General features: G+C 46.6%; 1 long non-coding RNA gene and 1 pseudogene across 1 annotated transcript; both read right to left on the bottom strand.

Moving 5' to 3' along the window:
- Positions 1-14,225: 14,225 nt before the first annotated feature.
- Positions 14,226-15,701, bottom strand: LOC100335382 (histone-lysine N-methyltransferase SETMAR-like; annotated as a pseudogene).
- A 23,769-nt stretch (positions 15,702-39,470) lies between these two features.
- LOC112445895 (uncharacterized) lies at positions 39,471-45,790 on the bottom strand. The gene is made up of 3 exons (XR_003033902.2): positions 45,691-45,790; positions 43,565-43,701; positions 39,471-39,907 (listed from the first exon to the last, which is right to left on the bottom strand). It is a non-coding gene; the product is annotated as an uncharacterized lncRNA (long non-coding RNA).
- Between the last annotated feature and the right edge of the window lie 26,299 nt (positions 45,791-72,089).

The raw sequence follows: 72,089 nt of genomic DNA on the forward strand, positions 1-72,089 counted from the left end.
CTCTGCATTCCCAACAAACTCCCATAAGTTGTAGATTCTGTTGGTGGAGGATTGGACTTTAAGTGGCAAGGTGCATGGGTTCAAATCTATTACCTGCTAACTTACCCCACCCTGTGTGGGTCATCTGATCCCTTTTGACCTTAGTTTCATCATCTCTGAAATGGGAATAACCATGGTAGAACCACTTTCAAAGACTGGTACAAGAATGAAGAAAGCCTGTGAACATACCTGCACAGAGGAAGAGCCAACTGACGGTCATACATCAATGCCACAGCGGCCTTGATGAGTCCTCTTCCTTCTCATTCTTTCAGATACTTCTCACAGCCCTGGAGTGTGGGACCCACTGCTGGGTCCTGGAAAGCCGGTGACGGGCACTAGCTTCCCACCCCCGCCAGGTGCACATTCGTGGAACCATCGAGTCACATCATCCGGCCTGGAGGTGCGTGGAACACAGGGCACAAGTCTCAGAGGCCAGGCGAGCCTGACCACGCAGTGGGGACCTTGGTGGACGTCGGTGGCTGGGGGCAAATGCCCTTGTCATGCTCGCTTGAGGGCCAGGCTGGAGATCCCTGAGGTTGCAGAACAGCTGGATTCCCGCTGCTCCTTTCTGGGCCGTGGAGTCTCCACTGTATGAGAGGCAGTTCTCTCTGTTGGAGGCTCCTGGGAAAGAGGGGTGGTCACGGGGAGGTCACCGACTGTCACTGGGCCCAGTTGGACCCCTTCTCTGACGGAGCCCAAGAGGCTTACTCCGAAGACCAGAGTAACCAGAGTACCAGGTTGCGACCTGCGCATCTGCTTCTGCCTGGCTTTTCTGAAGGTGCTCTGAGCCTGGGGGAAGGCGTGGACCGGGCGGTCCTGTCTCGGCTGCTAAGTCGTGTCTGGTGTGATCACCTTGGCACACACTTCTCTCCACAGCCCTCACTGTGCCTCTAAGAGGGAGTAGTTACATCACTCACTTAGCAAAGGGGGCTGTTCTGGCTCCGAGAAGGCAAGAAAAGTGTCTGGAGTCCCACCTCGTCAGGTGGTACAGTTAAAATACACCCAGTTTCACCAGGACTCCAAAGCCTGCTCTTTCTGGCCTGCCTGTGGCCATAGGAAGCAAGTGTCCACACCCGTACCTGCCCTCCAGGTGCCGGGAGATGCCTGGGGCTACGGTGTGGGTTTGGCACCGCTAGTGCATGACACCCAGGGGTGTTGTGTGTCCAGCGCTGGTAGAAAATCCATCCTCGGGGCACCCACAGGCACCAGTGGGCTCCGTGCTTTGGGACTCATGAGCCACCTCATCCAGGCTGCGTGTCACGTGCTGCCTGAACATCTATGGTACTTAATCACCAACACTTGTGCTCAGCAGACACTGGACCAAGGCACTGTCTTGGCTGGAGGGGACTTGTGTCAGCGTGGGAACAGCCCTTCCATCTGATCTGGTGTGAAATGATTCGAAGCAGAACTTCCCCCACTCTTGGCATGGGTCTTCACTGCCAGTGTTTCACTCTGCTCATTGACCGAGGGGAGAAAACCACCGAGTGCCCCAAATGCTGGTCCCAAGACCCACGTGGGAGGAGGCACATGGCCCGAATCAGAGCCACCTCAACTACGGGGGCCCAAAGACCAGCAGGAGGGGCGCCTGGCAGTTGCCCCTCAAACCCCCAAACACACAGCAGGTAGTGGGGGAGAGACCAACATGGCCCGCATTTATGTATTGAATAAGTATGCAGGATTCACAGGCTGAACTATAAACAAGATAAACAAAGCCCCTGGCCTCCTGCAGTGTGTTTTAGGATAGATGAGACAATTATTAAACAGAGATACAGCTGTGACGATAGAGTGATCTGATAGAGAAGTTGGGAGTGTTAGACTGGGGCTTGGGCAGGCAGCTTGGGATATGACATTTAAGCTTGGCCAGTGATGAGAGGAGCAGCCACGCAGTTGCCAGAGGGCAGAAGTTTCCCAGCAACGGGGTCAGAGTTCAGGCGTGTGCACAGTCTGGTGGGCTGAGACCCTGGCGGGTGCCTTCTCTCCAATGGTGTGTTTATCTGGATCTATCGTCACTCTGCCTGTCCATCTGATGTATTAACCATGTGCTCTATACAGGATAAAATGCACTTGTTAGGTACATGGAGCGGGTGTCCACTTACTACTTCCATCACTAGTTTTTTGATCGCCTTCGACAAGTTACTTCTCAGAGCCTCAACATTCTTATCTCTAAAATGGGAATAGCGTCATCTTTCTGGCAGAATAGTGAGGAATACAGTAAATATAACTGAGCACAAATCATGGCACACAAAAGCTGCTGAATAAATGAAATATATAGGTGGACAGACCATTCTATCCACGTATGCTCATTACGTGGGCTTCCCTGGTGGCTCAGATTATAAAGAATCTGCCTGCAATGCGGGAGACTGGGTTTGATCCCTGGGTTGGGAAGATCCTTTGGGGGAGGGCATGGCAATCCACTCCAGTATTCTTCCCTGGAGAATCCCGTGGACAGAGGAGCCTGGAGAGTACCGTCCATGGGGTCTCAGAGAGTCAGACACGACTGAGCGACTAAGCACAGCGCACAGCACATGCTCCTTGCACATGCACTTGTGTGTATTAAATATTCAGGTGTGTCTAATGCCTTACACACATGTATGCACACACACCCCTGTAGCTGATAACACTCTTGAACCACAGCTTCAACTAGGATTTACGAAGGAAACAAGGCAAAAGAAACAAAATTCATTAAAATCTGATCACTCCTTGTTTTCTGCTTAATGCTGCTTCCCCAAGCCATCTGGGAACAATTTATTGAAAACCATAATTGTGCATTAAATATTGCAATTTGTTCCAGACTCCGTCTATGGAGCGACCGAGGCGGAGGCTGACTGTACAGTCAGCGCTTCGGGCGACCCCGCCGCTTCCCCACCAGACGTGTTTCGTCTCCTCGGCTCCCTCCGTCTTTCAGGATCCCATCAGGAAAATAAACGCTGGTTTCAGTAAACATGTTGTTCAGGAGGAAACCGACAGCTTGTGAGCAAGGCATCTCTGGGTTCGGTACCAGTCTGCTGGGAAAGGAGCTTTTTTTCTACTTGGGTGGAGGGTTCCAAGGACCCCTAAGGATGCTGCAGCTCCGTCCTGGGGAAGGAGAGCTATGTCTAATGGCTCAGGCCTTTAGCCCCTGAATTCCAGCCTGCCATGAGGAGAAGGCTTCCCCCAGGATGGCTTGGCTTCGGGAGATCTGTTAACTGTCCCCGCTGCTTTGTGGGTCCCTAGAATGGGGTGTCTGTGGAGGCGAAGGCAGGACAGGAGCAAGGTTGCTGGACTCCGGTGTTCTCCCCGGATGGACCTGACTACTGCCGGGCATATGCCCTGGGTTCAGCAGAAGGGATGTGTTTTCTCAGACCTGAAAGAAAGAAAAAAGTGAAGTCGCTCAGTCGTGTCTGACTCTTTGCAACCGCATGGACTGTAGCCTGCCAGGGTTCTCTTTCCATGGGATTTTCCAGGCAAGAATACTGGAATAGTGGAGTGCCATTTCCTTCTCCAGGGGATCTTCCCAACCCAGGGATAGAACCCAGCTCTCCCACATTGAGGGCAGACATGTACCATCTGAGCCACCAGGGGAGCCCATGAACTAGTCCTGAACGAGCGTCTAAATAAAAGCAAAAGGAAACTATCAACGTGGAAACGCTGGGTTAAAAGTAGGCAGAGTAGCTGAAGCTTGGGGAGATAGGACACAGAGAGGGAAACGAACCATGCTTTAGATGACGTGAGTTGAGAACCCGTTTCCGCATGCGGAGGCTGGAGTCTTGAGCGTGTAAGGAACTTGGTCCAGTTTCTCCAGCAGCGAGTCTTAGGGTGGGGTTCAAACCTCAGCCACCTGGCTCCACCTGGGGCATCTCCGGGTGGGAAGTGGTCTCAGGGGTCCCCTCTCTCTGCTGGCACCCACCTTTTTGTGCCCAGGGTTCCCGGAGGAGCAGCAAGTCGGCTGCTCCCTGCTTCAGCTGCACTCAAAGCCCCGCACGCACCTGGCTGAGTGAATGTTGGCTGAGCAGTGGGGGATAGCGAGTGGATGATGGGGGTGAGGGAACCCGGCCCCCAGCGCCATCATGGTCCTCACCGCTGTCCTGCTTCATGGCACTGGGTCTAGTCCAGCACTTGATGGCAGCTTCTCCCCTTCTTCCCTTCCCACCCGCTTCCGTCCTGGGATCCAGCTTCTACTTGGCATCAGCAAGTGATTACTTCCAGAATAAAAGGCCCAGGAGTCGGCACTTTTCTGGTTCCTGTCCGGCACCCCATGTTGTTGTTGTTCTGCTGTGACTTTTGGTCCATGAGCCCCAGGGTGAAGACAAGTTAAAGGGCACTTTCTGTGACCTTGAAGGACAGAGGTCGTGGGGGAAAGATGAGGCAGTCATGAGATGCTTCTTCTGGAGTCCCTTCTGTGAGTTCCACTTGCCCTGGTAGAAGGAAGACTCCAGGGTCAGGGGACTGAGTGGGCAGGGGGCTCCGATCCCCCACGTGCGTGTTCTGGGGGAGGCTTAGGGAGGCAGCTAAAGACAAAGACTGCACCTGCTTCTCACGGTCAGGGTGGGAAAAGGTCTCAGAGCAGAGGGAAACAGAACCCTGGGGATGGGAAGGAAACGATGGGAGAAGAGCCGCCAGCTGGGGGGAGAGTTGGCGGGATTTGGGATGCAGGATGCGGGACGCAGGAGCCAGGACAGCATTATTCCCTTGGCACACAAAGGGCCTGGTGAGGAACGGGAGAGCAGTTTGCACCTGGACGACCTTGGCATCCTGGGCTCCCACTTCCTGCTCTTTCTGCACCTGCTGGCCTGTTGATCCCGGAGCCGCTGGGATTCCAGATGGCTGGGGTGGGATGCCTCTCCCCTGAACTCACGCTGAAATGTGCATAGATCCGGCCCCCATGCAGTTAGCATTTCCAGACCTTTCCTGAGCTCGAGGCCTTAGACTCCTGCAGCTTTCCAGGTAGAAGATCAGAAAGAAAGAGAGGGGATGTCTCAATTTTGTCAAGGGTATGTACTGAAGGTTTACACACACACACACACACACACACACACACACACACACATACACACCCCTGTTCATAGAAAACAATCTAGAAAGTAGTAAAAGTAATAAAGTAAGAAACCACAAAGTTAAAAGTTCCTATATTTTGTTGGCACTTTTAATGTTTACATTAAAATTTTTTCTATAATAATTAAAAGGACACAAATGCCATGGTTAAAACAAACCATTAGGACTCAGATATTGAAAAATAGAAATGTTTAGGTAATTTTTGGAGGGTGTAGCGTGGCTTCACTGGGCTCAGAGGTCAGGTTCCTTGGGTCCTGAGCCTGCCTTCCCCACCCCCCTACCCCAACCCCACCCCCGCCTCCTGCTGACTGTGTCCACCTGCTCAGGGTCTTTAGTTCCCCGTGCCTCAGTTTCCCTAACTGAAAGGTAGTGAAAATAACAACATCTTCCTGAGAGTCAAGAAGTTAAGTTTTTACGCTTGGGAAATGTATTATCGCTTATTCAACCTGTGTATCGACATACTTATAATGCGCTACATTTTCATCTACCAATGCAGCGCATTTCAATAACTAAATTGAACACTAGGAGAGAAGAAAGGGATAAAGGGTGAGCATGTTCATAGCATTTTATTTCTTACAAAAAGCAAAGAGTGAAGTTGTTATGACAAGGGGAGGGGTGCACCCCTGAGGTTAGAGCCTGGAGCATCAGAAATGGTGTGGGATGGTGGACTCTGTGAGGAAACAGTCTTTGCTCCCGTCTAGGGCAGGGCAGGGAGAAGGCAATGGCACCCCACTCCAGTACTCTTGCCTGGAAAATCCCATGGACGGAGGAGCCTGGTAGGCTGCAGTCCATGGGGTCGGACATGACTGAGCGACTTCACTTTCACTTTTCACTTTCATGCATTGGAGGAGGAAATTGCGACCCACTCCAGTGTTCTTGCCTGGAGAACCCCAGGGACAGGGGAGCCTGGTGGGCTGCCGTCTGTGGGGTCGCACAGAGTCGGACGCGACTGAGGCGACTTAGCAGCAGCAGCAGCAGGGCAGGGCAGACTGAATGGCCCAGCAGGCAAGTTCGAGTTCCCAGGGTCCCCCGAGACTCTGAGCCTGGCTGGCTGTCACGTCCCCAGGCCACTGTCCGCAGGGTCGCGGGGGCTGAAGCCCGGCTCTGCGCTCCCACATGATGCTTCTTCCTTTCCATGTCTTCTCTCGTTGCTGCTGCTGCTGTTTAGTCATTAAGTCCTGTCCGACTCTTTGCAACCCCATGGGCTGTAGCCTGCCAGGCTCCTCTGTCCATGGGATGTCCCAGGCCAGAGCCCTGGAATGGGTTGCCATTCCCTTCTTCAGGGGATCTTCCTGATCCAGGGATGGAACCTGAGTTTCCTGCCTTGGCAGGCAGATTCTTTACCACTGAGCCACCCGGGAAGCCCTGCTAAGTCTGTGATGAGGCTCCATGGGACAGACTAGTCCAACTTTGCCAGGAATAAGCTTCCTGCATCCAGGCACGCTGGTTGCATGCCACTTCCCAAGCTAAAATTTCCTTCCCTGGGGTTGGCAGATTAAGCCAACAAACACAGAGTCTGCCTAGCTAAATATGAATTCAGATAAACACAATTTTTTCTTACTGTAAGTATATCTCATGCAATGTGCGGGATATATTTACCCTGAAACAGACTTGCAGTTGCTTCTCTGAAATTCAGTTTTAACTGGGCACCATGTATGGCGTCTGGCAGCCCTCTGTGCCCCACAGATCAGTACCGACATCCGGAGAAGTATTTAGATATACTGCAGGACACGTGCTTAGAAGGGGAAGGGAAAAAAATACCAGGTTCAGGGAGAGGTGGAGAACTAAGTTAAGGTCAGCAAATTACAGCCCATGGGACAAATTTGGCCCATCCTTTGTTTTTATAAATAAAGTTTTATTGGAATGCAGCCATGCCCGTTTGTTTATGAATTGTCTGCAATCATGCTTCAGTAGCAGAGTGCAATAATTGTGACAGAGACCATAGGGTCCATAAAGCCCAAAATATCTACTGTCTGCCCTTAATAGAAACTAGCGTGCTGACGCCTGATTGGGGGTGTGGCTGGGAGGAATGAGAGGGCCAGCTCCATCACTGACTCAATGGACACAAGTTTGAGCAAACTCCCAGAGATAGTGGAGGACAGAGGAGCCTGGGGCGCTGCAGTCCATGCGGTCGCAGAGTCAGACACAACTTGGCGGCTGAACAACAACAACAAAAATAGGAAAACACGTGAATGGACGTTCGCTGCCTGAAACTCACTGAGGGCCACCCACAGATGCCTTATTTGGGAGGAAGTGACTAAAACTGGCCGGCCAATTCCTATTAGTAACTCTCCTGTGCTCCCTTCCTGTGTGTCCAGGTGTCTGAGCAGGAGGTCACTGGAGGGGACATTTTAGCCCCGGGTGACCACAGACAGGCCCTATATGAGCCCAGAGATTTAACCTATGCTTTTTCTCATTAGCCCAAATCTTCAGCCCCGTCTACCCCATTTACAGCCAGTGGAGGGAGGAATTCTCACTCACCCTCTGCTTGTTCCTGCCATAATTCATTTTTTTCCCATCACATATTTAGCACACTGCTGTGTTTCACAGGGCTTGATTCAGTCCATTTCTCTAGGACTAAATTGCTTTTTTAAAAACTTAAGCAGCAAACGAAACTGTTATCCAAGATCCTAATGTGTAACACAGGTAAGATTGCCTGCGATAACCTCTAGGCCGATACCACTGATCATGTATGCATGTGCGTATGTATGTGGGGCTCACCAGGCGGCTCCAGTGGTAAAAATCCACCTGCCAATGCAGGAGATGCAGGAGTCACTGTTTCAATCTCTGGGTTGGGAAGATCCCCTGGAGTAGGAATGACAACCCACTCCAGTATTCTCGCCTGGAAAATTCCATGGGCAGAAGAGCCTGGTGGGCTACAGTCCATGGGGTCGCAAAGAATCAGACATGACTGAATGACTCAGTATATGTGTGTCCGTATGCATGTACATATGTATTTGAAAAATCTTCACCGTTTACAGAACTGTGGGCACCTGGCCATCTATGAAGGCACAGCTAGAAATCCCCACTGCACCCTGCATACCTACCTGAACCTCCATCCTCACCTCTCCCAAACCCTCTCAGGTTACCGGGAAGGTGGCCAGATTTTTTCAGCCCATTGGCAGCACTGAGCCCTAGGCTTCCAGCTTTGAGGGGTGCTGTCAAATTGATTTTAACAAGATTGATTTTAACAAGATTCAGCTGAATTTCCTGGCAGCCACAGGTACTAAAAGTGGATTGTTGGAATACAGTCTCTGACCCCATTTTCACTGGTAAGGGTCTGCAGGATAGATTGGAGACTTGCTACCTCAGGCGAATTATGCTGGTTCTCCCTGGGTCCTGGGACCATCACCCTGGCATCTGATGGGTTCCTCTGGGGGAGCTCATCGGTGTGCAGACAAAACTGGGAGCCTCACTGGGCAAAGCGGGAAGGCGTCCCAGCTCCACTCGATGTTTTCTTCTTTCCTGAAACCGAGAAAGACGGGATCTGTGGGTGGAGATTCTCTTTACATGGATCCCATGAGAGGGCTCACCCACCTTCCACCTGAAAGTTCCTCCATGTCAGCAGCCCCCAAACTGGGTTGTATATTAAATTCACACCCACCTCCCCATTACCACTAACAATAAAGGTTTTGGTGCTCAGATATTCAGTCATGTCTGACTCTTTGAGACCCCAAGGACTGTAGCCTGCCAGGCTCCTCTGTCCACGGGATTTTCCAGGCAAGAATACTGGAGTGGGTTGCCATTCCCTTCTCCAGGAGATATTCCCGACCCAGGGATCGAACCCGAGTCTCTGGTGCTTCCTGCACCGGCAGGTACGTTCTTTACCACTGCGCCGCCTGGGAAGTCCCCGTGCAATACTTGATCTTAGCCCAGAGGATGAAAAGCAATGAGTTCAAAGTCGTTCTGCATGTCTGCCCGTCAAGTATTTGAAGATGGTTCTCTTGTTCCCCTTAGGTCTTTTCTCCCCCATCGTTACTCGTTTTCCCTTTCATTTCATATATATCCTGGGGTTTGGACTTCACCAGAGATGCCCTCTGAACACCCTCCAGACTGCCTTCTTTTTTTTAAATTAGTTTGTATTGGAGTGTATTTACTTTACAATGTTGTGTTGGTTTCTGCTGTACAGCAAAGTGAATCAGCCATACGTGCGCATGCATCCCCTCATTTTGGGATTTCCTTCTCACGTAGGTCAGCCTGCCTTCTTGGGGTCTGGTGTTCGCTGATAACCCTGGTGCTTTGGGTTTGCACTTTCTGGGATGGGGCTGAGATGACCATGGCCTCTGATCTAGACACCACACTCATGCCCTGCTGGCCTCTCACTAGCACATTGCAGACAACCCACAGGAGCTTTGCAGCTGGACAACATACATAACCTTTTCACATGCATGTTTCTTCCAGGTGAATCTTTTTTACTGTATACATGTTTAGGTGTATGTTTGAACCCAAGGACAGACCTTTACATGATCACTTTTAAATTTCTTCATGTATTTTCACTCCTTTTTATCTAGTTACCGAGACTTCCAGAGGCTTTCTCTTGGTCATGGTGTTGAATTATGACCCCACTAAACAGACCTTCAAATCTCCACCCCTGTGCCTGTGAATGTGACCTGACTTGGAAATAGGCTCTTTGCAGGTATAATGAAGTCAAGATGAGGTCATCCCGGACAAGGGTGGGTCGTGATCTAAGGACCGGTATTCTTAGAAGAAGAGGGACAGGCACAGGGGGATGCCACTGCACCCTGGAATGAGGCAGCTTCAGGCCCAAGGCGAGGGTCACCACCAGGAGCCCACTGGAAGCAAGAGGACCCTCCCTGGGCCTTTAGCAGGAGCAAGCCCTGCCAACCCTTGATCTTGGCTCTCTGGCCTCCAGAATGAGAGAGGAGAAACTCCTGCTGTTCTAAGCCCCCACGTGGTCAGTGCTTTGCTATGACAGTCCCAGAAGATCAACACACTCCTGCCAAATGCTATAATATTAAATGCTCTTTCCAGTTTTGTGTCATTTACCAATTTCATCCATTTCACAAAATTCCATGTTTCTTCACATGGAATTCTCTGCGTTGATCAGAACAGAAGCCTTCTTGGCAGCTGGGACCCACTGGAGTTGCTCTGATGCTGTCACGTTGGCAGTTAGCACCGAGATGCACACTCTGGCTGAGATCACTGCCTTGCCCCCTGTTCTTCACGAAGGAATGCCAAGCCTGTCTTGTGTGCTGACAGCTGTCCGTCTGCGTTCCCGGGAATGACACCTCATGGCCATAGTGGCCTCGTGACTGGGCCCTCTCAGTTACAAGGGCATTTTCTGGTGTTCCAGCTCTGAATAGTCTTGCAGAAAACCCAGGGTGGGAAGGAATACTATAAAATTCATTGTGGGAAAAACCTGTTTCTTTATGAAACAAGGCCTTTGAAACAAACAAATTAAAACACACGTTGGTTCAATGATGCCAAATGAGGTTTACAAAAACAGTGAATCTGCATTCTTCAAACAATAGAATAGCAGGATATGTGTTATCTGATCATGTGATTGAGGGTGAATAAGTGAGCTGGGCTGAAATTTGGGCACGAGGATTATGGGTTTTCATCTTCCCTCTTGGAAAGTGTTGTGAACTTTGCTCCATCTCTGGATTTTACATCCTGCCACACAACATCCTGGTGACCTGTGGACACACAGTCCCCTAGTTGGGCTTGAAAATATGGTTTCTGTGGTCACATGAGTTTGGGAAATATTGCATGTTACATTCTCCTCCTGGAGATTCATAATTCACATCGCAGTATTAAAAACCACCCCCCAAAAATGCTGCAGTAAATAAACCTTTTAAAACTGGGCTTAATTGGTGATTTACAAGCTTGTTTGAGCCCAGGGCTCTTTTGGCTCTTTTGTTATTTAATACCTATTACCGTCCTGCGGTTTTACCACTCTAAGCGAGATTTCTTGGGAAAAGCTGTGATAAAGTTTTCTCATGGATTAAGACTGTTTGCTTTGTTTCCAGATTCCTCCCTTTGCTGGTGCAGCTCTGTTGCAGGTGGCCTTGGTCATGGTGGGACCACAGACGAGGGTGCCAGGCGAGGTTCCTTTGCAGTTTTTGTCTGTACCAAGAGACTAGTGGAACCAGGAGTCAGTTATAAAATGATGATTCCAAAAAAAATTTTATCACCAGTAATGGTTTTTACAAGAGGAAATATGATCCACAGTTTGAGCTGATATTCAAATCCTGAACATTGGAATTCCTTGTGCAAAGTAATTCATTCAGCAGTCTCTGCTGATTTCCCTAAGGTGGGCTGGAACAGAGCACGTGGTTCCGAGGTTGCCTGCTGGCCCCCAACCTCCTCTCCAGCATGGTGACTTCAGGAATGGATGGAGGCGCTCATCTGTGCTCAGCAGTACCTGAAAGTTATAGGTAACCCGGTGGCCCTCACTCTTCTTGAAGCCTCTCAGGCCTCATCCTGGTAAGGAGCTTGGTAAGTTTGCTGTCTGTTCAGATGACCGCATTCCCTGACTTTCAGTATCACTCATTCATTCTCCACAAGCAGCTGTGTTTGTGGCATTGGGTTTGGGGGGGAGTTGTGTGGATCAAATGGGGAGACTCACCTTGCTGGATAATCAGGTGGAGCTGGGACTCCAGCTGCGTGTCAGTGCTTTTCCCGTGTCTCTATGGTGCCAGTCACACTCAGGACTAACCTTAGTGTGTTGGTGCCACGGAGGGCTGCCCACACTTGCATGCATAATGTGAGGTTTTGAAAGCAGGAAGCCTTGAATGGTGAACTGAAGTCTGAGGAAAGAGGATGGAGGTTCGGGGGAGGTCAGAAAATGGGGAATGGTAAGATGAGCAAAGTCTGGCACATTCTCAAGATGGGGACCCATAGGTAAAAGAAAGTTGATGAGCTCTCACCCTCACATGGCCAAGCTGGATCTGCACAAAAGGCTAAGAATCACAGGGAATGAACCCCAGCTTAGAGTCTGAACTTGCTTCTTATATCCTGCGGGAGTCTGTCAACCTTCATCATCCCTAGGACTTCACTCAAGACACATCTGTGAATCAGATGATAATCAGAGTTGGCGAGTATGAGGGCAAGTGAGAATCCACTGTATAAAATGGTGCAGCTACTTTGGAATACAAAAGTTACGGTTAAACACAGAGATACTTTAAAAGGTGAAACACTTACCACATGACCCAGCAATTCAAGAGAAATGAAAACCTACATTCACTCAAAAATGTGTGTCTTTTATAGCAGCTTTACTTATAATGGTCAGAAGGTAGAAAAATTCCAATGCCCATCAGTTGATAAGTGGATAAACAAAATGTGGTCTATCCATATGACGGAGTACTATTCAACCATAAAAAGGAATAGGTACCAACCCAACACAGATGGACCTTGAAAACAAGCTCACCAAAAGAAACTGGTGGCAAATAAGCCACACATTCCATGATTTTATTTGTACAAAATGTGCAGAATAGGCAGATCCACAGAGAAAGAAAGATTAGTGATTGTTACCAGCTGGAGGCATAAGAGGAAGGCGTGTTGATAACAAAGAATACAGGATTTTTTTTTTTTTTGAGATGATGAAAATGTCCTAAAATTAACTCTCATGATCTGTAAATCTGCTAAAAGACACTTAATTGTACACTTGCGATGGATGAATTGTATGGCATGTAAATCTCAACAAAGCTGTTGTAAATGCACACATGCATGTACGCACACCAACGACAGGCTGTCTAAGAGCCTGAGCGTGTCAGGCCGGGGGTCCGGGGAAGAGATCAAGACTCCAGCCCTTAAGGAACTCCAAGTCTGAACTGTAGGGAAGATATCTAAGCGCATCCTCTCATAGTACCCATTTATTGTGAAAGAATAAAAAAATGTTTGCACCAAAGAAAGTGAGGATCATATTACAAATCCTAGGGTGCTCGTTCAGCAAGATCTGATGGTAACGGGTTGAAAAACAAGTGAACTAAAATGCCAGAAAATGCAGCTGAGGCCCAGGGCATGGAGTGGACGCTGCACTTGGAGTGAGCCCCAGGACCCCTGGTCCAGGACAGGTCTCAGCTCCCCGAGGCCTGCATTCAGCTCCCCAGGGTGAGGGTGCAGTGGGCACCCCGCCTTCAGCCTTGAAGGTCAACCATGGAGCCTGGTGGGGGTGGGGAGGAGAGGGTCGCTCTCCAGGCTTCTGCTCACACTGCTGTTGGTAAGGGCAAGGCTGGCAAGGATGCCACGAGGCAGAGTGTGACTGTTTAGCCTCTTGCGGAGCTGGGCTTTCTTCTCTGAGTGAGCAGCAAAGCTCTACCTTAAGGCTTCCTGTCTCCCGAGAAGATCCCTCCATTGTTTTGTACACACCCAGGACCCAACCATCTCGACAAATAAACTTCATTGCCCTTGACACCAGTACCACTTCTTCATACCTGTCTCCACTGTTTTCTTGTCAAGATAAAGCTTTTTTCTCTTCCCCAAGAAACGAAGGCTCCCCAAAGACGGGAGCTGTGTGGCTTGACTTTGGGGGCTCCCCAGAGCACGCAGTGCAGGATGGAGAGAGGGGTATATATTCATTGCTATCTGCAAGAAATACTTATAGAGGATGCTAATGGTTTTTATTTGTCCTTTTAAACTGCATTTTGTGTTTCTGCCCGTCAAATCCTCAATTTTTGAAAAATTCAAGCACTGAATACATCTGAAGGCATTGAAGACAGTCCCCAAACTGTCTGTATTAGAAAATACATTCTATTCCCCTCTGCTCCCCAACCCACCACCTAGAAGCTCTTGTGTTTCGTGATGGATTTCACGTTTGCTTGCTTGTTTCTCTGGCCAGTTTTCTGTCATCTCAAATTCCAAGTAATTGGTGTAGCTGATGAAGTCACAAAGTACCGTTCTTTGAGTCCAAAGATGCCACCAGTAGCTGGATTCTAGTAGGACATGCACTGCCAGCGCCTTCTCTGACTGGAAAGGTGTTTCACGAAATTATCTGTAAATACAGTTCCTCAGGTGAGCAGGTAAGAGAGTGGATGGATGAGTGGGCAGGCCGATGGGTGACGGATGGGCGGATGGATGGGCAGAGGAGTGGGTGGGTGGATGAAGGAATAGGTGGATGGATTGGTGGGTGGGTGGGTAGGTGGGGTGGTAAGTGGGTGGGAGGATAGATATAGCTAAAAGAGAGGGTGGATGGATGCCAGATAGGCTGGTGGGTGGGTGGATGAGTTGGTAGTTGGATGGGTGGGCAGAGAGAAACCCTGACAGATGGAGGGATGTTAACTCAAATGCCTCCTTTCCCGGGGAAATCATGTGGTCTAGAATTAGGTTGGTGCAAACGTAACTGCAGTTTCAGACAGCGGATTTTAAATCATTATATAGGCTCAAATACATCTTTATTAATCAAAATATGAGCTATTATAATCAACACATTTTTGCCAATGAGACATAAGTTTGCTTATTCCTCTATGGTAAAAACCCATGCCTTGGGATTCAACAACTCTTGGAAATCATTTTCTGTGTCCTGCTTGTTGTGGAAGTGTTTTCCTTGAAAAAGGTTGTTGAGATGCTTTAAGACGTGGTCGTTGGTTGGTGAGAGGTCAGGTGAATATGGCGGCTGAGGCAAAACTTTGTAGCCCAGTTAATTCGACTTTTGAAGCGTTGGTTGTGCAATGTATGGTTGAGTGTTGTCATGAGGAAGGATTGAGCCCTTTCTATTGAACGATGCTGGCCGAAGGCATTGTAGTTTTTGGTGCATCTCATTGATTTGCTGAGCATACTTCTCAGATGTAATGGCTTTTGCTGGGATTCAGCAAGCTATAGTGGACCCAACTTGCAGCAGACCCCCAAAGAGTGGCCAGGACATTTTTTTGGTGCAAGTTTGGCTTTGGGAAGTGCTTTGGAGCTTCTTCCCAGTCCAACCACTGAGCTGGTCATCACTGGTTGTTATATAAAATCCACTTTCCATTGCATGTCACAATCTGATCGAGAAAGGGTTCGTTTTTGTAGCATAGAATAAGAGAAAATGACACTTCAAAATGACGATTTTTTTTTTTTTTTTTTGCCTCAGCTTATGAGGCACCCACTTACTGAGCTTTTTTCACCTTTTCAGTTTGTTTCGAATGCCAAATGAACATAGAATGGTTGACGTTGAGTTCTTTGGCAGCTTCTCCCATGTAGTTGGTCTTCCCTGGTGGCTCAGATGGTGAAGAATCCACCTGCAGTACAGCAGACCTGAGTTCGATCCCTGGGTTGGAAAGATCCCCTGGAGGAGGGCATGGCAAAGCACTCCAGTATTCTTGCCTGGAGAATCCCCATGGACAGAGGAGCCTGGCGGGCTACAGTCCGAGGGGTCACAGAGTCGAACACGACTGAGTGACTAACACAGTGTGGCACTCACGTAGTTGTGGGAGCATGAGCTTTGTCGTTGCTCTCAGGTGGTCACTGTCAACCTGCGATGGCCAGCCACTGCGCTCCTCATGCTCAAGGCTCTCGTCTGCTTTGCAGAACTCCTTGAACCACCACGGCACTGCACCTTTGTTAGCGGTTCCTGGGCCAAATGTGTTGATGTTACACACGGTCTCCACTGCTTTATGACCAATTTTGAACTCAAAGAAGAAAACTGCTTGAATTTGCTTTTTGTCTGACATCATTTCATAGTCAAAAAGACTTATGAAATAAAGAGCAAGTAATAAGTCATTAGCAAAATAAATAAACCTAGAAATGTGTATTTAAAATTATGTATAACATAACCGCATTTATTTAAGAACGTATTCCAGGATCAAATGGCACAGTTCAACAATGCAGAACTGCGATCACTTCTGCTGGACACTGGAATACGACTCTCTGGGCTTGAACCGAGCTTTGCTGTGGCCTTGGGCAAAGGACTTACTGCCTCTGAGAGCTCATTTCCTTATCTGTAGAGCTCAGCATAATAACAATATTCACCTGAGCTTCCTCTGGAACCTCAGGAGGTTATTAGCACAGAGTCTGATGTATTAGTAAATGCTCAGAAGTGATAACCTTTCTTTTTATAATAGTTATTTACAGTTGAGGGAGGAACAGTTCAGGGAAGTTTGAGGGAATTACCTGAGTGTCACAGGGCCAGGTCAATGAGATCATGAGAAACAAGCTCTCTCTGACTCTCAGGCACCGTGTCTCCAATCTAAAATCATGTCTCTCTGTGCCAAGAATATTCAGCGGCCAAGAACTAAAGTAAACAGAGATCTAAGTGGCTGGTTGTGATAGTAACAAGGATGTACCCATGAATCTGCGGTCTACAGTACGCGTCTTCTTTCATTCAAGATGTAGTTTTTGAGTGTTGCCATTGGGTCACAAAGAGTCGGACATGAATGAAGGGACTTAGCACGCACACACACAGGCAAGCCATGTGCTGAGAACTCCATTCTCCAGGAGACCTTCCCAACCCAGGAACTGAACCCAGGTCTCCTGTATTGCAGGTGGATTCTTTCCCGTCTGAGCCACCAAAGAAGCCTGAGAACTGCTCTGGGCAGCTGGGAATTCAATGGTAGGGAAAAAAGTGAAAGGATGCCAGGCATCATCCCTTCTTCATGGAACTTGTCTTCCAGTAGGGTTGGGGATTAAAAAATAAGCAAAATAAATAACTAAGGAGTGTAAAATGTTGAATGGTGCTGAATGCTACAGAGAAGACTAGAGAATGTGAGAAGGAAAAATATCAGTGTGTTGTATGCCTGTACTGGGGAAGCATGTGATTTCAGACATGGCAGCCATGGGCAAGGAAGCCAGGCCAGGACCCATGGGAAGGTATCCAGGGAGAGCCTTCCAGGCAGAAGGAAGAGCAGAGACCAGTGCCCAGAGGAGACAGCATGGGGAAGAGAAGCAGGAAAGGCTGAGGTAGTGACTGAGGAGCTGGCAGACTCCAGAAGAACTCTGACTTTTACTCTGAAAGAGGTGGGAAGCCATTGGAGGGATTTAGGGTTTAGTAGATTTGACCTCATTATTATTATGGGCTTCCCTCGTGGCTCAGATGGTAAAGCATCTACCTGCAATGCAGGAGACCTGGGTTCAATCCCTGGGTCGGGAAGATCCCCTGGAGAAGGGAATGACAACCCACTCTAGTATTCTTGCCTGGAGAATCCCACGGACAGAGGAGACTTGTGGGCCACAGCCCATGGAGCCACAAAGAGTAAGACATGAGCAACTAACACTTTCCCTCTTCTCCAAACTAGTCTGGGTACACTCTGTGAGCTAGCTTCAGTCAGTTAGGTAGGAAAACAATTTCTTTTCGCTTGTAACCCTGGCTCAGTGTTAAAGAACCCGCCTGCCAATGTAGGAGACAGATGAGACATGGATTCGATCCCTGGGTCAGGAAGATCTCCTGGAGAAGGAAATGGCAACCCACTCCAGTATTCTTGCCTGGAGAATCCCACGGACGGAGGAGACTGGTAGGCTACAGTCCATGGGGTTGCAAAGAGTCGGACACGACTGAGCAACTAACACATTCCAAACATCATTATTATTATTATTCTTTTAATTTTTCATTAAGTGTATTACCATGCTCTCTTTGCTCCTTTTGTTATAAAATCACTTTGAGGTAAGTTGGGTATTTGGAAAGTGAAGACCAAAAGGGGAACTTGGTCTGTATCCACACTGGTCTGTAGGAAGATACGAAATCCATCTAGTTGGACACAAATTCTGAAACTGCCCTCCTGCCATGATGGCACCCTGAGCCCACCCACCCTCACCACCCCCAACCCAAGACTCTTCCATGGGAGGTGTTCTCTGGGCCTGACTTCCCTCCCCCTGAGATTCCCATTCAGTGAACCCCTGCAAGGTAGGTGAATGGGTGAGACCCCCTCCCCAAGGTGAGAAGAGGGAGGCAGGTTAGATCTAGGGATGGCCAGGGCCCAAGAGGGTCCCTTAGAACTTAACTCTTGAGGCACATTGTCTTCACTTACACCAGGAAAATAGAACTTTCCAGAGCACTGACTCTTCCCCTACAGAACTGCAATTCTGTTTTCAAAGTCACCCTACCCCCAGTACAGAAATGTGTACCCACCTCACAGCCCCTGCCTGGCGTGGGGGATGAAGCAGGGACGTCTGACCCCCTCAGGACCCCCTTCAAGCTTCTTGCCCCATGTGGAGGGGGCTTTATCCTCCAAGTGAGCGTATACTGCTTTTTTCTTGCCTTCAGACAAATGAAAACGGTGGGTTAAATTTTCTTATATCAGCTGTGTTTCTATAAGTCAGTGCTAGTCATGAAAAGTGAAGGCTTATGCCTGTGGCATCTCCATCTTGGAATTTATATTTAATTAGCATAAAATGACCAAGTAATGCCTTCTATGTGATTGTATCCCCGCCCCTGTTTTCGTTTTGCTTCATGACCGATAGATGCCTTCGCTTTTTTACTTTCCTAAGTCATCTTGTTTAATGAGTCTCTTGGTGGTGGCATTTGATTGGATTTATTGTACCATCAAAAATATGTACCGTGACCCCCTTCTGTGGACCTCTCTCTCCGACATGAGAGGGCCTGGGCTGCAGGATGCATTTCTGATACTGCAGGGTGGTTTTCTGCTCACGGTAAGGCTTTCTATTTCCTCTGCCTGCCTTCCACCCCCACACCCCTGACTTGCTAGAGGACACTTCATACATAGCTTCATGGAATCTTATTAGAGGTTATTTTAGGAACTGATTCCATTTTTGTCCTGAATTTTCTTTGAAAAAGACTTTCAACAAATATATTTACATCCAAGACATTCCATAATCTGCTAAGAATGCAATTGCTTTGATGGAATTTGTGAACAGTAATATTTTAAGGGTAAAAAAATATCAGTATCTCGCAGAAGAATAACAATGTGACTCCAAAGCCTGGTCTTCTACTGAAGGCAAGTCCTGGTCATGGCGTTTGAGTGAGTGCTGTTGCCAGGAAGCCCCTGCAGAGGCCTGCCCGTCCGTTTGAAGGTCTGCAAACCACTGGGAGAGGAGGCGCAGCTTGCACGGGGTGTATGCAGGAGTCACTGCAGCCAGGAGCAGCCTGGGCCACTGACTCAGGAGGTTCTGGAAGCACACATACACTCATGAGCTCCAGCATGAATTTAGATCAAGCAACAAAAATGATCTTGGATATGCTTCGGGCATACGTGATGGAAAAAGTGAACAGTTACGGCAGCAGAGCTCTGTTCCTTTGGCTGAGCTGACAGCAAATTCCCTGAGGAAAGGCCTGAGTGGGGTCTCCTCCTCCAACCCACATGGCCCTTTCTCACCACTAGGTGCATACATCCAAGTTTCTGTGAGTGGATACTTTAAGGATGCAAAAATTATACAGCCACCATGGAGAGCAGTACGGAGGTTCATAAAGTCTCCATATAATCCAGTAATCCCACTCCTGGGAATGCATCTGGAAAAGATGAAAACTGTAATTAAAAATGATATATGCACCCCTATGTTCATAGCAGCACTATTTACAATAGTCAAGACAGGGAAGCAACCCACTGTCCACTGACAGATAAAGAAGTTGATACATTGATAAAGAAGATATGGTATACATACCCAGTGGAATACTATTCAGTCATAAATAAAGAATGAAATCATGCCATTTAAAGTAACATGGATGGACCTAGAGATTATGCTAAGTGAAGTAAAAGAGAAAGACAAATATCATGGTATCACTTATTTGTGGAATTTAAAAACATGATACAAATGAACTTATTTACAAAACAGAAATAGACTAACAGGCATAGAAACCAAATTTATGGTTACCAAAGACGGAAGAGCTGGGAAGGATGAATTAGCAGTTTCAGATTAAAATATATGTACTACTGTATATAAAATAGGTAACCAATACGGACTTGCTATATAGCATAGGGAACAAAGCTCAGCATCTTATAATAAATTATAATGGACAAGAATATGAAAAAGTACATATATACGTACAACTGAATCACTTTACCAGAGAAGACGATGGCACCCCACTCCAGTACTCTTGCCTGGAAAATCCCATGGATGGAGGAGCCTGGTAGGCTGCAGTCCAGGGGGTCGCTAAGAGTCAGACATGACTGAGCGACTTCCCTTTCACTTTTCACTTTCATGCATTGGAGAAGGAAATGGCAACCCACTCCAGTGTTCTTGCCTGGAGAATCCCAGGAATGGGGGAGCCTGGTGGGCTGCCGTCTATGGGGTCGCACAGAGTCGGACACGACTGAAGTGACTTAGCAGCAGCAGAATCACTTTACTGCACACTTGAAACGAATGCAATATTGTAAATCAATTATATTTCAATAAATTTTTAAAAAAAGATGCATTATCTATTTTCAAAAAAGACAGGGTGTGATATAGGGCCTTTGTCCTGTCCCCCAAATTCACCATACAGCAAAATAGAGAGTAGGAACCAGAAAGAGGAAGAAGAAAACAGGTACAGGAGAACGGGCAATACAGTTGAAGTAAACATTAAATTAGTTTTGAGCATCCCAGAAGACAGAGGGGAAAATGGGGAAAAGTTATGCCACGGTTTCCATGATCAGAAAATAGGAAGCATTTCAATTCCTCAGGGTTGACTAAAGGTTTCCTGTCTGTGAGTAATTAAAATAAAAATTGACCTGGACTTCAACTGTGAGAAAGCATGAGATAACATAATGAGAAGAGGTGTAAGCAGTGTTTTTATAAGAAACCCAAGAGCTGTTTTCTTATGGCTTTTTTCTTAGTGTAAACCTTGATAAAAGGCCAGAGCACAGTAAGAGTTAACTGAGTAAATAGGACTCTGGACGAGGTGAGATTTATGTGGTCCAAGTATGTAACCTATGATCCTCTAACTCAATGCAAAGATTTTTCTAATCTAAGAATAAAGATATTCTAACTGAAAGCAAAGGCAGAATGGGAGAGGAGCAGGAGAAAGGAAGGAAAACATGGGTCCAATCCAAGACATCCTCCTGTTTGGCTGGACGTGCATCAGAGATGTGCAGCTCCACGTGGATGGTGGACAGCAGGCCCAGGCCCTTGGGAATCCAGGGTCTGGGGTGGGATTGAGGGTGGGGGCGGGGGCGGGGGCGTGGGGAACAGAACTGATCCCCTCCTCTCAACCCTGAGAAAGAGGTTGCTGTCCCCAAGCTGGGGAAGGCGGTGCCAGTCAGAATCTAAGATTTTCCTCATCTTTGGAATTGCTCTAGCTTTAGATCTGGTCTTTAATAAGAGCTCAGAGAATGAGATGGTTTGATGGCATCACCGACTCAGTGGATATGAGTTTGAGCAAACTCAAGAGACAGTGAAGGACAGGGAAGGCTGGCATTGCTGTAGTCCATGGGGTTGCAAAGAGTCAGACATGTTAGGTAGTTAGAATAGGAAACAGGAGTCCAAAATGGGCGGTGGCTAAAAGACAAGGAAGGGAAAAGCCCATGAAAATAGAACAAAGAAAGGTCAAAGGAAGGTCCGAGGACCGGAGTGAGGACTTCAGGTAGAACAAACAGCACTCTGGGTTAGCCCAATTTGCATAGGGCAGGTCCAGGGGGAGGGAAAAACATATAAAAAGAGGAGCCAAAGGGTTCCCTCTCTCTCGCTCGCTCTCTCTCTTGCTTTCTCTCTCTCTCTCTTGCTCTCTCACTCTCTCTTGCTCTCTCTCTCTCCTGCGTGCTGGTGCGCTTCTCCACTCTCTTCTCTTCACGTCTTTGGGTCGGCATGCCCTCACGCTTCGAGGACGGATTCTCCTGCTATCTTCTAAATAAAATAGAGCTGTAACACTGATTTGTCTAAGAGCTATAACACGGTTTGTCCAAGACCCGAGAGCTATGGTGCACCGAGGGCTTTAATGTCCGTCACTCCAAATCTTTGTTGTGACGAGACAGAACCGAGGAGCGTACACTCGCCTGACAGGACACGACTGAGCGACTGAACAACAGGGACTGTGAAGGCCTGAAATGTCTTCAGAGACAGTGTAACCCACTCCTGGACTTTGGAGGGCCCAGGAGAGCTTGGAGATCCTTTCTCTTCCGTGTGCTGAAACAGCTGAGGATGTCGGGAACTCACGGGGGTAACTGACTTAGACACATTGAAATGCCTGTGAACTTACTGAGTGACGATCATTGGGTTTTAAAGAGTGTCTGCAAAGACAGTGAGTGACCTTAGGGTCTGGAGTAATTCAACTTGAGAAGTTCTTCCTGGTTGCGATTGGATCTTTTGAGGTCATTCTTAGTTCATGGTCATAAAACTGTGTCATCAGCAGAAAGGAGGACATTTATCCTCATCCCAGCTCTGTTGGGGGACACACACCCAGTTCTTCAAAAGCTCTATTCAACTATAAAGACCCAAGTTCATGGGTAAAGACAGGGGAAAACCGAGCTTCGACCTGGGTCCCCAGTTTGCGACTCTGTCCCTGCCTGTTGGGTCACCATTCCTGTCCCTTCTCATTTCTGTCATGGTTTTAAAATGCAGATTTTTTTTTTTGGCCAAAGTCCTGAGAGCTGAGGATTCTCTCATTGTTTCTTGCCCTCTGCCGCTCTGGTTTTTAATTTGTTTCAGATTACTAAATTATGGTACCTTGACCGCCTCAGCTACGTGAAAGAATGCCAGGCTACCAGATTCACTCCCCACATTGTCCCAGAAAGCACCTAATACTTGCAATGTTTTCACATTTCAAAAATGCTTTGAAAAAACCACGGGTCCTTCCCATTCACAAATGCTTCTGTGTGTCAGCTGCACTTCATTAGCAACAGACGTTTCTTAAACGCTTCCTTTCGACCACAAATATGAGGTTGCTGACCATCTCCGGGACAGAATGACCATGGCAGAGGCTTGAATCAGCACCCGAGCCCTCAGACCAGCCCCCTTGGCCGGGAGACAAAGGAGAAGGGCCTTGTGCATTTATCAGTGAGTTAATGAGACCCTGGATTCCTCTGTCTCTGCCAAAAACAGTAGAACAAAACACAATATGGTCAAAGATGCAAAAGTGGGGAACCCCTTCATTCTGGGGAGAAAAAGAAACACACAGGGCAATTGCAGAAAGATGCAGCTTGTTGATTTTTTTCTGAGTTATTTGCTTTAAGTATATTCCTTTGGTGTTTGCCCCAGATTCCTATTCGGCAATGAACTTTGGCCAATTGCCTGGAAGAATAGGGATGAATGGAGCATTCACACAAGCCCGGGGGATGGGGAAGCTACTGGTGTCATTGCCAAGGGTGCCTGGATGCATAAGACCTGCTGCTGTCCAAGACTCTCCCTCCCCCACCCATAAGTATCCACCCTGCTCAGGAAGACGGTCTTCAGCTCTGAGCTTCTGGAATGGAATTTAGCCTCCAACCACAATTGTTATTTTTCCTCCAGCTAAAACCTTGTATTCATCAAGCTGGGTGGTCTATTACAACATAATAGCTATAAGAATGTGAATGATTTACAGAATTCATAGATATTATCACCAAAGGGGTAAATCAACATATGCTTCAGTTCAGGGCATAGACATTTGTTGTTTCAGGATTATCTGCAAGTATCATTCTTAGGTCACTGGATAACATCTTCAAAGGTTGTAGAGGATTTAAAGAAATGCATTAGTGCAAATTTCCATTGCTATTAGCTCTTTGTGACTTTCCTTCTACTTGTTTCTAAGACAGGCTTATAAAACTTTATAAATTATCTTCCAGGAACTAATTCTTAGGAAGAGCGCAGTGGCCACAGTGGCGCAGGAGCGGCCGACATGAGCTACCCCACGTCCAAGGTCAGGGGCGGCGGCCAAGAGGAGCTACCCCACATCCAATGTAAGGAGCAGCAGCTGTGCTTTGCTGGAGCAGCCGTGAAGAGATACCCCACGTCCAAGATAAGAGAAACCCAAGTAAGACCCTAGGCACTGAGAGAGGGCATCAGAGGGCAGACAGACTGAAACCACAATCACAGACAACTAGCCAATCTGATCACACGGACCACAGCCTTGTCTAAATTAATGAAACTAAGCCATGCTGTGTGGGGTCACCCAAGACGGACGGGGCATGGTGGAGAGGTCTGACAGAATGTGGTCCACTGGAGAAGGGAATGGCTAACCACTTCAGTATTCTTGCCTTGAGAACCCCATGAACAGTATGAAAAGGCAAAATGATAGGAACACTGAAAGAGAAACTCCCCAGGTCAGTAGGTGCCCAATATGCTACTGGAGATAAGTGGAGAAATAACTCCAGGAAGAATGAAGGGATGGAGCCAAAGCAAAAACAACACCCAGTCATGGATGGGACTGGTTATAGAAGCAAGGTTCAATGCTATAAAGAGCAATATTGCACAGGAACCTGGAATATCAGGTCCATGAATCAAGGCAAATTGGAAGTGGTCAAACAGGAGATGGCAAGAGTAAATGTCAACATTCTAGGAATCAGCGAACTACAATGGACTGGAATGAGTGAATTTAACTCAGATGACCATTATATCTACTACTGCGGGCAGGAATCCCTTAGAAGAAATGGAGTAGCCATTATAGTCAACAAAAGAGTCTGAAATGCAGTACTTGGATGCAATCTCAAAAACAACAGAATGATCTCTGTCCGTTTCCAAGGCAAACCATTCAATATCATGGTAATCCAACTCTATAACCCAACCAGAAACTGATGTTGAACAGTTCTATGAGGACCTATAAGATCTTCTAGAACTAACACCTAAAAAAGATGTCCTTTTTATGATAGGGGACTGGAATACAAAAGTAGGAAGTCAAGAAACACCTAGAATAACAGGCAAATTTGGCCTTGGAGTACAGAATGAAGCAGGGCAAAGGCTAATAGGGTTCTGGCAAGGGAACACACTGGTCATAGCAGACACCCTCTTCCAACAACACAAGAGAAGACTCTACACATGGACATCACCAGATGGTCAACACCGCAATCAGATTGATTATATTCTTTGCAGCCAAAGATGGAGAAGCTCTATACAGTCAGCAAAAACAAGACCAGGAGCTGACTGTGGCTTAGATCATGAAATCCTTATTGCCAAATTCAGACTTCAATTGAAGAAAGTGGGGAAAACCACTAGACCATTCAAGTATGACCTAAACCAAATCCCTTATGATTATACAGTGGAAGTGAGGAACAGATTTAAGGGACTAGATTTGATAGAGTGCCTGATGAACTATGGATGGAGGTTTGTGACATTGTACAGGAGAAAGGAATCAAGACCATTCCCAAGAAAAAGAAATGCAAAAAAGCAAAATGGTTGTCTGAGGAGGCCTTACAAATAGCTGTGAAAGGAAGAGAAGCAAAAAGCAAAGGAGAAAAGGAATGATATACCCATTTGAATGCAGAGTTCCAAAGAATAGCAAGGAGAGATAAGAAAGCCTTCCTCAGTGATCAATGTAAAGAAATAGAGGAAAACAATAGAACGGGAAAGACTAGAGATCTCTTCAAGAAAATTAGAGATACCAAGGGAACATTTCATACAAAGATAGGCTCGATAAAGGATAGAAATGGTATGGACCTAACAGAAGCAGAAGATATTAAGAAGAGGTGGCAAGAATACACAGAAAAACTGTACAAAAAGATCATCACGACCAAGATAATCACAATGATGTGATCACTCACCTAGAGTCAGACATCCTGGAATGTGAAATCAAGTGGGCCTTAGGAAGCATCACTAAAACAAAGCTAGTGGAGGTGACAGAATTCCAGTTGAGCTATTTCAAATCCTGAAAGATGATGCTGTGAAAGTGCTGCACTCAATATGCCAGCAAGTTTGGAAAACTCAGCAGTGGCCACAGGACTGGAAAAGGTCAGTTTTCTTTCCAATCCCTAAGAAAGGCAATGCCAAAGAATGCTCAAACTATTGCACAATTGCACGCATCTCACACACTAGTAAAGTAATGCTCAAAATTCTCCAAGCCAGGCTTCAGCAATACATGAACCGTGAACTTCCTGATGTTCAAGCTGGATTTAGAAAAGGCAGAGGAACCAGAGATCAAATTGCCAACATCTGCTGGATCATTGAAAAATCAGGAGAGTTCCAGAAAAACATCTATTTCTGCTTTATTGACTATGCCAAAGCCTTTGACTGTGTGGATCACAATAAACTGTAGAAAATTCTGAAAGAGATGGGCATACCAGACCACCTAACCTGCCTCTTGAGAAACCTATATGTAGGTCAGGAAGTAACAGAACTGGACATGGAACAACAGCCTGGTTCCAAATAGGAAGAGGAGTACATCAAGGCTGTATATTGTCACCCTGCTTATTAACTTATATGCAGAGTACATCATGAGTAACGCTGGGCTGGATGAAGCACAAGCTGGAATCAAGATTGCTAGGAGAAATATCAATAACCTCAGATATGCAGATGACACCATCCTTATGGCAGAAAGTGAAGAGGAACTAAAGAGCCTCTTGATGAAAGTGAAAGAGGAGAGTGAAAAAGTTGTCTTAAAGCTCAACATTCAGTAAACTAAGATCATGGCATCTGGTCCCATCACTTCATGGCAAATAGATGGAGAAACAATGGAAACAGTGGCTGACTTTATTTTTCTGGGCTCCAAAATCACTGCAGATGGTGATTGCAGCCATGAAATTAAAAGATGTTTACTCCTTGGAAGAAAAATTATGACCAACCTAGAGAGCATATTAAAAAGCAGAGACATTACTTTGTCAACAAACTTCTGTCTAGTCAAGGCTATGGTTTTTCCATTAGTCATGTACGGATGTGAGAGTTGGACTATATAGAAAGTTGAGCACAGAAGAATTGATGCTTTTGAACTGAAAGTCCCTTGGACTGCAAGGAGATCCAACCAGTCCATCCTAAGGGAAATCAGTCCTGGCTGTTCATTGGAAGGACTGATGTTGAAGCTGAAACTCCAGTACTTTGGCCACCTGATGCGAAGAGCTGACTCATTTGAAAAGACCCTGATGCTACAAAGATTGAAGGCAGGAGGAGGAGGGGTTGACAGAGGATGAGATGGTTGGATGGCATCACTGACTCAATGGACATGGATTTAATTTGGGTGGACTCCGGGAATTGGTTATGGACAGGGAGGCCTGGCATGCTGCAGTTTATGGGGTTGCAAAGAGTCGGACATGACTGAGAGACCAAACTGAACTGAACTGAAGAACTAATTCTTGAGAACTGATCCACTTGCGTATACTGATATACAGTTTCATAATCAGAGATTTCAGAGGCTCACACAGTAACTCCTGGCTACTGGGGGATACTTGGATTACTGTTAGATTTTTGCAATACACATTTTTTTTTCTTCTAGAATAATGTTGGTGTTGTTTAGTTGCTAAGTTGTGTCCAACTTTTTTCGATCCCATGGACTGCAGCACACCACGTTCCTCCATCCAAGAGATTCTCTAGGCAAGAATACTGGTGTGGGTTGTAATTTCCTCCTCTGGGGATTTTCCCAACCCAGGGATCAAACCCATGTCTCCTGCATTGGCAGGCAGATTCTTTACCACTGAACCATCAGGGAAGCCCTCTTAAAATGCTGCTGCTGCTGCTGCTGCTGCTATGTCACTTCAGTTGTGTCTGACTCTGTGCGACTCCATAGACGGCAGCCCACCAGGCTCCCCCATCCCTGGGATTCTCCAGGCAAGAACACTGGAGTGGGTTGCCATTTCCTTCTCCAATGCATGAAAATGAAAAGTGAAAGGGAAGTCACTCAGTTGTGTCCGACTCTTAGCAACCCCATGGACTGCAGCCTACCAGGCTCCTCTGTCCATGGGATTTTCGAGGCAAGAACACTGGAGTGCGTTGCTATTGCCTTCTCCACTTAAAATGCTAAAATAACTTTAAAAAAGCAGAAGGTTCGAGTTTCTTGACATTTGGTGGCCATCTAAGATGCCCTGGAGGAGGTTAATTACCATGGAGCTAACAGCTGCCAACTAACAAGTTCCAGCTAACAAGGAAGGCTGTTGGCAGAGAGTGTGGTGCTAAGGAGAGCCTGGAAGGGAGGAACAAGTTCCCCTGCACTTGTGGAATGGTCTCCTGCTCAGGACACAATGTCACTGGAAGGGGGAACTGTTGGGAGCTGATTGTTGGAAGTATATACCCCAAGATAACTTTACTTTGTATCTAAAAATGAAGTGCAAAATTCACAAAATTATGATCAGGAGTTTGCACGTGTGGGTACTAACTTGCTTCAGTCATGTCCTACTCTTTGTGACCCTATGGACTGTAGCCTGCCGGGCTACTCTGTCCATGGGGATTCTTCAAGTAAGAATACTGGAGCGGGTTGCCACGCCCTCCTCCAGGGGCTCTTCCTGATCCAGGGATCAAACCCGTGTTGCTTATGTCTCCTGTGTTGGTAGGCAGGTTCTTTACCACTATCAGAGGAGTTTGCGTCTTTCTAAATCAATGCATTTTAGTAAAGCCTCCAAACCGTACTCTCTGTAAAGCAATTATTCACAGCAGGTAGCATCTCTGCGTGTGTTAAAGGCCAGGGTACTCAGCACCCTAACAGCCCCAGCTCTAAAGGGAAAAGGGGAAAGATGACTCTTTCTCACTCTGGTTGGCATCACCTCTTCAGTTTGCACCAGTGCACCTGTGTCCTATGAGTGAATTACGCAAGCTTGCAGTTAAGTGTTGCTAGGCCAAAGCATGGAGAAGGCAATGGCACCCCACTCCAGTACTCTTGCCTGGAAAATCCATGGACAGAGGAGCCTGGTAGGCTGCAGTCCATGGGGTCTCTTAGGGTCGGACACAACTGAGCGGCTTCACTTTCACTTTTCACTTTCATGCATTGGAGAAGGAAATGGCAACCCACTCCACTGCTCTTGCCTGGAAAATCCATGGACAGAGGAGCCTGGTAGGCTGCAGTCCATGGGGTCGCTAAGAGTCGGACACGACTGAGCGACTTAGCAGTAGCAGCAGCAGGCCAAACCAAACCATGTGTCAGGGGCCTGACTCACCAGCAAAGCTTCGGATCCAGGCAGGTCCCAGCTTGCAGGAAAGTGAAAGTCGCTCAGTCCTGTCTGACTGTTTGCGACCCCATGGACTGTAGCCCCTACCCCCACCCCCAGGCTCCTCTGGCCATGGAATTCTCCAGCCAAGGATACTTGAATGGGTTGCCATGCTCTCCTCCAGGGGATTTCCCAACCCAGGGATCAAACCCAGGTCTCCGCCATTGTGGGTGGATTCTTTACCAGCTGAGCCATCAAGGGGCTCTGAGTTATTCCAGTGGCAGTTCTTGCCATCAAGATTGAGCTCTGCATGTCCGATCCTGCCAGCTCCTCAGGCCAGTGAGACGGGTGGCCGTCCTGGAAGACCTCCGGACCATAGAGTCTGCTCCTTAGTTGGAGATGACTGATGTACATTTGTTTGGAATTGTTTTCCTGCTTCTTTTATTAAGATCAGCTGTGTTGGGCTCCCCTAAATTATTCTTAGGGGACAAAGAATGTCAAATAGTGAGAGTGTCCTTCAGGTTATAAAAGGGAAAGGCAGGTTTCAGTCTTGTTTCTTGGAAATACATAAAGATGAGGCAAGGCAGAAACCTGTCTCTCCAAAGATACAATGGAAAGAAAGTTGATGCGTAAAACAAAGGAAAGGGGACTTCCCTGGTGGCTCAGTGGTGAAGAATCTGCCTACCAATGCAGGAGACACAGGTTCGATCCCTGATCTGGGAAGATCGCACGTGCCGAGGGACAAGTAAGCCCAAGAACCACAACTACCGAGCCTTTGGTCTAGAACCTGTGCTCTGCAAAGAGAGAAGCCACCGAAATGAGAGGCCTGGGCACCGTAACTAGAGAGAAGCCACCGCGTGCTGCAACTACAGAAAAGCCCTCACAGCGATGAAAATCCAGCACAGCCAAAAACGAGGAAATAAATAAAAACAAAGAAAGAAATTTGGCCAGAAGAAGGGAGTCATCCAGGAGGAGGGCTATGCTGGCAGAACGGGTCAGTATCCATCTGAGAAAGGAGTCAAAGGGAGGTCCTTGCTTTTCTAGATGAAGGACCACGAAGGGAAGGGACGGGACCAGCTTTCTCTATGATAGGGCTGATTCGAGGATCCCTGGACGTGCTGAACCTTTGTTGCTATCTTGCACCAACTGTAACAAAGGGTTTTCCAGTGAAGTGAAAATTCAGCTGAAACAAGAACGTCCCAACTGCGTACGTGTGTTTCCTCTGCTCTGAGACAAACATGAACTCGCATCTCAGTGTGCTGCCGTGGGATTTGCAGTAAATAACATCTCTGTTGGCTGAAAGGCCAGAGCAGCTGCTTCCTTTGAAGGACTGTTGCTGCAAATAGAGCTTGACTGGCGAGTGTCTTCATCCCTGACGTTCTCATTTTACCTGATATAGGAGGTCCTCGGGTGTGGCCAGCTGAAATGTGCCACCCAGACCCTTGGTGCCTACAGACTTAGGAAGGAATGTGCTGGATGAGACATCATAAGTCCTAAATAACTGGCAGAGTCTCTAATTGGTTTCAGATGCTCCTCGCTTGGAGTTCTCTAACCGTACTATTTCCAGGGAATTCACAAAAGCGACTGGCACCCCAGAGGTACCCCAACTGTGTGGCTGACCTTGGAGGGCCTTTTGGGTACACCTTGAAGTTAGGGCCTCATTACCTGCGGACCCCTTCACCTGGCTGGTCACATTCCAGGCCTGGGCTGTCACAGGGACCTCAGTAGCTGTCAATCCATCTTTTTCTCATTGCTGTTTTTATTTGTTGTTTTTGGCCTTTTCAATCTCATCTTTTCTTTGGGTCTTTAGTATAATCAGCCCAATACCAAAGATTCCTTTCAATTTCTTCAAATGTGAAAAGAAATCACTTAATTTGCTTTTAAGAAACCTATTGTCATGAAAAAGGAAGATCATTGATTATTTCTTCACTGTTTTGTAATCTTGAAATCAAGTTGGCTGATACTTTTCTAAGCTCAAAGCATAGAGCATCAGCCCATTAAGAGAGGAGGGTATTAGTGCTTTTTAAATCTATGTCTACAACTGGGAACTGTGCTGCTACCTGGCCTCATCTGGTCTGATGGTGGAAAGCATTGTGGTTTTACAGTTTCGCTCAGTACCCCACTGATTCTTCAGAGCACCTGGGTGACAGGCAGGCTGGCCTCCTTATTTTCCTTCCAGGAAAAATGCAGCTTAGGGAGGATGGTGACATGCCTGGGCCACTCCGGTGGGCACTGCTGGAATGGATGTTCTGGGACCCTGCTCAGTGGGTAAAGAATCTGCCTGCAATGCAGGAGAGCCAGGTTTGATCCCTGGGTTGGGAAGATCCTCTGGAGAAGGAAATGGCTATCCACTCCAGAATTCTTGCCTGGAGAATTCCATGGACAGAGGAGCCTGGGGGACTACAGTCCAAGGTATTGCAAAAAGTCAGATACAACTGAGTGACTAACACTTTCCAGGCCACCAGCAAGGGGAGCCCAGTGGGGACCAGTTCGTGGAGCCCTTGGTCATATCTCCTGCACTGAGGGTTAGATTCTCCAGGTTGAGTCTGCCTTTCCAAATGTCAACCCCCAAATCCCAGCTCTAGAGACAGGGCTGGAAGGGGACAGGCCTCCGAGGGTCTTCGTGAGCACAGCAGATGCCCCTGCAACCCACCTCCCCCCTTTATGATGCAGAATGATGCAAGGGATTTGGCCCCAAGCAAGGGGCGGGGGGTGTGCTTTCAAAGAAGCAAACCGTCACGCCTGGGAAATGCTGGCATTAAATAATTTCCCTGGGCTTCCTTTCCTCTTAACAAGGGTCCCAGCAGGGCCTCCCAACCTCCCAGGCCTTTTCCCTTAGTCGGCTGTTTTCTCTCTGATTCCCAGACCTTCCTTGATCCTGGCCGTGGGGCTGTGAGCATTCCCACCCACCCCTGATCCCTCTTTGGAGTCCTGACCATTGAGCCCAAGATATTTGAAAATCATAGGAGCTTAAGACTGGGAAGCACCTGGACAGGTCGCTCAGGGAGTGGTCAGCTGCCCCTCCTCCTGCTTTGCTCAGGGAGCTGGAGGACAGGGGGACCCCTTGTGGTCCTCCAGTGTCTCGAGGGCTCTGGGTGCAGCCACTGCACAGGCTGGCACGTCCCGCCCAGGCCCCGCGGCTTCTCATCCGAAGCTTGCCTGCCACCGAATTCTCCAGGGAACACAGACTGTGGGCCAGGCAGAGCGTGAGGGTAAAGAGAACTGGGGTCCCAGACACCGTAAAGGAATTAACAGTGCCTTACAGATCGAAACTACAATGAGGCATTATCTCAACTTGTCCGAATGGCCATCAGCAAAGTGAGTATAAATAATAAATGCTGGTGAGGATGTGAAGGATAGAGAATTCCTGTGTACTCTTGGTGGGAGTGAAAATTGGTGGAGCTACTATGTATAATAGTATGGAGGTTTCTCAAAAAACTAAAACTACAGCTACCATATGACCCAGCAACTCCACTCGTGGGTATATTAAAAAAAAAAACCCTAAAACAGAAAGACTAATTCAGAAAGATACATGTACCCCCAATAACTCCAGCATTATGTACAATTGCCAACCTACAGAAGCAACCAAAGTGTCCATCATAAGACGAATGGATAAAGAAGATGCGATCTATACATACACATGGAATACCACTCAGCCATGAAAAAAAACAACGAAATTTTGCCATTTGCAGCAATATGGACGGACTTGGAGACCATTATACTAAGTGAAATAAGCCGAACAGAGAAAGGCAAATAGTATAATATCACTTATAGGTGGAATCTAAAAACTACAACAAACTAGGGAATATGACAAGAAAGAAGCAGATGCACAAATATAGAGAACAATCCCGTGGTTACCTGTGAGCGGGGCAACATAAGGGCGGGGGAGTGGAGGTGCAAACTGCTGGGTGTAAGGTGGGCTCAAGGGTGTGTTATACAACACGGGGAACACAGCCAATATTCTGTAATGACCGTAAATGGAGTGTAATATTTAAAAATTGCATGCAAATAAAATGTAAAAATCTACAAAGAAAATAAAAAGAACTGAATTGTGTTGCTCTCCCAGAAAGTAGAGCTTTTCCAGTCTACCTGTTATATTTCAAATAGTATCATCAAAAAGAAAAAAAAATTGCCCAACTAGAGTGTCCCAGCTGTGACCCATCTGGTGTCAGGACAGTGTGACAGGACCTGCCTTGATGGGGACCTCACACTCCTAAAACTGCCTGCATCAACATACCCCTGATGATTTAGCATAAAGTCAATGAAAACCACGGATATTTTTTGCACAATAGTTTTATTTGACACTTGCATTAATTATTCTACTCCGTGGGTACTTAGGAACAGCTCTGGTGGTTTGGTGGTGAATAGGCAGGGAGCTCCCTGCCCACAGGGCCTCCCCAGCCCAGCAGGAAGGTAAACAGTCCGATCACACAGGTTGCAGTTTGGGTACAATTGTGGGAAGTGGCTTGAGGGAAGGAAGGCGAGTTTGGAAAGTAATAACGGGGCAGGAAAGGCTTCCTAGGAAGGGATGTTCACACGGAGACTTCTAGGACGACAAGTGTGAGGCAGGAAGGAGCTGGGATTCCCAGGAGCTAGGAGGGCTTGTGAAAGAGCCTGGACCCTGTGGTGAAGGAAGGAGAGACGTGGTGGGACTTAAAACACACGGGGCCTGAGAGCAGGTGAGGACCTGTGTCTTTATCCTGGCTGCTCAGGCTCTCAGTCGTGTCCCACTCTTTGCAACCCCATGGACTGCACCACACCAGGCTCCCCTGTCTTCCACCATCTCCCGGAGCTTGCTCAAACTCATGTCCATTGAGTTGGTGATGCCATCCAACCATCTCATTCTCTGCCACTCCCTTCCCCTTTCGCTTCAGTCTTTCAGGGAAAACCATCAGGGTCTTTTCCAATGAGTCGGTTCTTTTGGGGTCCAAAAAATTGGGGCAGTATGCTTCAGATGGTGAATTTTAAATCTCTGATTTAAGGTTGGAAAGAAATATACACTATTATATAAAGGAGAAGAGGGTGGTAGAGGATGAGATGGTTGGAGGGTATCACCAATTCAATGGGCGTGAATTTGGGTGAACTCCAGGAGATGGTGAGAGACAGGGAGGCCTGGCGTGCTGCAGTCCAAGGGGTTGTAAAAGAGTCAGACACTTCTGAACAACAACAATATATGAAACATAAATAACAAGGACTGACTGTATGGCACAGGGAACTATATTTAATATCCTGTAATAACCTGATGTTCAAGCTGGTTTTAGAAAAGGCAGAGGAACCAGAGATCAAATTGCCAACATCTGCTGGATCATCAAAAAATCAAAAGAGTTCCAGAAAAACATCTATTTCTGCTTTATTGACTATACCAAAGCCTTTGACTGTGTGGATCACAAGAAACTGTGGAAAATTCTGAAAGAGATGGGAATACCAGACCACCTGACCTGCCTCTTGAGAAACCTATATGCAGGTCAGGAAGCAACAGTTAGAATTGGACATGGAACAACAGACTGGTTCCAAATAGGAAAAGGAGTACGTCAAGGCTGTATATTGTCACCCTGCTTATTTAACTTCTATGCAGAGTACATCATGAGAAACGCTGGGCTGGATGAAGCACAAGCTGGAATCAAGATTGCCGGGAGAAATCTCAATAACCTCAGATATGCAGATGACACCACCCTTATGGCAGAAAGTGAAGAGGAACTAAAGAGCCTCTTGATGAAAGTGAAAGAGGAGAGTGAAAAAGTTGTCTTAAAGCTCAACATTCAGTAAACTAAGATCATGGCATCTGGTCCCATCACTTCATGGGAAATAGATGGGGAAACGGTAGAAACAATGTCAGACTTTATTTTTCTGGGCTCGAAAATCACTGCAGATGGTGATTGCAGCTATGAAATTAAAAGACATTTGCTGCTTGAAAGGAGGGTTATGACCAACCTAGATAGCATATTCAAAAGCAGAGACATTACTTTGCCAACAAAGGTCCGTCTAGTCGTGTATGGATCTGAGAGGTGGACAATAAAGAAGGCAGAGCATGGAAGAAATGATGTTTTGCAGCTGCGGTGCTGGAGAAAACTCTTGAGAGTCCCTTGGACTGCAAGGAGATCAAACCAGTCCATCCTAAAGGAAATCAGTCCTGAATATTCATCGGAAGGACTGATGCTGAAACTGAAACTCCCATACTTTGGCCACCTGATGCAGAGAATTGACTCATTGAAAAAGGCTGTGATGCTGGGAAAGATAGAAAGCAGGAGGAGAAGGGGATGACAGAGGATGAGATGGTTGGATGGCATCACTGATTCAGTAGACATGAACTTGGGCAAAATCCGGGAGATGGTGAGAGACAGGGAAGCCTGGCGTGCTGCAGTCCATGGCGTCTCAAAGAGTTGGACATGGCTTGGTGACCAAACAGCAACAGCAGCTCCTGGACCCCACGCAAGCTCCTGGGTCTGCTGGGTGCTGTCTCCCCTGAACCAGGGGAGGAGAAATTCCTGCTTAAGTCAGCCATCCCAACAGGACATGGGTAAGTCTCCCTCCCTTCATTTCTCCCAACCCCCTCAATTGTGCACCTAATGAAATAGAGTGAGGTCGCCAGGGTCCCCTCCTCTCCAGCATCTCCCCAGCTCCCTGTAGCATCTGCTTCCTACAAGGCCACGTTCCTCCAGATTTGGGCTCCAGACTGGGCTGACCTCCATCCCAAAGCACTTTCCAGGCTCAGACTGGAAGCAGGCCGGCGCCTACACAGTCCCCAGGAAACCATGTCTCTTAGGCCAGCCCTTCTGGGGAGCATGGCTCCCCTCTCCCCGCTGACCCCTAAGAACCTCTCTGAGGTGCCTCTCGAGGCCCAGAGGAAGACAAGGGCTCTGTCGCCTGGGTCTGCCTGACATCCCACCCTGGGGAGCCCCAGGCTGAGGCTGGGCTGCCGATAAGATTCTGAAGCGAATTCTGAAGCTGGCCGCCCGCGTGCCACCTCCAAGCTGTGGGGCGGAGGCCTGTTTATTTTGGGTTTGATGAGTAAATCATGTGGAACAGAATCAAAAGCTGTGCTGAAGTCGACACAGATGCCATCTGTCACTTCGCCCTCAGCCACCGGGGGGTAGGGGGAGGGGCACTGGATGGAGTGACAGGCTCTTTAGAACTTTTGCCAACCATGAGTCAATGCCCTCTTCATTTGTAAAAATGCCCTAGCAAGTGAAAATGTAATACATTGTCTGCTTTAGTTTTCAAGCTTGAAGGGTGGAGTTTTGAGGTCAAACGTCCGGTGGCATCCTTTTTTGTTTAAAAATGCACATGTGTGGGAACCACTCGTGTTTAGCTCACCTCTCATCCTTTCTTTAGGAAATGTGTCTCTGCCAGTATATGGAGTGTTCAAGGATTTCAAACAACCACCTGGGCTAAGCTTCCTCTAATTGAAAAGGGAGGCATCTACTCGGGGTGAGAGCCTCTGGTGGGCAGTGATTAACCCAGTTTAATTAACAGTCATGTGGCTCCCTGTTTATCTGTTGAAACACAGCCCTGCCTCGGGAGGACACTCTGCATACCCTAAAGGCCTTCTGCCAGCTGTGGGTGTTTGCCTTCAGTGGCTCTTGTGCCAGTCTGGGCATCCCTTACTCATCTCACCCGGCATGGGGACTTCTGGCCTCAGGGAATGGCCGGTCTCCCTCGGCCTTAGCTTTGAGAGGGACTGGGGCCCAGGATGGATCCCATCCTTGCTCTCAGTCCCTTCACTTGTCCTAGCTTGGTCTTGGCCCTGTCCAGGCCCTGGGTCATCACTGACTGGTAACTGCTAACTGTGGGTCTTTCCACATTTCTCTTGGAGACCCCCAGGTCTATATCCTATTCAGTTTTCCTGAACTGGCCATGCGCACCCATCTTCATGGCAGCTGGCTTCATGTGGGAGCTGACCTTCTGTTTACTTTTGTCTTGACTGCTCTGGGGGGAAACCAAGGCGGGCAAGGAAGAGCCTTGGGTTTGCAGGCAAGAGACTCAGTCTTCGCAAGCCTCCTGTGCAGCCTGAGTCACTTAACCCTTTAAACTTCTATCTGCTCATATTTAGAGTAAGCAGAGTAATATATTTCTTATAGAGTTGTTGTAAGGATTATGTTAATATGGAAAAAAAGGGCCTAGGTCAGTCCCTGGCACGTAGGGTATTAATAGTCACTTGGCTGAGTCTGACTCTTTGTGACCCTATGGACTGTAACCTGCCAGACTCCTCCATCCAGGGAATTCTCCAAGCAAGAATACTGGAGTGGGTTGCCATGCCCTTCTCCAGGGGATCTTCCCAACCCAAGGATGGAACCCAGGTCTCCCACATGGCAAGTAGATTCTTTATTGCCTGAGCCACTGGGGAGTCCAGTAAGTGTTAATCAAAAATCAGTGTCCTTCCCTTGTATACCTATGGCTGACCCATGTTGGTGTATGGCAGAGGCCAACACACTATTGTGAAGCAATTTCCCTTCAATTAAAAACGAGTAAATTTGTGGAAGGGGGAGTGGAATCAGTGTCCTGGGGGTTGCACTTGCATTTAAGCTGAAGTGGGAAACATCAAGATCTGTCCTTCGGCAATAATAAGAGATCACTGAGTAAACCAAAATGCTACCTTGGGACTGTTGACACCATGACTTTTTAATTAATGACTTTGTGTATTCTTGGCTGTGCTGCATGGATTTTGGTCTTTGTTTCTGTGCACGGGATTTCTCTAGTTGCGGTGAGCAGAGTCTACTCCTCATTGCAGTGAGAGGGCTTCTCATTGCAGTGGCTTCTCTTGCTGCGAAGCACAGGCCCTAGTGCACGTGGGCTCTGTAGTTGTGGCTCACAGACTTAATTGCCCTGTAGCACGTGGGATCTTCCTGGACCAGGGGTTGAACCTGTGTCCCCTGTATCGGCAGGCGGATTCTTAAGCACTGGACCATCAAGGAAATCAAGAATGCTTAAAGCATTCTTAAAGAACTGAACTCCAGAAGGACCAGCCCTTACTAGGTGGTCCAGGGTCACTTGCTGGACTTAGGGACAGGGCAGCAGAAGAGCAAACCTGCTATAAAAGGTCAAGGTCAACCTTTCAAGGTCCAGGAGAAACTGGGCAAAGCTGATTGACCCAGTGGGCTTGTTTTGGTTTGAATCTGTAGGAATTCTAAAGTAAATTCTCTTAGCCTGGTAATTCTCTCATGTGGGACATATGCCGCGTTAGATACCCAGGAGAAATTCAAGGGCTGAGGGTAGTGTCATGAGATTGACACTCTTCCTGTCTTAGAGTCTTAAGATTCCTCAGCCTTGAGGTCTTGCCATCTTGGGGTCTTACAATCTTGAGGTCTTTCTGGAAGAAGTCTCAACTCTGTTTCAGAACTCTTGAAGCTAGAGCTGAACTAATTAAAATTGCAGCCCAGTTTTCACCCAACCCAACTTTGGAAGGAAAGCTATGACAAACCTAGACAGCATATTAAAAAGCAGAGACATCATTTCACTGACACGTGTCTGTATAGTCAAAGCAATGGTTTTTTCAGTTGTCATGTACAGATGTGAGAGTTGGACCATAAAGAAGGCTGAGAGCAGGAGAATGTTTACTTTTGAATTGTGGTGCTGGAGAAGACTCTTGAGAGTCCCTTGGACAATAAGGAGATAAATCCAGTCAATCCTAAAGGAAATCATCCCTGAATATTCATTGGAAGGACTGATACTGAAGCTCTAATACTTTGGCCACCTGATGTAAATAGCTGACTCATTGGAAAAGACTCTGATTCCAGGAAAGACTGAGGGGAAGAGGAGAAGGAGGTGACAGAGGATGAGATGGTTGGATGGCGTCATCAAATCAATGGATATGAGTTGAGCAAACTGTTTGATGGTAAAGGGCAGGGAGCTCTGGCATGCTGCAGTCCATTGGGTCACAAAGAGCTGGGCCTGACTGAGCAACTGAGCAAAAACCTTTCAAGACACAGAAGCTTTGTTTGGGAGTGGGGGAGGGTGTATGAGGGCGAAGCAGGTCTCCACCAAACCCCTCCTCTTGCAGCAGATCAGAGGGAGCCCTTGGCTAGAAACAGGGTGTCCAGGTGGGGTAAAGAGTTGTCCCTAATGGGTCATATCTTCCCTTGAGTCTTCCCCAAGGTCCCCTGGACCTCCTGCAAGAGGGTCCAATCTTTGTTGTTGATTATTGACTTACAACACTATACTTTTCATTTCAAAAATAATGAGGCAATGTACAGTGACACATCGTAGAATATGATAGGATTGGGGATAAACTGGGAAATTAAAGTGAAAGGAAACTAAGGTGAACCCTCAAAGTTCTGGGTGCTTTCAGAAACATGCCCAAACAGGGCTCAGAAATCCTGAAAGCAAAACGGCTCTGTGGTCAAATTACATCTGGGAAACACGGCTGATTGATCCTGGCTTTGGAGACCTACAGTGCGCACCAGAACACTGAGGGCCCTAGGGCTCCCCATGGCAAAGAGTCTGATTAACTTGCTCCTTACGTGTCATACACACACATGCACACACGCGCACTACACACAGTGCTTATTTTTATGCTGTTTCAGTAACGGGATGGATTGAATATGCTGCTTTCAAACCTGCTTTCTGCACTCCATAATGTATCACAAATATTTTTCCAAGCCATTAAATATTTTCTAAACATCTTTAATAGTTGCATTAGTATTCCATTTCATGGTTGTAACATAATTTATGTTCCCAAATCCTATTGTAATATGTTTAGCTTGGTTCTCATTGTTTTATGAATAACTTGGATGAACAGCTTTCACGTAAAATCTTTGTAGACATTTGTGATTATATTCTCAGGCTCTGTCCTCTGTCGTGGCATTTCTGGGTCAAAGATATATGGATTTTAAGATTCTTGATACATATTGCCAATGTTGAATCATTACAATAATTTAAGTCTCTTCTTTTATGTTTATTTTGAAATAATTTTAAAGCAATAGACAAGTTTCAAGAATAGCATGGGGAACCCTTTTCCTTGAATTATTTGAGAGAATGTATAGCCATGTGCCCCATCATCCGCAAATACTCTACTGCGCGTTTCATGCAGACAAGGTCATTCTCCTACACAACCAACAGGACAGCCACTGAAATCAAGAAATTAAAGTTAATACATTACTAGTCTTCTATTCTCAGTCTCCTTTCAAGTTTTATCACTTGTTTTAACAATGTCCATTTAGAGCAAAATGACTCAACCCAGGTCATGGGTTATAGTCGCATCGTCTCTTTCCTCATTCTGGAAAAAATTCTTAATCTTCCTCTGCCTTTCATGATCTAAACACTTTTGAAGATTACAAGCTAGCTATCATGTGCTGTGCCCCTTGATTAGATTCAGGTTATTCACATTTGTCAAGACATCTCAGCAGGTACCAAATGATTTTGTTTCATCCTATTACTGGTGATTTTGACACTGATCACTGGGTTAACATGATGTCTACCAGGATTCTCTTTTGTATAGTTACTTTTTCCCCTTTGCAATTAATAAGTATTTTGTGGAAGTGAGTGTGAAGTCGCTCAGTCGTGTCCGAGTCTTTGAGACCCATGGACTGTAGCCTAACAGGGTCCTCTGTCCATGGGATTCTCCAGGCAAGAACACTAGAGTGGGTTGCCATTTCCTTCTCCAGGGGATCTTCCCAACCCAGGGGTCGAACCCGGGTCTCCCACATTGCAGGCAGACGCTTTACCATCTGAGCCACCAGGGAAGCAAACATCTTATTTGTCTTCAACCTTTCACTCACTAGTTTTGGCATCCACTGATTTTTTGTGATGTGTTATTGCAATAGTATGGGCTTCCCTGCAGTGGCAAAAAGAATATGCTTGCCAGTGCAGGAGATGAAGGAGATGTGGGTTTGAACCTTAAGTTGGGAAGATCTCCCAGAGGAGAAAATGGCAACAATATTACTATAGTACAGTAGTTGTCAAAATGGTGATTTGTTAATTCCATCTCATCTTCTGCACATGTTAGCTGGCTTTCAAGTCTTAGAAGAGCTTTCTCATATCCTTATTTATTTCTGACTGTTTATTTTACCAGTGAGTTAGGATGCATTGGTATCATTACTTATTTTGATACTCAAATTATGCCATATGTTGTTAGTGGAAGTCCTGGCTACTGGGCATCTATTTACATCCTTTGTCCCATCCCTGCAATGGGTTCAGTACTTCTGTTCTTGCTGTTACAATGAGATGCTCTAGCTTTCCAGCCTTGATACGGACTATTTCTCCGGGTGACTTTGATTCCTTTAAGGAGAGAATGGTACTCAGACACCAACATCTGGGTGCTAGGCATGCTCATCCCTAGTGTGCTGTTGCTGCTCACGTCCTCTTCAAAGGCAGAGCTGGAGCGTCCATGTATATGATGTCCCTTGGATACTTTAATTTCAATCCAGAACTGTAGGATCCCTCTTAGCTTCCTTCCTGTATTTGTAACTTCAGTATCCTATTATCATCAGTATATTTGGTTTATTGTTTCTTATTGGTGCTTACTTTTTTCTTAAATAAGTATGCCTTAATTATGAAATAGGAAAAACTACTTAATTTTGGAATTAAGATTCAAGTTCAAAGGAAATAAATGTGTGTTGAGGAGTGGGCAAAATGTTATTACAAGTTCAGTTCTGATAGCTAAACCTAAAAAAGAAAGCCCAGAAAAAAAATTTTTGATAACTCATCTATTAAATAATTTTAAAACACTAAATAAAGTGTTCAGGAAACAAATACAGAACACTCAGAAACAAAAAGGAAAAATTATAACTAATATGTTTTAATTACATTTTAAAAAATAGTGGTTTTACCTTGAGAAGGTGTAGTTGATTCAACATCAACTAATTTATTCTTATAAGTCATCAAATTTAGAGACTAAGGAGAAAAGCCATATTACAATCTTAATTAATGGTAAAAAAAGTTTCTTAAAGTTTGATATAGAATTATTTCTAAACTGTGTCATAAATTGAATAGAAAAATACTTCCTTAAGTAACAGTATCTATCCAAAACCCTGGCACTAATGAAGATGAATATAGCATTTCATCTCTGAAATTAGAAACATATCTGCTGCTGCTGCTGCTGCTAAGTCGCTTCAGTCGTGTCCAACTCTGTGCAACCCCACAGATGGCAGCCCACCAGGCTCCCCCGTCCCTGGGATTCTCCAGGCAAGAACACTGGAGTGGGCTGCCATTTCCTTCTCCAATGCATGAAAGTGAAAAGTGAAAGTGAAGTCGCACAGTTGTGTCCAACTCTTCGTGACCCCACGGACTGCAGCCCACCAGGCTCCTCCGCCTATGGGATTTTCCAGGCAAGAGTCCTGGAGTGGGTTGCCATTGCCTTCTCCAAGAAACATATCTACATATCAACTATTATAGAGGCTGTCCAACTTTGTTTTGGAAATTTTAGAAACTTCATGAAAAAGTGTAAAATTGATAAATATGGGAAAGCAAGGGAAAAGTTAACTTTATTTGCATGCCTTAGTGTCTATTAGTAGTAAATTAGTTCAGTATGGTGACCACACAGAAAATATACCCATGAAATTTAACATCTCTGCTATAATTATAAAGCATGGAAAAATTATACTCCATGGCAACAAAAGGTATAATAACTTAGAAACCAGTTTTTTTTTTTTTTTTTTAATGTTGGTATGATACGGGAAGGATTCCCTAACAGCTCAGTGGGTAAAGAATCCGCCTGCAATGTGGGAGACCTGGGTTCGATCCCTGGGTTGGGAAAATCCCCTGGAGACTGGAAAGGCTACCCACTCCAGTATTCTGGCCTGGAGAATTCCATGGACTGTTAAGTCCATGGGGTCAAAAAGAGTCTGACACGACTGAGTGACGTGCACTTTCACTTTCACTTTCATGATACGGGAAAATTAGAAAATGTAACTGCAGTGAGAAATTAGTCATAAGACTTACATGGATGAGTCTCAAAGAGTGATTTCAGCACAGTACCATAAACCTACCCCTATAACATGTCTCAGTGTAAATTTTTATGGCTGCAGTTCTTTTAGAGCATTAATTTTTACTTGCTCGAATTCCCATGTATTCATGTTAGAAAAGATTCCCAGTTATATTTAAAAATCAAGTTTATTGAAGTGTGATCTTCAGGTAGTAGAATTATAGTTGTACAGTTTGATGGATTTTGACAAACATTTAGCTGTGTGACTACCACTACAATCAACGAGCAGAATGTGCACATCCATTTAAAAGCTTGGCATTGGTAACATTGGTGGTGTAGTGGTGAGCATAGCTTCCTTTTCTTCTAAAAGCTTCCCTTATGCCTCTTTGTAGTCAATCCTTCTCCCCACACCCAGCCTTTGGCAACCACTGGTTGAATTTTGGTCACTGTAGGTTTGCCTTTTCCAGAATATCAAACAAATAGAATCATCCATAATATAACCCTCGGTGTGGCTTATTGCACTTAGCATGATACTTTTAAGCTTTACACGTGCTTCTGTACATATAAACAGCTCATTGCTTTTAACTCCTGGGTAATATTCCATTGTATGGCTAAATCACCATGTGTTTACCCATTCCCCAGTTGAGAGCCATTATGAATAAAGCTGTTATAAGCATTCGTGTGTAGCTTTTTATGTGAACATGTGTTTTTTTATTTCCTTTAGGTGACTACTGAGCCATGGGACCGCTTGGTCATATGATAAATCTGTTTAACTTTATTAAAAATCACATTTGGTTTTCTTATTCTTGGCTCCATCTTATTTCTCTTACGTGGAAGAGCTCTCTGTAGTGATTTTACTTACCATTATTGTCCCTTCACCTTGGTTTCCTCACACTGAATAAAAATGTCTCTTTCCATAGCTCTCCATCCTGGTTGCTTGTTGGAATCAATCGCCACTCCTATGTAATGCTGTATTGCAACTGCCACGGGTATTTAGTTCTGAAAAGGAAAAATTCTCTTATCTGTATTTTTTAAATGCTTCATGTGTCCTTCAGATGGTCCATCAAAGCTAAGAGCTGCTATCTGAAATATACCACTTAACGCTGTGGAAGATGAGAGAAACTGAAGATGATGGAACAAAGCAAAAATTAGGGAGGATGGAGGGATGAAGGGCCCTTGTGCTGTCTCTCTCCTCTTTCAGAACAGAGAGTAAGTGCCGGCTGCACATGGGTGATGGGCTTGGAAACAGATGTCTAAGTACATTGTTTAATGTTGTAATGACAGCCACAGGATAACCGAAACCAGAAACTCTTAGAGGTCGTCAGTAAAATGTGGGATGGGGATCAAAGCAGAGAGAGGAAGAGATTTTTACTCTTCACTTAACATCTTTCTGTACTGTGTGAAATATTTTTTTTTTTTAACCATGATGATGTATTACTTTTATAATAATAATTTAAAATATGACTTAACTGAAGGTATGACTTAACTTGCTGGTATGAAGTCTGTGCTAGACAGAATATCAAAAGTTGATGGGGGGGCGGGGTGGTATTTGTAGAGATGGTTTCCTACTAAGAGTGTTGGAAGGGATGGAATCCAGGATATACATGGAGAGCTCAGCTTTAGGAGGAGGGAAGATAGAAGGATGAGGTGGGGTTTGGGAGCAATGCTTTGCATGAAAGAAGGTTGGTGAAAGCTCTGGCTACTCTAGTGGGGTGCTCTCAGCTCTTTTCATTCAACGAAGTGGGGCTGGTGCTTTATGGAGAAGAGCCCAGCTGTGGGTGATGACATAACTCAGGGAGGCAGTAAGTGATGGGCAACAGCACCATCAGGCAGCAGCCATAAGGTTGACCAGATGGTTGAATTCTAGAACCTCCACATTGTTGGCCTAGTTATTTCAGAAGCTGATGTTGACAACAGTGAGACATGGGCCAATGAATTCAGAACACTTATCACAGTGCTAACTGGACTGCAAGTCTAGTTCTGAAGTTCTGGAGACCCAAGGTAAAAGCAATGACAAGTTTCTTAAGTCATAATCTTATAAGGGCTCGGATAGGGTTGGAAGGACACTTACCCCCTGAAGATTTCCCCCACCGTCATGTCCTGAGATTACAAGGTGCAGCCAAGGGGCACTGCCAAGCCTCCCCAGCACCCTGGCGTCTCACCTCTGCTCTCTGTGTTCACGTTGACATCGTGTCCTTCTTTTCTCAGCAGGTGTAGAATAACTTGCAGGACCCAGCGAGTAAGTACCTCCTAAAATTTTGCACCCTGGGTGCCTCATTCACCTGGCCAGAGACACAGCCCTGCCCACTCAGTGATCTGAATGCAAGGCGTAATGGAAATAGCAAAACGAGGCCCTTTCTTCCTAGTCTTCTAAACGTAACTATGGATTCAGTTTGGGAAGGAATAAAGGTTTATTCTACATGAAGAGATTTTATATTTTCACCCCTGGAATAGGATAGATAGATGGATACATAGATAGGTATAGATAGACGGGCTTCCGGTGGCTCAGGGGCAAAGAATCCACCTGCCAATATGGGAGACATAGGTTGGGAAGATCTCCTGGATAAGGCAATGGCAACCCATTCCAGTATTCTTGCCTGGGAGATCCCATGGACAGAGCAGCCTGGCAGGCTACAGTCCATGGGGTTGCAAAGAGTCGAACACGACTTAGTGACCGAACAATAGCAGCAACAGTGATGACAAAAATTGATAGGTCGATGATAGATAAATGGTAGATTTATCTGGAAAGCAGAAAAGAAAGTCAGAGGCCAAAAGACCAGTTAGGAGGATGCACCTGTTGGCAGGCCCAATTAGTAGCAGCTGGAGGCACATCTGTACCTAGTCCAGGGGATTTGCGGAAACGATGACTGATCTGATCAATATCAACAACCTTCCCACACCCACTGCCCCCCCACATCAGCCTCGCCTCCATCACCCTCAGATGTGTATACACTGTTCAGCTTTGGTGACTCACGGCAGCTCACCCACCTGCCACACTGATCACGGAGGCCACGCTTCTGACCTGGGTGGGACAACAGCTCCACACACCCGGCCATCTGACATCCAGGACGCGGGAATGGCACTGTGAAAGGCAGGTCCCTCGAGGAGCCTGCGCGTGCCCTGATTCCGCCGCTTTGCATCACAGAAGGCAAATGGAAGGCTTAGGCGGTTAAAGGGAAAGCTCACCCAAGCCCCATCAAAGAGCCGTGTGCTGTCATCGGCCTCTCAGCAGGTGAGGGCTCACGTGGGAAGCAGATGTGTCTGCAGAGTCTGCCCGTGTGATTTACTGGACATGAAGCACATATAATACAATTCCACATCTGGTGGAGTTAAGGAGGAACTGGGCAGTCACGTAGCCCAGTGCGTGCTTTCTGGAGGAGCATGAAAGAGCACATACATTGTTCCGAACAGGAACAATAAACTCTGGGGCTTCCACAAGTTTAGTAATTTGTGCGGGCCGCCTTGGCTGTCGTCTCGCTCAGTAAGAGGTGAGATCTCAATTTCTCCAACAGTACTGATAAGTAGAGCAAGACAAAAAACCACTGTGTAAAATGATTAAAAGTAAGAAATTCTTTCAGTTTGATATATAACTTAATGTCTGTTTTATTTATTCCCAGTTCCCTTCACAAAGGGGCTCAGAAAACCACAGGAAATGCCGCTTCCCACTCCCAGGGCTGTGTTGCTACGTGTCTGTTTCCAATGTCACCTTGAGCAAAGTCTGTTGCTCATCCCTTTACCTTTAAGCCATCCCTGCTACGAGAGCTCCCACTCGCAGGCCAGCTGCACCCTGCACTCGTCTCTGAAGCCTCAGAGATCACCTGTGACAAACACAGGGCAGAGACAAGTTTCAAGCTCATGCATCCAGATCTCAGCAGAGGTTCTCTCTGGATGATGGGATTCAACTTGCTTTGTATTCTTTTTCTCTGTCTCTGTCAAAGCTTTCACGTATTTCTGATCCAGGCAGGACAGTAGGTCCACATACCTGGCTATTTGACATCCAGGATGCTTTCAAAGCTAGATGATGTAGTAAAAACCAGAGAGATCCCCCTGCAGACAAAGGTCTGTCTAGTCAAAGCTATCTTTTTTCTAGTAGTCACGTACAGATGTGAGAGTTGGCCCATAAAGAAAGCTGAGTGTTGAAGAATTGATGCTTTTGAATGGTGGTGCTGCAGAAGACTCTTGAGAGTCCCTTGGACTGCAAGGAGATCCAACCAGTCAGTCCCAAAGGAAATAGACCCCGAATATTCATTGGAAGGACTGACGTTGAAGCTGAAGCTCCAATACTTTGGCCACCTGATGTGAAGAGCCAACTCATTGAAAAAGACCCTGATGCTGGGAAAGACTGAGGGCAGGAGGAGAAGGGGATGACAGAGGATGAGATGGTTGGATGGCATCACCAACTCCATGGACATGAGTTTGAGCAAACTTCGGGAGAGATTGAAGGATAGGGAAGCCTGGCGTGCTGTAGTCCATGGGGTCGCAAAGAGTTGGGCATGACTTAGTGACTGAACAACAACAACTGCTTTCAAATATTTCTAAAATTTTCAGATTCTCTGTTTAGTTTTTGTTTCTGGTGTTTTTGTGTTGTTGTAATTTTTAAAGGAGAGAAAAGAATTCATGCTTTCTAGCCTATTTGGCCTGAGATGAGTTCTTTTACCAGACCACAAGGACTACATATCCAGCTCTGAAAAGGTTAGCCAAAGCCTGGCCCTGTGTCTGGACCCCCTCTCTCTGGGTCTGCAGGCTCCCGGTGGCAGCATGGAAAACCATCAGCTGTAGAGAGCGGGGTTGTGGCCCCACACACCTGTACCTGCTGGTGTGCGGTTGAAACCTCATGCTAAGAAAATCCAGGAGGGAGACGCCTTCTTCTTAAAGTTTTCTTTCTGGAAAAACACGTGCAGGTGTTTGGAGACCAGCTGAAGAAATAAGAGCAAAGCTGCGGGCACTTTCTTGCGGGCCTTTATTACCAAGAAGGAACACGTAGTCGGTGGAGCGCCTGGTGAAAGCACATTGGCCGAGGTGATGTCTGAGTGCCGGGTCTTCCTGGCTTGAGAAGTGCAGACCCTGCTGTCCGAGGCCTCTGCCCCTGCTTTCTTTGTTGCATTAAATACATAATTGCTGATTTTGTGAACAGGACCTAAGAGGCCAGCACCATCGCTGTTAAATCACTTTTCAAACTTCCCAAGAAGCCTTTATTCTCAGGCGACCAGTGTCATTTGATCCCACCCAGCCCGGCTTTTCATTCTTAATCCCCCTTGTTTACCGTGGATTTAATCTCTGCCGTATTTAGGGTTTAGCTGGACAAATCCTATCCTCCCCCGGTCGGGCCATGTGACCACATCAGTTAGGCCCGTGACAGGGGCTTTAAATGTGTCTATCTCTGCAAAGAACAAACAGTCTCAAAGCTTTCAACCTTCCCCCATAAAGAGCCTTTAAAAGGACCTCAGACACTGGAGTGATAGGGACCACCCTGGTAAGGGTAAACCAGGTTTTGAAATGGAAAATTAGTCAATTTTTCGATACAGTGTGTGCCCATGAAAAGACTCAGACCGGTTTTACAATGGTTTTGTACTTTCAAAAGCAAGAGAAATTCGAGCCATATGGCTCAGGGTTAGTATTCAGACCCCCAGGCTCTTGAACCCTCTGTCCCGTCTTGGGAACATGCAGGTTGGTACAAGTTTGGGGCCAGGCCATAAACACTGTCTAGGATACTTGGGGTGATTTGTGTGGATAGAAGCCCCCTAGAATGCATCACCACAGTTGCTTTTTCTTTTTCCTTCTGGAAACTCGTATTGGTTTGGGGAACAAATAAATATTCCAGTTCTCACTAAAGGCTCCAGAGTGGAGCCCAGCAGGGAGGGGACAGAACTCACACACACACAGCTCATCACCTGCAGACAGACCAGGACCTCCTTGGCTTTACTGGTCTTAAAAGCAAAGCTGGTTTTACATTGTGACTTGAATTTAACTCAACCCAAGATCTTTTTTAAGAAAAGATTGAGGGAGAATATATACAACGTAAAATTTAATATTGTAAACGTTCTATCGTCTTTAAAAAAATATTTTAATTGGAGGATAATTGCTTTACAATATTGTGTGGGTTTCTGCCATATATCAATATGAGGACAGAGCCAGTAGGAATTTTCTATAAGAGGCAGGGAGCTCAAACCTGGCCCTCCGTGACAATCTAGAGGGGTGGGATGGGGTGGGAGGGAGTTTCAGGAGGGAGTTTCAAAAGGCAGGGGACATACGCATACCTAAGGCTATAGCCATTTTTAACTGTACATATCAGTGAAATTAAGTGCATTCACAGTGTCTTGCAACCATCACCATCACCCGTCTCCAGGATCTGTTCATCTTCCCCAACAGAAACTCTGTCCCCATGAAGCCCTCACTCGCCATCCACGTTCCCCAGTCCCCGACAACCACCGTCTACTTCCTCTCTCCATGAGCTTGACTCCTCTAGGAACCTCATGGAAGTGCAATCACATAGTATTTCACTCCTTTTAAAGACTAACTAATATTCCATTGTGTGGATGGACCACTTTTTTTTTAATCCTTTTATCCATTGATGGGCATGGAGGTTGCTTCCGCCTTCTAGCTATTAAAACAATGCTACTTATGAATAAGGATGTGTAAATATCTATTTAAATCCCTGCTTTCACTTCTCTGGGGTATACACCTAGAAGTAGGTTGCAGGATCACATGGTAACTCTATGCTTAGGCTTTTGAGGAAACTCCATTCAGGCTCCATCATTTTACACTCCCACCAACCATACACAAGGGTTCCAATTTCTGCACGTCCTCCTCAATGCTTTTAATTTTGTGTGTGTGGGTCTGTATTTTGTTTAAACTAATAGCCATCCTAATAGGTATGAAGTGGCATCTCGTTGTTTTGAAGTGCATTTCCCTAAAGATTCGCGATTTTGAGCATCTCTTTATGTGCTTATCAGCCATTTGTTGATTTGGAGAATATGCAAGTCCTTCGCCTGTTCTTAGAGCCGCTTGGTTGCTGCTGTTGTTGTTGAGTTGTGGGAGTTTGGGTATCTCTAGACATAACCCTTATCAGACTTGTGATCTGCAAACATTTTCTCCTGTTTTATGGCTTGCCTTTTCACTCTGTAAATGGTGCCCTTTGACGATGATCCATTGAATTATAATCGACCTGTTCATCCCTCCACTAGTCTCCATGTGGTATGCAAGAAGTTACAGCTCAGGGTGTAAGGAAACAGGGAACCAGACCCCTGGCCACTGGAGCAGAGAAGCAGAAAGGTTTCAGAATGAAACACCAGGCCTCTCAAGACAATAAAAGGGAACTGTTGTTCTTTAGTCACTAAGTTGTGTCCGATTCTTTTTCGACCCCGTGGACTGCGGTCTGCCAGGCTCCTCTGTCCATTGGATTCTCCAGGTAAGAATACTTGAGTAGGTTGCCATTTTCTCCTTCAGGGGATCTTCCTGACCCAGGGATCGAACCCGAGTCTCCTGTATTGCAGACAGGTTCTTTATCAACTGAGCTTTCAGGGAAGCCCAATAGAAGGGGAGCTGGGGGCAAATGCTGGCATTATTGCTAATACTCCTAGGTTTCTGGGCTGCCTCTCTACCAGGCTGGGAGACAGAGACTTGCCCTCAGCATCTTGGAAGCCCAGCACCCACCACCAGCACCCCGTCTCGCTCTGTCAGTCAATGAACGGAGGGAGCAGGGTGTCACGTGCCCAGATGACTGTGGCACATGCAGTCAGCAGGCCCCGCTGGCCTGTGACCTTGGATCTGGCCATTAAATCTGGGGTTTCTTGTTGCAGTGTGTCCTCTGAGGCCATTTAATACTCACGCAGAAATTGGAAGCCCTGAAGGTCAAGGGTTCCACATGAAAGACTCTCTGTGTGCGGGGCGAAACCTGAATCTCTGCATTAAGTAATGCCTTCCAGACAGTTCCTGCCCTGTGCGCCCTCCTTCACAGAGGACCCCAAGGTTAACCTCCTGGCCCATCCCATCCCTGCCTCTGGTCTGTGGTGAGTGGCATGAAGCTGACCTTTGGAGTCAAAGCTGCTGTCCCTGGGGGGCCAACCCATCCGCTGAGCAGCCTGGTTTGGAGACACAGGCATCTTCTCTCTCCTCCTCTGGCTGGTACTCTTGGCCATGCTCGGCGCTGACCTCCGGCTCTGAGCTCAAGGTCTTGAATCCAGAAACCAACCCCCACCCCCACCCCATCCCCTTTCTCCTCTCCTCTGGGACTGGGGTCTGTCAACAACACAAAAATGCTTATGATTCCAGATTTTAATGTTGGTGTGTGTGTGTGTGTGTGTGAGTGTGCTCAGTCGTGTCCGAGTCTTTGCGGCACCATGGACTGTAGCCCACCAGGCTCCTCTGCCCGTGGGCTTTCCCAGGCATGATTACTGGAGTGGGTTGCCATTTCCTACTCCAAGGGATCTTTGTGACCCAGGTATCTGGGTCTCCTGCATTGGCAGGAGGATTCTTTACCACGAGCGTTGCTAACGTTGACATAGAAACCTTTTCCCTTGGTTCTGCACCATGTTACGAGATAATGGATTTTGCCTCAGTGTCTCTGGTCTGCATAGCTTTTTCTCACATTGTGGCAGGAACAAGGCAGTTAATCAAGAACAGACAGTGGTCGTGCCGTGGGGGTGACTGACACCGAAGTCCTCTGGGTGTCCCAGCCTGCGAGATGATTCCTGTTGACCTTTAGAGACAAATGACAAGAGTCAGGGTACTGACTTCAGGAGGAGGGGACCCAGGCCTCTTCCAGAGCCCGTCTTCCCAGTGGAAGCCAGACGTGGTCCAAGCTCCCCACTCAGCCTGGGCAGGCTCCCCTTCTCCAGCACAGTGTCACCTCCCATCTGGATGAGGCTCTGGGATTTCGCTCTGCAAGACCCAAGAGCTTTCTTTGCAGAATCCTAGCCCCCTTGAGGCCACCTTCTTCCACTAGTCCTTGGCATGAGAAACGTTTTGTTTTGAGTTTGGGGTAAGGGGGCTTTTAAGGTAATCTTTTTAACCCCAGATGAGTAGATGCTGGTACCTTGTAGAGGGCAGAGGCAGAAAGAGCAGTTTCCTGGGAGGGAAGGGTCTTGACCCAGATGTGGAGGACCAGAGGCCAGGCCGAGAGGATGCGGAGGGGCTTCTGAGGGCTTCATCAGCTGAAAGCAGTGTTTGGGGAAGGGCTACACTGGCAGATCCCGAGAGCTAAGTCAGCGGTGCTGGTTCAGTTAAGTTCAGTAGCTCAGTCATGTCGGACTCTTTGCGACCCCATGGACTACAGCATGCCAGGCCTCCCTGTCCATCACCAGCTCCCGGAGTTTGCTCAAACTTATGTCCATTGAGTCGGTGATGCCATCCAGCCATCTCATCCTCTGTTGTCCCCTTCTCCTCTTGCCCTCAATCTTTCCCAGCATCAGGGTCTTTTCTAATGAGTCAGTTCTTCCCATCAGGTGGCCAAAGTATTGGAGTTTCAGCTTCAACATCAGTCCTTCCAGTAAACACTCAGGACTGATCTCGGGGGTGGTGGGGGGCGGCATGAAGTAAGGATGTCAGGAAGGGGCCTAAGTCTGGAATGAATACAATAGCCCAACATGGAAGAAACCTAAATGTCCATCAACAGATGAATAGATAATGAAAATGTGGTGCACATACGCAATGGAATACAACTCAGCCACAAGAACGAATGAAGCTGGGTCATTTGCAGAGATGTAGATGGACCTACCGTCTGTCATACAGAATGAAATAAGCCAGACAGAGAAAAACAAATATAGTGTGTTAATGTATATATTGTCGTTGTTCAGTCTCTAAGTTGTGTCTGACTCTTTGCGACCCCATGAACTGTAGCCTGCCAGGCTCTTCTGTCCATGGGATTCTCCAGGCAAGACTACTGGAGTGAGTTGCCATTTCCTCCTCCAGGGGATCTTCCCAACCCAGGGATCGAACCCACATATCTTGCGGCCCCTGCATGGCAGGGAGCTTCTACCACTGAGCCACCGGGGAAGCCCACTGATGAACCTATTTGCAGGACAGGAGTAGGGACGCAGACGTAGGGAATGGACTAGTGAACACGGTAGGGTGGGGGAGAGGAGAGTGGGTCAGATTGGGAGAGCAGCATGGACAGCCATGTGTAAAATAGATAGCTAATGGGAAGCTGTTGGACAGCACAGGGAGCTCAGTTCAGTGCTCCATGATGACCTAGAGCCGTGGGATGGGGGTGGCAGAGAGGCTCATATACGAATACATGCAGCTGGTTTATGTTGTTATGCAGCGGAAACTAACACAACATTATAAAGCAACTATACCCCAATGAAATCAAGTCTGAAGTGTGTCCTGTGGGTAAAAAATAGTTTCCATAGGAGTGACCTGATGGAGCAGGGGCTCCTACCAGGAATGTGGGACAGGGAGTGGGGGCAGGAACTCAGAAAGAGGGGGCAGCGGGAAGCCCGCAAGTCCAGCCCAAGGGTTTAGACCTGGGTGTCTGCATTTTTAGGACTTTATGGTGTCCTTTCCTTAGGACGATGGGGGCCAGGAGGGCAGGGGTCCTATTCATCCTGATATCACCTGTGCCAGGCCCAAGGCTGCACACAAGGCGAAACCCAGGATGTGGGTGTGGACACAAGGCGGGGTGTGGGGTGGAAGGGCAGGGGGCACAGTGGGAGGAGAGGCCTGGACTGAGGGAACTGGGGTCTTTGGGGGATGACCCCACGGTCTCACTGTGGATGTTTCCGGGAACGACGTCTCAGGCAAGCTTCCTGACGATCATTCCAGGATCATTCCTGGAGAACTGGAAGGAGATGGGGGGACATCGGAAGCTTTAGGATGGAGCGGCCCAGCAGGTGACATTCAGGAGTCAGTCAGATGGAAGGCAAATTAGTGATTACTGTCTGCACTGAGGAAACTGGGGGATTGGGAGGGGCCCCCAATGCCCCTGCCATTTGGGTGGGCTACTGCAATGCTCTCCAAGGTGGTTACCAAGTCAGAGACAGTGTCCCCAACACTGGCTCATGATCTGGACCCCGGACAAACCAGATGCCCTTAGATGGAAGACACAAACCCTGGTCCCCGGGTGTGTTGACCCTTAGGGGTGGGCCAGGCATGCCAAGCTGGATGGAGGGGGGTGACAGGTTCAGAAGATGAGTCCCTATGGGGACAGAGGTGCAAGGAGGAGGTCTTCCCTGGTGGCTCAGACGGTAAAGCATCTGCCTACAATGCAGAGATCCAGGTTCGATCCCTAGGTTGGGAAGATCCCCTGAAGAAGGAAATGGCCGTCCACTTCGGTACTCTTGCCTGGAGAATCCCATGGATGGAGAAGCCTGGTAGGCTACAGTCCATGGGGTCACAAAGAGCTGGACATGACAGTGACTTCACTTCACTTCACTTTGCTTCACACAAGGCTTGGAAAGAAGCCCCGGGTCTGTCTGAAAGCGTCCCACCGGGGTCTGGGTCTAGAAGTTCGAGTGTGAGTGGGGAAGGTCCGAGGCTTCCCAGGCCTTGGGTCCATGAAGACTTGTGTTCCTGAGGACAAGTCAAACAGCCCATGGAGATGCTGTGTGGGCAAGAGGAAAGCAGGAGGCTCTCCTCTGATTGTCCTCCCCAGAGGCCGGGATGCTCTCCGGTCAGTTGAGAACCTCCATCCTGGTGTGACAGGAGCTGTGTGCATCACTGTCACCATCAGCACGTCCCTCGGCTGTGCTCCCGGTGAACGCGAGTCCTCCCCTGATTCCTGCAGCCTCAGGACACCCAGCTCTGTGTCCTGGGCATCACTCTGGTCACCTCAATCGTGACCACCCCGTGCCTTCCGTTATCAGGGGTACATTTCCTGGCTTGAAGCCTCCTGTAAGCACACAGCCCAGGGGCAGAGCTGAAATGATCACAGATTTATTTACTCATTTTTTTTTCTTTTACTGATGGAAACTTTAGGCTTGGATGCACATCTCCAGCTCGCCGTTTGCTTGGTTTGCAAGCTCACGTCCCAGGACTACCTTCCTTGTGGCCCTTTCAAGAACAGCTGGCTCTGGTCTGCTTGTGCCAGAATGGTGCTGAGCTTCTTTCAAGACTTGTTTCAGGTTCCTGGAGCCTCCGCAGCCACTGCTGACCCTGTCCGTCTGTCTGCCCAGCGCCTGCAGTTCTGTGATGTCTCCTTCGCTGCTGTAACAGAGTGCTGCAACTTGGGGGCCTAAAGCATCAGAAACATGTCCTCTCCAGCTCTTCAAGCCATGAGTTCCACATCAAGGTGTTGGCAGGAAGGGCTGCATTCTGTCTAGAGGCTCCAGGGGAGGATCCTTCCTTGCATCTTCCAGCTCCTGACGGCTCCTTGCACTCCTGGGCTTGTGGCTGCATCCCTCCAACCTCTGCCTCAGCTTCATGAGGCCCTGCCCACCCTCTGTGACTGTATTTTTGCTTTTTTTCCCATTACTCTTCCTTCTCTGTCTCCTATAAGGAGGTAGTTCAATTCAGTCGTGTCCGACTCTTTGCAACCCCATGAATGGCAGCACGCCAGGCCTCCCTGTCTATCACCAACTCCTGGAGTTCACTCAAACTCACGTCCGTCGAGTCGGTGATGCCATCCAGCTATCTCATCCTCTGTCGTCCCCTTCTCCTCCTGCCCTCAATCCCTCCCAGCATCAGAGTCTTTTCCATTGAGTCAACTCTTCCCATGAGGTGGCTAAAGTACTGGAGTTTCAGCTTTAGCATCATTCCTTCCAAAGAAATCCCACAGCTGATCTCCTTCAGAATGGACTGGTTGGATCTCCTTGCAGTCCAAGGGACTCTCAAGAGTCTTCTCCAACACCACAGTTCAAAAGCATCAATTCTTCGGTGTTCAGCTTTCTTCACAGTCCAAATCTCACATCCATACATGACCACGGGAAAAACCATAGCCTGGACTAGATGGATCTTTGTTGGGAAAGTAATGTCACTGCTTTTCAATGTGCTATCTAGCTTGGTCATAACTTTCCTTCCAAGGATTAAGCATCTTTTAATTTCATGGCTGCAATCACCATCTGCAGTGATTTTGGAGCCCCTAAAAATAAAGTCTGACACTGTTTCCACTGTTTCCCCATCTATTTCCCATGAAGTGATGGGACCGTATGCCATGATCTTCGTTTCCTGAATGTTGAGCTTTAAGCCAACTTTTTCACTCTCCACTTTCACTTTCATCAAGAGACTTTTGAGTTCCTCTTCACTTTCTGCCATAAGAGTGGTGTCATCTGCATATCTGAGGTTATTGATATTCCTCCCGGCAATCTTGGTTCCAGCTTGTGCTTTATCCAGCCCAGTGTTTCTCATGATGTACTCTACATTTAAGTTAAATAAGCAGGGGGACAGTATACAGCCTTGACGTACTCCTTTTCCCTATTTGGAACCAGTCTGTTGTTCCATGTCCAGTTCTAACTGTTGCTTCCTGACCTGCATATAGGTTTCTCAAGAGGCAGGTTGGGTGGTCTGGTATGCCCGTCTCTTTCAGAATTTTCCACAGTTTATTGTGATCCACACAGTCAAAGGCTTTGGCATAGTCAATTAAGCAGAAATAGATGTTTTTCTGGAACTCTCTTGTTTTTTCGATGATCCAGCAGATGTTGGCAATTTGATCTCTGGTTCCTCTTCCTTTTCTAAAACCAGCTTGAACATCTGAAAGTTCACGGTTCACGTATTGCTAAAGCCTGGCTTGGAGAATTTTGAGCATTACTTTACTAGCATGTGAGATGAGTGCAATTGTGCGGTAGTTTGAGCATTCTTTGGCATTGCCTTTCTTTGGGATTGGAATGAAAACTGACCTTTTCCAGTCCTGTGGCCACTGCTGAGTTTTCCAAACTTGCTGGCATATTGAGTGCAGCACTTTCACAGCATCATCTTTCAGGATTTGAAAGAGCTCAACTGGAATTCCATCACCTCCAATAGCTTTGTTCGTAGTGATGCTTTCAAAGGCCCACTTGACTTCACATTCCAGGATGTCTGGCTCTAGGTGACTGATCACACCATTGTGATTATCTGGATCATGAAGATCTTTTTTGTACAGTTCTTCTGTGTATTCTTGCCACCTCTTCTTAATATCTTCTGCTTCTGTTAGGTCCATACCATTTCTGTCCTTTATTGAGCCTATCTTTGCATGAAATGTTCCCTTGGTATCTCTAATTTTCTTGAAGATGTCTCTAGTTTTTCCCATTCTGTTTTCCTCTATTTCTTTGAATTGATCGCTGAGGAAGGCTTTCTTATGTCTTCTTGCTATTCTTTGGAACTCTGCATTCAGATGCTTATATCTTTCCTTTTCTCCTTTGCTTTTCACTTCTCTTCTTTTCACAGCTGTTTGTAAGGCCTCCCCAGACAGCCATTTTGCTTTTTTGCATTTTTTTTTCCATAGGGATGGTCTTGATCCTTGTCTCCTGTACAATGTCACGAATCTCCATCCATAGTTCGTCAGGCACTCTATCTATCAGATCTAGGCCCTTAAATCTATTTCTCACTTCCACTGTATAACCATAAGGGATTTGATTTAGGCCATACCTGAATGGGCTAGTGGTTTTCCCTACTTTCTTCAATTTAAGTCTGAATTTGGCAATAAGGAGTTCATGGTCTGAGCCGCAGTCAGCTCCTGGTCTTGTTTTTGTTGACTGTATAGAGCTTCTCCATCTTTAGCTGCAAAGAACATAATCAATCTGATTTCAGTGTTGACCATCTGGTGATGTCCATGTGTAGAGTCTTCTCCTGTGTTGTTGGAAGAGGGTGTTTGTTATGACCAGTGCATTCTCTTGGCAAAACTCTATTAGTCTTTGCCCTGCTTCATTCCGTATTCCAAGGCCAAATTTGCCTGTTATTCTAGGTGTTTCTTGACTTCCTACTTTTGCATTCCAGTCCCCTATAATGAAAAAGACATCTTTTTTGGGTGTTAGTTCTAAAAGGTCTTGTAGGTCTTCATAGAACCGTTCAACTCCAGCTTCTTCAGCATTACTGGTTGGGGCATAGACTTGGAGTGATATTGAATGGTTTGCCTTGGAAACGAACAGAGATCATTCTGTCATTTTTGAGATTGCATCCAAGTACTGCATTTCAGGCTCTTTTTTTGACCATGATGGCTACTCCATTTCTTCTGAGGGATTCCTGCCCACAGTAGTAGATATAATGGTCATCTGAGTTAAATTCACCCATTTCAGTCCATTTTAGTTTGCTGATTCCTAGAATGTCAACATTCACTCTTGCCATCTCCTGTTTGACCACTTCCAATTTGCCTTGATTCATGGACCTGACATTCCAGGTTCCTATGCAATATTGCTCTTTACAGCATCGGACCTTGCTTCTATCACCAGTCACATCCACAGCTGGGTATTGTTTTTGCTTTGGCTCCATCCCTTCATTCTTTCTGGAGTTATTTCTCCACTGATCTCCAGTAGCATATTGGGCACCTACTGACCTGGGGAGTTCCTCTTTCAGTATCCTATCATTTTGCCTTCTCATACTGTTCATGGGGTTCTCAAGGCAAGAATACTGAAGTGGTTTGCCATTCCCTCTCCAGTGGACCACATTGTGTCAGACCTCTCCACCATGACCCGCCCATTTTGGGTGGCCCCACGGGCATGGCTTAGTTTCATTGAGTTAGACAAGGCTGTGGTCCTAGTGTGATTAGATTGACTAGTTTTCTGTGAGTATGGTTTCAGTGTGTCTGCCCTCTGATGCCCTCTTGCAACACCTACCGTCTTACTTGGGTTTCTCTTACCTTGGACGAGGGTTATCTCCTCACAGCCGCCCTTTCTGACCTTCAATGTGGGATAGGCCTCTAGGTCTTGGCCCACCCTAATCCAGGGTGATCTCATGAAATGAAAGTAACTAAGTTACTTCAACAAAGATCCTTATTCCAGATCAAGTCACTCCCCAAGCTTCCAGGCAGACACAAAATGACCTCTGCAGGTCCTCTGTAGCTGCTTCCCTTTTTGCATCTGAACAAGCAGAGGACTCAGCCCCCAAGAGAAATGGGCTGGAATTTGAACCTGTGTCTATCGTCTCAGGACACACTGCTGATCTACCAGGAGGAGGGAGAAGAAGCTACCTGACAGCTCTGGGTTTTATCCTAAAAGCTTTCATGGGATCTCTTAGATAGGAAGTGGAAAATTCCTGAGAAGATTGCTGGCTGAGCTTGGGAACGGTGCCCACCCCCTGGTGAAATGGCCTTAGCTGGGGTACCCTCACTTGTACCCGTGGGGATGGGAGGGGCAGGCAGAAAGGGGTTTGCTGGAATTGGGGAGATGGCCTGGGATCCCTAAAGGTGGATAGTGTGGACAGGGGTTGGGCAGAGTCCCTTTCTGGGTGTGGAGAAACCTTGGTGTCTGTTCAGGGCCATTTAGCATCAAGAGATTAGTATGCATGGCTGCTGAGATGAGCATGCATGGCTGCTGAGATGAGCATGCATGGCTGCTTGCAGGGGAGAGAGTCAGAGCTGAGTCAGCGGCCCAAAAAAAGGACCCTTAGAAAGAGACCAGAGAGACCCTGATGCTTTCTAGAGCTGCCTTGATAACTCCAAAATGACTGCAGAGAAAAAGCAGGGCTAGGGCCGCCTGCAGTTGGACAGGGTTCTGTTCATGTTGCTCGATCTCGGCACCACTAACCATTCTCACGCGGGTGAGGACAGGATGGTTCCAGGAACAGGGTGGGAGTGCACGTGGACACTGTGTCCAGCCCCAGATGGATGGCTTCCAGTGGAGGGCTGGGACAGAGCTCTCACTTTCAAAGAACCCAGCATCCTTCTCCAAGGGCTGCCCGCCATCACTCATCCTGAAATCTGCTCACTAAGCCGTTCCCTGGACAAACTTCTCCTTGTCACCCCAGCCTGCCGCCACCTGGGAAGGAGGAGGGCAGCCCACTGTTGAGTGCACCCTGACCAGTGCTTGCTCTCTCTTCATCTGGTTCCCTGAGGGCCCTGGCTGGGCCACAAGGCTGCCCCAGTAGAGCCAAATCCATCCTTCCTGAAACAGCTGTGATCGATGACATCCCACTAAATGACATTGTCCCCAGGTGAGGCTTACCCTTACTGTTTACATCAAAACCCATGGCTGTGCTTTGTAAATCTGGAGTTTGGTGGTGATGGAAGGGGAAGACTTGGTTCTAATGTGTTTGCAACTTGTGATGTTATAGATCTATGCTGTGTTGTATCAGGGAGTGAAAATGGAAACTCATCTCCATATTTTTCTAATTTGGGATGAAATATAAGCTCGTTGAAGCTGTTTGGAGAATACAGGAAAGTGTAAAGAAGAAAATCACTTATAGAATCACAGTTAATCACTATTAACATTTTGATGCATTTTCTCCATGACTTTATTCTTCAAGGAGTAATCTAGAGCCGCGCTGGTTGAAGTCACCTGCGCATATGAATCGCCTGGAGATTGTGCGGGAGTTCAGATTATGAATCAGAAGGTTTAGGGAGAACCTGGGATCTCACATGTCTGAGTTTCAGGTCATAGATGTTCCTGGTCTAGGAAACTCACTGCTGCATAGGGAGGATGAGTGCTCAGACTTTATAGTCCAGAAGTGCTGCTGAGCAGATTATCTGACCTTTCTTAGCCTCAGTTTTCTCATCTGTAAAATGGGGGCAGTGTCAACCTTATAGAGACTTTGGGCTTCCCAAGTGTCCCAGTGATGAAGAATCCACCTGCCAATGCAGGGGATGTGGGTGTGATCCCTGGGTCAGAAAGATCCCCTGCAGAAGGAAATGGCAACACACTCCAGTATTTTTGCCTGGGAAATCCCATGGACAGAGGAGCCTGGCGTGCTGCAGTCCATGGTGTCACAAACAGTCAGACACAACTTCTCAATAAAACAACAACAAAGAATAAATGAGACAAAGTGTGTCCCGCTTCCCTGTTGCCTGGGCACATAGCAACTGCTCAATAAATTATCACTAAATTAAAAATAAATGAACTACTTCCCAGAACACTCACTTCTGTGTGCAGCTGAATATCCTGCTCACCTTCACTCAACATGACATGGTGAACATTTTTATGCTCTTAAAAATTCTCTGAGAACATAAATTTTAATAGCTGTATTTTAATGACTCCCACTGTGTTGATGAGCATAATTTATCTGAGCATTTAAATTGTATATATAATCGTTTACTTGTGCATTTCTTATAATTTAATGAAACCCTATGAACATAGTAGCTGTTTTATGGGAGGGGAGGGTCCTAGATCTAAAAAAAACAATAAACGTGCGCTATGCTTTTCTCCTCTGGAAACAAGAGTTACAAGGCATTTTGACAGAACAGCTGCAGCAACATACAGGTCTCAGGCAAGGTTGTTTTTTGTTTTTTTTCCCCCAACTCTGAGCGTTCCTGGTACCCTCTTGTACTCTTGACAAACAATATAAAAGACTGGTTATGTTAAAAAAAAACTCCCCATATTTTATAGCTTTAACTATACTAAGTAAGGGCTTCCAAGGTGGCTAAGTGGTTAATAATCCACCTGTTAACATAGAAGAGGCTTGCGCCTTGGAAGAAAAGCTACTGGGCACCTATCCCAGGTCGGTAGGTGTCCAATATGCTACTGGAGTTCAGTGGAGAAATAACTCCAGAAAGAATGAAGGGATGGAGCCAAAGCAAAAACAATACCCAGCTGTGGATGTGACTGGTGATAGAAGCAAGGTCCGATGCTGTAAAGAGCTATATTGCATAGGAACCTGGAATGTCAGGTCCGTGAATCAAGGCAAATTGGAAGTGGTCAAACAGAAGATGGCAAGAGTGAACGTTGACATTCTAGGAATCAGTGAACTAAGATGGACTGGAATGGGTGAATTTAACTCAGATGACCATTATATCTACTACTGTGGGCAGGAATCCCTTAGAAGAAATGGACTAGCCATCATGGTCAACAAAAGAGTCCAAAATGCAGTACTTGGATGCAATCTCAAAAATGACAGAATGATCTCTGTTCATTTCCAAGGCAAACCATTCAATATTATGGTGATCCAAGCCTATGCCCCAATCAGTAACGCTGAAGAAGCTGAAGTTGAACGGTTCTATGAAGACCTACAAGACCTTTTAGAACTAACACCCAAAAAAGATGTCCTTTTCATTATAGGGGACTGGAATGCAAAAGTAGGAAGTCAAGAAACACCTAGAATAACAGGCAAATTTGGCTTTGGAATACAGAATGAAGCAGGGCAAAGGCTAATAGAGTTTTGCCAAGAGAACACACTGGTCATAGCAAACACCCTCTTCCAACAACACAGGAGAAGACTCTACACATGGACATCACCAGATGGTCAACACCGAAATCAGATTGATTATATTCTTTGCAGCCAAAGATGGAGAAACTCTATACAGTCAGTAAAAACAAGACCAGGAGCTGACTGCGGCTCAGATCATGAACTCCATATTACCAAACTCAGACTTCAGTTGAAGAAAGTGGGGAAAACCACTAGACCATTCAGGTATGGCCTAAATCAAATCCCTTATGATTACACAGTGGAAGTGAGAAATAGATTTAAGGGCCTAGATCTGATGGATAGAGTGCCTGATGAGCTATGGAATGAGGTTCATGACATTGTACAGGAGACAGGGATCAAGGCCATCCCCATGGAAAAGAAAGGCAAAAAAGCAAAATGGCTATCTGAGGAGGCCTTACAAATAGCTGTGAAAAGAAGAGAAGCGAAAAGCAAAGGAGAAAAGGAAGATATAAGCATCTGAAAGCAGAGTTCCAAAGAATAGCAGAGAGATAAGAAAGCCTTCCTCAGCGATCAATGCAAAGCAATAGAGGAAAACAACAGAATGGGAAAGACTAGAGATATCTTCAAGAAAATTAGAGATACCAAGGGACCATTTCATGCAAAGATGGGCTCGATAAAGGACAGAAATGGTATGGACCTAACAGAAGCAGAAGACATTAAGAAGATGGGGCAAGAATACACAGAAGAACTGTACGAAAAAGATCTTCACGACCCAGATAATCACGATGGTGTGATCACTCACCTAGAGCCAGACATCCTGGAATGTGAAGTCAAGTGGGCCTTAAAAAGTATCACTATGAACAAAGTTAGTGGAGGTGATGGAATTCCAGTTGAGCTATTTCAAATCCTGAAATATGATGCAGTGAAAGTGCTGCACTCAATATGCCAGCAAGTTTGGAAAACTCAGCAGTGGCCACAGGACTGGAAAACGTCAGTTTTCATTCCAATCCCAAAGAAAGGCAATGCCAAAGAATGCTCAAACTACCGCACAATTGCACTCATCTCACATGCTGGTAAAGTAATGCTCAAAATTCTCCAAGCCAGGCTTTAGCAATATGTGAACCGTGAAATTCCGGATGTTCAAGCTGGTTTTAGAAAAGGCAGAGGAACCAGAGATCAAATTGCCAACATCCGCTGGATCATGGAAAAAGCAAGAGAGTTCCGGAAAAACATCTACTTCTGCTTTATTGCCTATGCCAAAGCCTTTGACTGTGTGGATCACAATAAACTGTGGAAAATTCCAAAAGAGATGGGAATACCAGACCACCTGACCTGCCTCTTGAGAAACCTATATGCAGGTCAGGAAGAAGCAGTAGAACTGGATATGGAGCAACAGACTGGTTCCAAATAGGAAAAGGAGTACGTCAAGGCTGTATGTTGTCACCCTGCTTATTTAACTTATATGCAGAGTACATCATGAGAAACGCTGGACTGGAAGAAACACAACCTGGAATCAAGATTGCCGGGAGAAATATCAATAACCTGAGATATGCAGATGACACCACCCTTATGGCAGAAAGTGAAGAGGAACTCAAAAGTCTCTTGATGAAAGTGAAAGAGGAGAGTGCAAAAGTTGGCTTAAAGCTCAACATTCAGAAAACGAAGATCGTGGTATCTGGTCCCATCACTTGATGGGAAATAGATGACGAAACAGTGGAAACAGTGTCAGACTTTATTTTTGGGGGCTCCAAAATCACTGCAGATGGTGATTGCAGCCATGAAATTAAAAGATGCTTACTCCTTGGAAGGAAAGTTATGACCAACCTAGATAGCATATTGAAAAGCAGAGATATCACTTTGCCAACAAAGGTCTGTCTAGATAAGGCTATGGTTTTTCCAGTGGTCATGTATGGATCTGAGAGTTGGAAGTTGGACTGTGAATAAATCTGAGCACTGAAAAATTGATGCTTTTGAACTATGGTGCTGGAGAAGATTCTTGAGAGTCCCTTGGACTGCAAGGAGATCCAACCAGTCCATCCTAAAGGAGACCAGACCTGTGCATTCATTGGAAGAACTGATGCTGAGGTTGAAACTCCAGTACTTGGGCCACCTCATGCGAATAGTTGACTCATTGGAAAAGACCCCGATGCTTGGAGCGGTTGAGGGCAGGAGGAGAAGGGGATGACAGAGGATGAGCTGGATGGCATCACCAACTCGATGCACATGAGTTTGGGTGAACTCTGGGTGTTGTTGACGGACAGGGCAGCCTGGTGTGCTGTGATTCATGGGGTCGCAAAGAGTCAGACGTGACTGAGTGACTGAACTGAACTGAAGGGCTTCCAAGGTGGTTAAGTGGTAACGAATCCACTTGCTAACATAGAAGAGGCTTGCTCCTTGGAAGAAAAGCTTTGACCAACCTAGACAGCATATTAAAAAGCAGAGACAGTACTTTGCCAACAAAGGTTCATCTAGTCAAAGCTGTGGTTTCTCCAGTAGTCGTGTATGGATGTGACAGTTGAACTATAGAGAAAGTTGAGCACAGAAGAATTGATGCTTTTGAACTTGGTGTTGGAGAAGGCTCTTGAGAATCCCTTGGACAGCGAGGAGATCCAACCAGTCCATCCTAAAGGAAATCAGTCCTGAATATTCATTGGAAGGATTGATGCTGAAGCTGAAACTCTAATAATTTGGCCACCTGATGCAAAGAACTGACTCATTTGAAAAGACCCCAATCCTGGGAAAGATTGAAGGTAGGAGGAGAAGGGAATGACAGAGGATGAGATGGTTGGATGGCACTACCAACTTGATATACATGAGGTGGAGAAAGCTCTGGGAGTTGGTGATGGACAGGGAATCCAGGGTCCCTGGTGCAGTCCATGGGGTCACAAAAAGTCGAACACAATGAGCGACTGAACTAAACTGAACTGAATGTAGAAGACACAGGTGCAACCCTTGATTGAGAAGATCGCCTGGAGAAGGAAATGGCAACTCGATCCAGTATTCTTGCCTGGTAAATCCTGTGGACAGAGGAGCCTGGCACTCTCTAGTCCATGGGGTCTAAAAAGAGCCAGACACAATGTAGTCACTAAACAGCAACATACTTTGTAAAATTAGGGATTTTGAAACAAAGAGAGTATTTCATGTCTTTGCTCCCAGTGATGAAGAAAACAACCACTGAGAAGAAAGTGAGCCAACGTGGGAAGAATCTTGACATTTTAAGAAAGAATTTCAGACATCTTCGGATCCTTTTGTAGTTGGAATTTTTAAATTAAAGAAAAAAAACCTCATAGCAAATAACCTATTTGCAAAGACAGTTTATGGAGTTTATATTAACGCTGGAGAACCCTGTTTCTCTGGAATCTCTCTCAGCCATTTCCCTTTTTTAGCAATAGCTTTGACCTATAGCCAAGGATCAGTGTTAATGGTTTTAGCTTCTTTGAGGACGATTTTGCAAATGTCCTGAGTTCTGTGGACTGTGTGATCCAGGAGGAGAGGGCTGGCTTGTGGGATCCGTTTGTTTGCCCTCAGAAGGGTGACCATAGCTGTGTCTGGGATCCTTACCAATCTTTCTGCTGCGATGCATGCCTGGCCGATGTGAATTAATCATTCATGAATGGCCTGTGGGGAGGAACCTTTATTCCCCCCAGTTCAGTCCTTCTCTAGCTGCCGGTCCTCTCCTTTGGAGGTGCACAAGCTCCATCTTGATGCAAGAAATACTGGTCCTCAGCTCTAGGCTTTCCAGGTGGCTTAGCAGTAAAGAATCCACCTGCCAATTCAGGAGATGCGGGTTTGATCCCAGGGTTGGGAAGATCCCCTGGAGAAGGAAATGGCAACCCACTCCAGTATTCTTGCCTGGGAAATCCCATGGGCAGAGGAGCCTGAAAGGCTACAGCCCATGGGATCACAAAGAGCCTGACAGGACTGAGCAACTGGGCATACACATTCACTCTTGAACGTGTCTCTTCATGGCCCAACACACCCAGGATTTGATAAGGGCCTTCCTGCCAAACCCTGCATCTCTCCCATAGGGTCCTCTCTGCTGGGTCACCTTCTGGAGGATTTGCTGCAGAGTGAACAATGATTTTGGTTTCCTCACGGGAACCCATGAGAAGCATATCATGCTTGGGTTCTGTTGAGGTCTGTTCTCTCCAGATTCCTGCAAGGAATGTGAAGATTTTCACTTTTTTCCCCCTTCTCATTGATATTCAAGAGAAGTTTGGGCTGCCAACTCAGGTGAGCCTCAGAAATGTCAAACACAAATTGGCACTTGCCATGGGCTTGCCTTCTACCTCAATGAGGGTTAAGCCATGAGCTGCTGCAGCTGGTGACCTCCAACACCCCCTGAAGGAGTTCAGGGTGGAGAGCAGAAATGAGGCCCTCTATGCTCCAAGAAACTGGCAGGACAGGTCTTTAGGTAGTTAGATATTCTCAGGGGCTGGATTTTATGAGCCCAATTCTTGTAGCTCCTCATATCTAAAAAGCACTGAAATCCTTCCAAGGAGCAAGCGTCTTTTCATTTCATGGCTGCAATCACCATCCACAGTGATTTTGGAGCCCAGAAAAATAAAGTCAGCCACTGTTTCCACTGTTTCCCCATATATTTGCGATGTTTCTTTCATGAATGTGGTAATCACTAACGGCAGCCATGCATTTCTATATCCGACGGATGAACGTGGCTCAGCACATGTGTCCTTGGCAAGGACCCTGGGGACCAAGAGATGGGTGGACCACAAACCTGAGAGCACCTGCTGGTGAAAGGCCCTTTGGAGGGTGGCTGAGTGGGGCAGTGGTCACTTCACATAGTCCACCGTGTGTCCTGCGCAAGGTGAATGGATCTTGTATGTATTTAGTTACTACCCTATGGGTCATGTGTTTCCTGGTGGCTCAGATGGTAAAGAATTTGCCTGCATTGTGGGAAACCCAGGTTAAGTCCCTGGATTGGGAAGATTCCCTGGAGAAGGGCATGACAACCCACTCCAGTATTCTTGCTTGGAGAATCCCATGGACAGAGGAGCCTAGCAGGCTACAATCCATGGGGTCACAAAGAGTCGGACACTACTGGGTGACTTTCACTTTCACTCTGTGGGACATCTGGTGATCCCCCAATCCCAGCTCTGCCAGAAAGGACACTGCTTGTCCCTGAGTGCTCAGTGGCAGGCCCTGAGACCCAGTGGAGCCAGTCCCAGGTGGGAAGGAACCAGGTCACAGGCTTCTGGGGGCACTTGGCTCTAGGACCTGGTGGTCATCCCTTGAAGGACCCACATGCACCAGGTCTGGGGCTTGTAACATGGTTTTTCCATGGAGTGCTTGTCTACTTGACCTGTTGAATGGAGTTTTATGAGGCCAGGTTTTAGGAAGCATCACTCAAGAGTGTGACATTTGTTCTTCGCAGCCCAGTGGACTGTAGCCTGCCAGGCTCTTCTGTCCATGGCATTCTCCAGGCAAGAATACTGGAGCAGGTTGCCATGCCCTTCTCCAGGGAATCTTCCCAATCCAAGGACTTAACCTGTGTCTCCCACAATGCAGGCAGATTCTTTACCATCTGAGCCACCAGGAAACAAATCATTTACAAATTATGAATGTGAGACATGTTGCTTCTAAAGGAACTTTGCCTCACTCCATGGAAGAAGCCTGTCTGTGGACTTAAACACAACCTTCCCTTTCATTAATAGGAACTACCTTTCCATATTTATCCAGAAGTCTACATACAGTGAAAACTGAAAGTGTTAGTCACTCAATCTTGTACAACTCTTTGTGACCCCTTAGCTCACCAGGCTCCTTTGTCCATGGGGTTCTCCAGGTAAGAACACTGGAGTGGGTTGCCATTCTCTTCTCCAGGGCGATCTTCCCGACCTGACCCAGGGACTGAACCCAGGCCTCCTGCATTACAGGTGGATTCTCTACATACAGAAAGGATACCAAAAGGCAAAGGGAAGAACTGATGACTTATCATACGTTAATTTTAGATTAAGAAAGCTTTAACTGGTAAAAACACACAGTCATTTTTAAGTGTGAGTTTCAGTTGTGTTAAGGACATTCACATTGTGTGCAGTGATCACGGACATCCATCTCCAGAACTTTCTTATCTTCCCAAACTGAAGCTGCCCTGGTTAACCACTGACTCCCCATGCCCTGGCAACCACCATCTACTTTCTGTCTCTATGAATTTGACCCCTCCAGACACCTCATGTAGGTGGAATCATGAGACTGGTTTATTTCACTTAGAAGAGTGCTCTCAAGGTTCATCCATGTTGTAGCCTGTGTCAGAATTTCCTTCTTTTCAATGCTGAGCAATATTTCATCATATTTAGAGACCACACTTTGCTTATTCCTTCTTCTGCTGCTGGACACGTCAGTTGATTCCACTTTTTGGCTGCTGTGAGTAGTGCTACTATGAACACAGTGTGTGATTATCTCTTGGAGACCCTGCTTTTAATTCTTTGGGGGTACATACCCAGAAATGGAATGGCTGGATAATACGGTAGTTCTATTTTAATTTTTTAGGAACTTTTATATCATTTTCCAAAGTGCCTGAACCAGTTTACAATCCCACCAACAGCGCACAGGGGTTTGTTCCTCCCTGTGCTCACCAGTACCTGTTCTCTGTCTTTGATAGAGGACATGCAAATAGGCATAGAGTGATATCTCACTGTGGTTTTAATTTGCATTTCCCTAATGATTAGTGATACTGATCTTGCCTCTTTTCATGTGCTCACTGGTCAACTGATATATCTTCTCTGGAGAAACATCTATTCAAGTCCTTTATCCATTTTTAATCAGGTACTTTTCTTGTTGTTATTGGGTTGTTGGAGCTCTTTACATATTCTGGATATTAACCCCTATCAAACACATGATTTGCAAATACTGTCTCCTATCCCATAAGCTGCTTTTCCACACTGTTGATTGTGTCCTCTGATACACAGAAGCTTAAAAAAATTTTTAATATGGTCTGACTTATCTATTTTTTCTCTTTTTTGGCTTATGATACATTTTTAAGAAGTAAAACTTCTTTTGGTTAAAATGCCAAAGGACCAGGTGGACATGAGAAAGCATCTCATGTTGACAGATCTCCCTGATGTTGCCACGGTAACTGGGAAATCGCCCTCTGGTTGGGGAGGGGAAGCCCATGTCTGCTTCTGACTCTCACAGGGAGGGGCAGCCTTCAACTAACATTCCTTTCTTACCGCAAAGTCCACAGGCGCAGCAATCATAACAGCCGTGGGCTCAGTGGTGGGACCTTTAAGGGGCAGGTGCCCACTTGTTTCAACCACAGACACCTGGCTCACAGAGAACATGGCCCTTCTCGTTACACATTATTTCCATACATCTGTGCACACCACACACACACACACACACACACACACACAATCAGGCGTAGATTATGTTCTTTTGTTCTTACGATGTAACGGTGACCAAATATTCCTGGCATTAATTATTATAAAAATTTTGAAAGTTACATGTTCTACATTGTATATATCATGTTTCTATCAAAACGAAAATTCTATCCAAAACTGAAGTTCTACTTCCAAGATTTATTTTAGTAAGCTTTCTGAGATAACTAGTTTTCTGTTCAGATCGTAGAAAAAAGGTCCCCACAGACACCCTGGGAGCTCTAGGTTCTGTCTTTGCTAGTGTTTCCTCTTTTCTCTGTCCTCCCTTCCTCCACGCTCTATCTCTTGCAATGGCATCAGCTGTGTGTTACTGTTCAAATCTGAATCTCCATCTGGGAGGCTCTCAATCTGCACTCAGATTTGAGGTGACTTAAATAGGTGCTACTGGTAAGGAACCCGCCTGCCAATGCAGAAGACGTAAGAGATATGGGTTCGATCCCTGGATCAGGAAGATCCCCTGGAGGAGGAAATGGCAACACATTCCAGTATTCTTGCCTAGAGAATCTCATTGACAGAGGAGTCTATTGCGCTACAGTCCATGGGGTCACAAGGACAGAGGAGTCTATTGCGCTACAGTCCATGGGGTCACAAGGAGTCAGACAAGACTGAAGTGATGGCGCAAATAGCCAAAGAACTTGGCTGGTCCGCAGCCGCTGCCCCTCAGCACATCAAAACGAGGTCAGCATCCTTCCTTCATTCTAAGGGCTCCTCTTCCACTGATTCATCGTGCTGTAGGTGGCACAATGTGCCTCTGGGGGCTTCACTGGGATTTAACTGTTCTCTAGAGTCCTCATCCACCACTTTAAAAGGTGCCACTTCTGGAAAGTCAAAGCGATTTCTAGAAAATTCCTTGCATCTGCTTTCCCCATCACCATTCCCAAATTATGACCTCTTTCCTAATAGTTGAAAGTGAAAGTGAACCATTCCCAAATTATGATGTCGTTCCTAATAGGTGAAAGTGAAAGTCACTCAGTCATATCCTACTCTTTGCAACCTCATGGACTATAGAGTCCATGGGACTCTCTAGGCCAGAATACTGGAGTGGGTAGCCTTTCCCTTCTCCGGTGGATCTTCCCAACCCAGGGATCGAACCCAGGTTTCCTGCACAACAGGCGGATTCTTTCCCAGCTGAGCCACAAGGGAAGCCTCATAGCTTCCAGATAGTCCACTTGTTCTCTCCTCTGGCTTCTCTCCCTCCTCTGTCTCTCCCACCATCATAAGCACAACTAGCAGCTTACTAGACCCCAGCATGCAGCTCCGATTTTATCACTGAGCTGAAAATATCCAGCTGTCTTTCATCCCTCCCCAAGAAAGGCTCAAACCCCTTTTATCCGGTTGTCAGAGTACGGCTCAGATGAAAAATGGAGGAGATAAAGTAACCTCCTCTCCTCACAGGGCTGGGGTGAGAACAAGCTGGGGTGACATGAGGGTGTCAAAAAAGTCTGAACCAAAATGCAAAAGTGTAACCGGACCACTGTATCCGTACACCTGAAACGAACACAACATCGTAAAGCAACTCTATTCCAATTTTTCAAAAAGTCAGCTGAAACTCCCAGCAGGCTCCTCGTTCCACAGCGTCAGCTCTGCTCAGTTTGCTTTTCTTTGGAAGACACAAAAACACTTTGCAGTTAATGTTCAAACACATTAGAAAACAAAACCCAAAAGGCAGTGGGCAAGCCAGTGAGATGATCTCAGCTGTGTTTTAGTAAATGCAGGGGTGAGAAGAGCATGGGGCGGGGGGGTGTTTGGAAGTCAAGAGACTAGAGTTAACCAGCAGATTCAGTTAACCAGAACCGTGGTCCCCAGCCATCTGCTTGGCCAAGGTTTTTTCCTACCTTCCAGCTTTAAAGGGCTTCCCTGGAGGTTCAGCTGGTAAAGAATCTGCCTTCAATGCAGGAGACCCAGATTTGATCCCTTGGTTGGGATGATCCCCTAAAGGAGGGAATGGCTACCTACTCCAGTATTCTTGCCTGGAGGATCCCATAGACAGAGGAGCCTGGCAGGTTACAGTCCATGGGGTCACAAAGAGTCGGACACAACTGAGCAGCGAACACTTTGATTTTCCTGCTTTGAGATGATGCTCTTTGAAACGATGTACCCAGGAGTTACTCTGCAGAGCGAAAGGACCGATTTTGTCTATTTAGCAAAACAAGGGCCTAAACTGAGGGTAACTGGGCTATTTGCTCTATAAGGAAGAAAGGATGCAACGCTTTAGTAGTTTAACCACATTTCTCACTTCTCCTCTTTCCATTTGATCAGTTGCCATGGGTCCTGTATGTCCTGGAAGCGTGTGAGTTGTAAGAAAGCCGAACGAGCCTTGTGCTCAGTAAGGAACGGCCCCTTTACTAGTTCATGTGTTAAAACAATCATGAAGTGCATGGGCTGCCATAGAAATATCATGTAGACGCAATTGCTTATGGGTTATGGGGCAATAACATTTCTTCCATTTCCCACGTCTGTTATATTATTTGTTTCATCATTATTTATTGTTAGGAGTTCTAAAGCAATTGTTTCCTGGAATCTGTGCAGCTTTAAGATTCTGGGTACAGACATGCTTTACTGGCTTAGGAATGGAGTCATGCAATTCTCCAAAGCCAGTGGCCAGAAGTTGAAATCATGGCCAGTAAGAGCAACTCCCCAAAGAACAGAAATACTATGCACACACCCTTGGTAACTGAGGTAGTGGATTTTAAAAGTGATAAAAATTTTTTAAATATTTGGAAGTTTTGCAATCACCCATGCCTTAAGCCATGTACTTGATATCTATGACTATTTGGCTACAGGTATTGTTAATAACTCTTTTGACTCTGTCATTCTGAGACCTATGTTGTCAGAGCCGGAGTTTCCACTAAGAAG

The sequence above is a fragment of the Bos taurus genome, chromosome 3 (genome assembly GCF_002263795.3).
Source record: "Bos taurus isolate L1 Dominette 01449 registration number 42190680 breed Hereford chromosome 3, ARS-UCD2.0, whole genome shotgun sequence".
NCBI classification, from domain to species: Eukaryota; Metazoa; Chordata; class Mammalia; order Artiodactyla; family Bovidae; genus Bos; species Bos taurus.